The 62,587-nt window shown below is 25.2% G+C and overlaps 1 protein-coding gene across 1 annotated transcript; it reads right to left on the bottom strand.

Moving 5' to 3' along the window:
- Nucleotides 1–2,220: 2,220 nt before the first annotated feature.
- Nucleotides 2,221–48,714, bottom strand: LOC122507025 (innexin shaking-B). Its single transcript, XM_043619520.1, has 5 exons — nucleotides 48,343–48,714; nucleotides 17,255–17,474; nucleotides 13,398–13,687; nucleotides 9,215–9,473; nucleotides 2,221–2,755 (listed from the first exon to the last, which is right to left on the bottom strand). Exons 1-4 carry the CDS (start codon nucleotides 48,703–48,705, stop codon nucleotides 9,225–9,227), a joined length of 1,122 nt encoding a protein of 373 aa, XP_043475455.1. The 5' UTR covers nucleotides 48,706–48,714; the 3' UTR covers nucleotides 2,221–2,755; nucleotides 9,215–9,224.
- Between the last annotated feature and the right edge of the window lie 13,873 nt (nucleotides 48,715–62,587).

Here is a 62,587-nt window from a genome sequence, read left to right as displayed (position 1 = left end):
AAATTGTCTTTTACTTTTTTGTATTTAATGAGAATATTCACCTTAGCAGTAAATTTTTTTTAAGTGAAATGAAAAATTATAAATTAAATTATAAATAAATGCCAATTGAAAAATTATAAATTAAATTATAAATAAATGACAATTGAAAAATTATAAATAAAATTATAAATAAATGACAATTTAAAAATTATAAATTTTAAATTTAATTATAAATTATAAATTAAATATTAAATTAAAAAATTATAATTAAAATTATAAATAAAATTATAAATAAAATTATAAATTAATAATTAAATAAATTAAAAATTATAAATTACAAATATTACATGAATATAAAAATTCCCATAATTGCCTTGACAATTTTTTTTTTTTACTTTGATTTTCATTATTATTATTATTATTTATTTTTTGAAAGGTTTCAATTTCATAGTTCAGAGAAGTGAATTTAGTTGATATTTAGATTGGTGACAAGCGTGTAGGTGTCAACCTTGTTTAGCAATCTAACCGCCCGAATTTTTAAGTTTCTATGAATTTAATTCAAAAATTGTTTCTTTCATCTCCTTCTGCATCATTTTCAAAAGTAAAGACAGAAACATTCTTAATATGCTTTCAAAGTTCCCATGAAAAAAAAATGGAGAACAATTTACATGTCATTTTGGAGATGACATAGAGGAGAATATTTAATTATTCTTATTATTTTTTTTTAAAGGTATATAAATAATGAGAGTCATTCTTTCGACGATTGCGTAAAAGTAGGTTAATGCCATTATTAAAAATATACGACACTTAATAGAAAAAAGACCTTTTTAAAATTATTTTTAATAGAAAAAATAATTATTTCAACAAAAAAATAGATTTTTTATTGAAAAACTATTTTTTTTAATACAAAAAAACTAATTTTTTTAACAAAAAATAATATTTTTCTTTAAAAAACCATTTTTTTTAATATGAAAACTAATTTTTTTAACAAAAAATAATATTTTTTATTGAAAAACTATTTTTTTAATTAAAAAACTAATTTTTTCAATAGAAAATATATTTTTCAGTAGATAAAATATTTTAAAAAAAAAACTTTTGTAAACAAAATTTCTCCACTGAGTGTCGAATTTTTATTTAAATAAACATTCAATTAAATTTAAATAGAAAATTCTGTCACTGGAAAATTTTTAGCAAAATAAAAATTCTGTCAAATGAAAATTGTGCTAAATGAAAATTTTATTAAATAAAAATTCTGTCAAATAAAAAATCTGTGAAATGAAAATTCTGTTAATTAAAAATTCTTCGAAATGAAAATTTTGCAAAAGGAAAATTCTGTCAAATAAAAAATCTACAACAGGAAAAGTATGTCAAATAAAAATTCTACAAGAAAGAAATTTTTCCAAATAAAAATTATATTAAATGAGAATTCTGTCAAATGAAAATTCTGCATAAAGAAAATTCATTCGAAAGAATTTTGTATTTGACAGAATTCTCGTTTTGTTGAATTTTTAAAATTGTTATTTAACCAAATTTTCCTCATGCGCAATTTTTATTTGGACGAATTTTTCTTCTTGTGGAATTTCTATTTCGTCAAATTTTCCATTTTTGCAGAATTTTCTTTTTGCAAAAAAATTTATTTCACAGAATTTTTGTTTTACTTAATTTTCATTTCACAGATTTTTATTTGTACAAAATTTTTATTTGACAAAATTTTCTTTCAGCAGAATTTTTATTTCTTAGAATTTTCTTGTTGCAGAATTTTTATTTGTCAAGAAATTTTTGACAAAAAAATATTCTACAAAAGGAAAATTCTTGTCAAAATAAAAATTATGTCACTGGGAAATTTTAGCAAAAAGAAAATTTTATCAAATAAATATTTGGAAAAATTTAGCAAAACGAAAATTCTTGTAATTAAAAATTCTACAAAATGAAAATTCAATCAAATAAAAATTCGGAGAAAGGAAAAATTCTATTGTTTACAAAATTAAAATTTAGAAAAAAAAATTCTATCAATAAAAAACTCTGGAAAAAAAGTTTGTCAACATTTTCCAAAAAAAAATTCTGTCAAACAGAAAGTTTGCTAACAGAAAATTCTGTCAAATGGAAAATTTTACAAAATGAAAATTCATCAAAAAGAAATTTTTTTTTCAAGTAATCTGCAAACAGAAAATTTTGTCTTTGGGAAATTTTAACAAAAAGAAAATTCTTGACAAAATAAAAATTCCACAAGCAGAAAATTCTATCATCGATCAATTTTTTGCAAAAAGAAAATTCTCTTATGAAAAAATAAAAAAAAAAATTTCTTTCCATTCGTCTTAATTTAAAGAGAAAAAAACAGGCAGTGATTTAATAGATAAAAGCAATTAATACTTCCTTTAAAAATATCCGTCACCAATTTTATAATTACAGAAAATAAAAACAATTTTTACCATTTGTCGCACATACAAAAAAAAAAAAAAAAAAAAAATTATCGTCTTTTTCAATTCGAAACTATATATATAGTGTATATATATATAATAATAGAAAAAGGGTCGATCCGATCGGTATATAACGCGAAAAACGTTTCTCTTTGATCGTACGCATTCCTTTGGTTTTGTTCCTTTGGTATATCATGATGAGGAACTCTTATACGAGAATTCCAACAGGCCAACAGCTGTTGACTCTCTCGCGGTACACGCGGAGGATCCTCTAATTCTTGTGTCCTTGAGTGCGAGTCTCCAGCTCTCCCGTTGAGAGTGCCATGCCGTCGACGATCCGCCCAAGATAAGCCCAGAGTCTGCGAACAATTTTTTTTTTTTCATTTTTTTCCCTTTTTTTCTACTTTTATCGTCAAACACAAACACACACACGACACACAAGAAATTACGAGAGACGATAAAATTCTACACAACTTTTCCAACTCAGCATCTATAAAGGGCGTGTAATGCAAAATGGGCTAATTATTTACTCTTTCATATGTGTATACACAGGAGCCTTGTACATTCATTTGTTCTTTTTTTTTTTTGGTGATTATTTTTATTTTATTACATTTTTCATGTGTGAGAATTTCACGCCTCGTGAAAAATTACCGAATTTTTTTTTCGTGTAATTTGGTATTTATTTGAATTTAATTTACAGTCAAGAAAAAAAATTTGATTCAATATATTGGTTTTTTTTTGTATTTTTTAGTAAAATATTTAATATTTATATTTAAATTAAGTAATTAATAATTTATTTCTTTATTTCTTCATTTATTTATTTATTTACTTATTTATTTAATTATTAATTTACTTATTCTATTTAGTAAATCTGGTAATTTTTATTCAAAGATTTGAATTTTAATTTAATTTCAATTTTGTTAACAGGGCTCGGATTGTGTGAATTTTTCGACTTTTTTCGACTTTTTTGTGAAAAAATGCGACTAATCGACTTTTTTGACATTTTTTTAGTAAAATACTGCCCGTAAAAATATTATAAATAAATAAATAAAAATACGAATGAAATTAATATTTTACTTTTAAATTTAAAGGAAAAAGTTTAAGTCAAAAAAATGTTCTGTTACATTATTTAATTATTATTTTTCCATAGGAATTAAAATTCTTCAAAAGATTCAAATTCAAACCTTTTTGAAATTAAACAAATTATAAAAAATTGTTATAAAACATGAAGAAATCGATCACTCCGAGTCTTCGACTCGGAGCAATCGTTGTCTTCATGTTTTGTAATAATTAAAAATAACCGAGTGATAAAATCATTAATTTATATTAAAAAACTTTATAAAAAAAAGTTTTTAATTATTTTTTAAGCAAATAATTGAATTATTGGGAAGAAATTTATAAAACATTAGTAAGTAATTGAATTTTCCAGAAGAATGTTGAAATTTAAAAAGATAATTGAAATTTTAAAGAGAATTTAAAAAAAAATTTTTGAAAATAATTGAATTTCTGTGAAGAATTTTTTTATTTTTGAAGATAATTGAATTTTACAAAAAATTTTATCAGAACTTTGGAAAATAATTAAATACTAGGATGAATTCTATTATTTAATAAAGATAATAAAAATTTTAGCGAGAAATTTAAAAAAAAATTTTAAAAATAATTTAATTTCTGCGAAGAATTTTATTACTTACTTTTGAAAATAATTGAATTTCTAGGATGAATTTTATTATTTATAAAGATAATCGAAAATTTTACAAGAATTTTATTAAAATTCTTTGCAAATAATTAAATTTTAGAGAAGAATTTTATTACTTTTGAAAATAATTGAATTCCTGTGAATAATTTTATTAATTTTGGCAAATAATTGAATTTCAGAAAAGAATTTTATTACATTCTGAAAATAATTGAATTCCTGTGAATAATTTTATTAATTTTTGGCAAATAATTGAATTTATGTTGAGAATTTTATTAAAAATTATGAAAATAATTGAATTCTTGCAAAGATTTTTATTAATATTTGAAAATAAAATTTATTTCCCGTAAAAAATTCAATTGAATTTTGAAAATAATTGAATTTTTGCAAAGAATTTTATTAAAATTCCTTAAAATAATTGAACTTCCGCGAAGAAAATTTTGTATTGAAAACAATTCAATTCTTATTATTAATTTAATCAAAATTTTTTAAAATAATTGAATTTCTTGAGAAGAATTTTAGTAATAATTGAAAATAATTGAATTCTTACGATAAATTTGATGAATTTTCGAAAATAATTGATGTCATGCGAAGATTTCAATTATTTTTTGAAAATAATTCAATTCCTGTGAATAAATTTATTAATTTTGGCAGATATGTAATTGAATTTCTGCGTAAAATTTTTTTAAACGTTTTGAAAATAATTGAATTATTACAAATATTTTTATTAATATTTGAAAATAATTGTGAAAATAATTTGTGAAAATAATTGAATTGAAGATAATTGAATTTCTGCGAAGAATTTTCATTACTTTTGAAAATAATTGAATTTCAGAGAAGAATTTTATTATTTATAAAGATAATTGAAATTTTGACAAGAATTTTATTAAAATTTTTGTTAAATAATTGAATTTCGGAGAAGAATTTTATTATTTATAAAAATAATTGACATTTTAAAGAGAATTTTGAAAAAAATGTTAAAAATACCTAATTAAAATTATGCTATGAATTTTATTTAATTTTTAAAAATTTTATTCCTGATTGTTTGATATTAATGTATCTGTTGTTGAGAAATGTGATTTTTTTTACAATTTTGACAATTTCGTGTTAAATTTTTTATTTTATTTATCAATTTTTATTTATATATAAATAAATAAATATGTAAATAAGTATCTAAATATTTGCTTGCAATAGATAATATTTTATCAATGCAAAAACCAATAATATTCCTTTAAAGAAACAAATGCACAGAATAGAAAATAATAAATTTCCAATAATGTTCTTCTCATCCTCTTATCAAAGGAGAAGAAAATAATTAAACATATCGGAAGTTCTAATCGCGAATGACATATTGGATATAGTTTGAGATTTCTAAAAGTCTTGAAAGAGCTGGAATAAAGTAGAATAAATGACCATGGAACTGTACGAGATCGGTCTCTGATAAAAGAGCTTTATATCCACATTATGCACAAGTACGAATAAATAAAAAAAAGAAAGAGAAAAAAAGGAAAAATGAAAAGAAAAGAGAGGAAAAAAGAAAGACACTTGTAATTTGCAACTCTTCATGCGAGGCATAGATTCATTCGTCCTACAAACGGGAACAAAAAGGTGATCTGCCTCGAGGTGCATGCAATTCTAAGAATTGCAAGATAACTCTCATGTCTGACATTTTGGTTTACGTATATTCGATCGTTCCGCTATTTTTACTCCCGTCTCGCTATATTTAATTTTCATTACAACGCTTTCTTATAAAATTAGATTTGCCGCAATGAATCAAATAACATTGGACTCGAGCTTTTTAACACAGATGGTGGTAGGAACGTGTAGCAGAATTTTGCTTCTGGGTCGGGCAAAAAATGCCAACAAATTGCCTAATTGTAAAACGAAAATTTATCAAAAAATTTTACCTTGTCACGCTTTTCAAAAATTTTAATTAATCAAACCTTCAATTTTTTCAATTTCTGACAAAAATTTCTTTTTAAATAATTTAAATCTTGAACAACTATAAAAAAATTCAATTATGTTCAAAATTTTACAAAAAAATCTCGACAAAATCCCAATTATTATCTTTTATAAATAAAAAAATTCTTCTTCAAAATTCCATTATTTTCAAAAATATTCCTCATTTCAAAGATTTTCAATATTTACTACTTTAATAAAATTACCCAAAAGAATTCAATTATTTAAACAAAATTTTAATAAAATTCTACAAAAACATTTCATTATTTTCATAAATAATAAAAATTTCACAGAAATTCAATTATTTTAAAATTATTATCATAAATAATATTTTTTACAAGAATTCAATTATTTTCATAAATAATAAAATATTTACAGGGATTCAATTATTTCCGTAAATAATAAAATTCTTTTTAGGAATTTAATTATTTTCATAAATTAATAAAACTAATCGCAGAATTTCAATTATTTTTAATACTATTTTAAATTACTTAATAGAAAAATTCAATTATTTGCACAAATAAAGTTTTCCAAAAGAATTCAATTATTATTAAAAATAAAATTTTCATAATATTTATTATATTTCGAAAAAATTAATTATTTAAAACAATGTTTATCAAAATTCTTCTGAAGAATTCAATTATTTTCAAAAATAACAAAATTTCCAAGAGAAATTCAATTCTTTTTAAATATTTTCATGAAATTTTTTGCAATATTTCAATTATTTTCATAAATAATAAAACTTATTCCAGGATTTCAATTATTTTTAATTCAATTTTACAGGAATTGATCTAAAAAATCAATTATTTAAAAAAATATTTCTTTCCAATTCTTTGGAGGAATTGAATTATTTACAAAAATATTATAATTTTTCAGAGGAATTCAATTATTTTCAAATATTTTAATAAAATTCTTCCTGGGAATTCAATTATTTACAAAAATGATTCTTCGAAAGAAGTCAATTATTAAAGATAAATAACAAAATTATTCCCGAAAATTCAATTACTTTGTGGTATTTTAATAAAATTTTTTGCAAAATTCCATTATTTTCATAAATAAAAATATTCTTCACAAAGAATTAAATTTCTTTTTTAAAGTAATAAATTTTTTCTTGGAAATTCAATTATTTTTAAAAATTCTAATAAAATCGTTGGAAAGAATTGAATTATTTTCATAAAAAATAAACTGCTTCTTAGGAATTCAATTATTTAAAAAAAATTAATTATTTAAAACAATGCTTACAAAATTCTTAAATAAAGAATTCAATTATTTTCAAAAATAACCAAATTTTCCACAAAAATTCAATTCTTTTTAAATATTTAAACAAAATTTTTTGCAGTAATTCAATTATTTTTATAAATATAGTAAATTTTTTTTTTTTAGGAATTTAATTATTTTAATGAATTATAAAAGTCATAAGAGAAGTTTAATTATTTTTATTTCTCAAAAAATATAATTATTCTTAAAAATTTTATCAAAATTCCTCAAAAGAATTCTTTATGAGAATTGAATTTTAAGAAACATGCAATTATTCAATAAATAATTTACTTTTGTATTTAAATAATTGAATTCTCGTAGAATTTTAATAAAAAAAATAAAATTAATAATAAATAATTAATAATTTAATCAATAAAAATTGATTTAAAAAATAGATTTCAGTTAAAATTATAATAATAAGAAAACATTATTAAATTTAAAATAAAAGTAGAAGGTAATAAAGGCTATAATAAAAATCGTAACCTAGTAAAATAATAAAAATAGTAAAAGTCGTAAACTAGTAAAATAATAAAAATAGTAAAAGTCGTAAACTAGTAAAATAATAAAAATAGTAAAAGTCGTAAACTAGTAAAAGAATAAAAATAGTAAAAATAGTAATAAAAATAGTAAAAATCGTAAACTAGTAAAATAATAAAATAATAAAAATAGTAAACTAGTAAAAATAGTAAAAATAGTAGGTAATAATAATAATAATAAGAAGAATAGTATTAATGAATAATAAAATTTCTTTTTCGACTATAATTTTTTATTTTTGGCAAATTAATTAGATTTAAAAAAGACGTATAAAATTCTTTTTTTTCGAAAAGAAAATACAGTTAATGCAAAATCCGATTCGTTTCAATATCGCTATATATACCAATTTATTCCAAATCTCTCTCTAGGTGCGTGGGCTGAAATACCAACACTGCCAAGTTGAAACATTCGTGCGTGTTCACGAATAGTATACTCGAAATCTCCTCGGACATAGAATTATTTATGTTAACGGAATTTATTATCAGTGACAGGCAGATTAAGTATTTCATTTACTTGCTCTTTTAAACTTTGTTGAAATACTGACTCACCTAGAGAGATGGCAAAAGAAAGAGTCGAACTCTGTTATTTTTTTTTGCGACAAATTTTTTCCGGTTTATTCCGGAAACGAAATATATAAATGTACGTATACATTTTTTTTGACACATTCTTGATTAACAAAAAAAAATTCTCTGGAAAGAAAATTTGAGGATTTTAAATTTTTGACAATTTCCACTCAACGCAAATCATTAATAAAATTTATTTATTATTTTATTAAATAAATAAAATTATAATAATAATAATTTAATAAATTTTATTTCTCTTTGAAAAAAATTTTTCTCTCTCTCAAAAAATAATTTTTTTGTAAGATTTTGTTTTACTTTTTTTATTTTTTTTGAGAGAGAAATTTTTTTCAAAGAGAGAAATATGCATTAAAATTTGAAAAAATGAAAACTTTTTGCAAAATTGAAAACTAGTTTTTTGAGAATGTCAAATTTAATTTCCATAAACAAAATCGAACCTCAATTCAATAATAACAAAAAAGAAAAACTCCCCTCAACTTAAATGGCAATTATAAATGTCAAAAGAAGAAAAATAAATTTTGGAATTTACAAAAAGTAGAAGTACTACCACTACAATTCAAAAAATTGATGGGACGAGATGAAATGCGTAAAAAGTGAACACTCATCCATTTTTATGGCATGCCTGTCTGAATTTAAAGAGTATACGAATTTTTGTTGTCGACTTAAAAGTTAGGAATGGAGTGAGGTAGAATAATTTTTTTTTTTTTTTTTTGTTTTTTGGGGGAAGGGTGTTACGGTCGGTGACTTTGTTTTTTCGTCGTTAAAAAAAATATATATATTCAAGGTTCACCAACCTCACAACGATCAGGCTTCTTGAAGCTCGCCCTTGACTCCTGGTATACTGTGATGATGCCTGGAGGCAAGTTTGTTCGCCAACTCGTGCATCACGTCTCTATATATGACGGTGTCCAAATTTTCACCGAGCATATAGAGGAGAAACCAATCTCCCACTTTACTCCGACGAACAATTGTCTCCACTGCATCTCGTCGTACAAGACGAAACCTTAATCTCAAAAGGTGTACCCTCGTTCGAGGCGAAAATATTATGATGATCTGGAAAAAAAACATTTTTTCATCATCACTTTTCTTCTCCTTTTTTTTTTGTTTCTGGGATTATTTTCTTTTATCAAAAAATTTTTATTAAAAGGAGTTTTTATACAAAAACAAAATTAAAAAAAGAAGTTATTAAAAGAATTTTTATCGAAAACAAAATTAAAAAAAAAAACTATTAAAAGAATATTTTACAAAAACCAAAATTAAAAAAAACTTATTAAAAAAATTTTTATCAAAAACAAAATTAAAAAAAAACTTATCAAAAGGATTTTTTACAAAAAATTAAAAGAAACTTATTAAAAAAATTTTTCTCAAAAACAAAATTAAAAAAAAAACTTATCAAAAGGATTTTTTACAGAAACAAAATTAAAAAAAAAAAATTTATCAAAAAAATTAAAATTTAATTTAGAGCAAAGAAAAATTTTCTAAAGAATAAATTCTCCATATTTCCAAATAAGTAAATTTTTTGTAAAAATAAGTAAATTTTGTTCTGAATGTGGAAAAAATAACTAAAAATAAAATTTTCCTTATTTTCGAATAAGTAAACTGGAGTAAAAATAATAAAAATTTGTTTGAACCTAGCAATATTGATTTAAGAGTAAATTTCACTATTTAAATATTTTTATTTATTGATTTAAATATTATTCAATTATTTAAATAAATTAAAATAAAAAATAAAATTAGCAAATAAACATACTGGCGCCAAATTTAAAAGTCATGAAAATCAAATACATTTTCTTAATTTATTTAAAACTTTTATCTTAAAAATATGAATTGATTTAACGATACGTGCCTAATTTTCCTACAAAATTCAAAGTAAATTTACTAATTTTTACTAATATTTATTTAGTAATAAAAATATTTAAATAGTAAAATTTACTCCTGAATATTAATATTGCTTCTTACAAAGAAACTTTATTACTTTTACTGAAATTTATTTAATCGAAAATATGGAAAATTTAATTTTTAGATAGTTTTCCCACGTTCAGAGAAAATTTACTTTTTTGGAAATGAGGAAAATTTGGTCTTCATCTAATAATATTTCTTTGATCGCAGAAAAGAATTAACTCACGAGTAAATTTTACTAATTCCGAATAAGTAAACTTGAGTAAAAATAAGTAAATTTACTTTAGACGTACAAAAAATTTTCTGAAGAATAAATTTTCATTTCCAAAAATGTAAATTTTGGTAAAAATAAGTAAATTTTCTCTGAAAGTGGGAAAAGTAACTAAAAATGGAATTTTCCTTATTTTCGAATAAGTAAATTTTAGTGTAATTAACGTCTGTTAATTTACTGCTTTTTAACTTAAAAATAATTTCTATTTATTTTCATAAATAAAATTAACTGGCTTTAAATAAATTTTTATCTGACTTTTAAGATAATTGCTGGTTTCTATCCAGTGGCGCCACTTTTGCTAATTTCAAAATTCAGGCGCCAATTTTAAAAGTCTTGAAAATAAAACATTATCTGATTAATAAATTTTCCTAATTTCCAAAAAAGTAAATTTTAGTAAAAATAACTAAATTTTCATTCAACGTAAATAATTAAAAATTGTTTCTTATTTTCAAAACTTCATGTAACTTACTCAGCAGTCAAATTTTTTTTCTGATTAAATTTTACCTCCTATTTTTGAATTAGTGAATTTTATGTAGAAAAATATTACTTTACAAGCAGGAATATTAATTTAGAAGTTATTTTACTATTTATTTATTTATTTTTTATTTTACTATTTCCAAATAAATATATTTCAGTAAAAATTAGTAAGTTTTTGTAAAAATTTGTAAATTTTTTTAAAAATAAGTAAATTTACTTTGAACGAAAAAAAAACTTAAAAATAAAATTTAGCTACTCTTTAAAAATATGTAAATGTTTTGTAAAATTAAGTAAATTTATTTTGAACGTAGAAATATTAAATCGAGAGTAATATTACTATTGATGTAAATTAAAATTTAACTTTGGGTAAAAATTACTTCTACTAAAATTTACTAATTTTTACTAAATTTTAGTAGAAATAAGTAAATTTTCTTAGAGGGAAAATTAACTGAAAGGTAAATTATAATATTTAAAAATATGTAAACTTTGCAATATTAACTGACAAGTAAATTTTACTATTTATGAAGATGTAAATTTGAATTTGAGTAAAAATTAATTTTATTTAAATATAGGAAAATTAATTTTGCAGTAAATTTTACTGTTCAAAAATATTTAAAGAGTAAAAATTATTTAATTTACTTTGAATACAGCAAAATTAATTTAGCAGTGATTTTACTATTTCCGAATAAGTAAGTTTAAGAAGAAATTATTAAATAGTTAAAAATTAGTTAGTTTAGTAAAAATTAGTAAATTCTAGTAGAAGTAAGTAAATTTATTTCGTAGAAAAATGGACTAAAAAGTAAATTTTACTATTTTAAAAGTGTGCAAACTTTGGAATATTAACTGAAAAGTAAATTAAGTTTAAATTTGAGTAAAAATTAATAAATTTATTTGAATATAGCAAAATAAATTTAGTAGTAAATTTTGTTATTTTTAAACAAGTAAATTTTAGTAAAAATTAGTAAATTCTGGAAAAATAAGTCAAATTTTACTTTGAAGTTTGGAAAATTAACTGAGAAGTAAATTTTACTGTTTAAATTTATTCAACTTTTTTGTAGAAGTAAATTTTTTTTTATATCTCAGGAGTATAATTTACCAGCGAGTTAATTTTACTATTTTCAAATAAATAAATTCCAAAAATGATTTAGAGTAAAATAATTACTTTGGATAAAGCAACATTAAATTTAAACTAAATTTTACAATTTCCAGAATAGTATGTGAATTTTGGTACGATTTTCAACTTTCTCATGTATGTAAAATTCATTCCTGAGTTTAAAATTTTTACAATCAGGAACCATTTGTTAAATAAAAATATAAATAAACAATAAATCTAAAGAAACTTTTAATTTCTCTTTGATGAAGTATAATAGAGATAGTAAAAGTATTGTTAAAGTTACACTGCGACTCGAGGTCGAGTGAATATTTTGCACGCGAGATTTAAGAGACTTTAAAATGGCCTCGTTTTGCTGTAATGAAGTTAGTGACATAAAATTTGACCAAGTGTGTAATTAAGGAACACTTTAGATTCCTAGGGTCGCAACCAACTTTTGCGATTGCTAATAAACTGACGACAAGTTAATGTCTTCTTCTATAATAGTCACCATAATTTCCCTCTAGTCGGTTGCCAAAAACGTGGGGAAAAAAATGAAACTTTTACTTTACAGTAATTCTTTAAATTTAAAATTGAGTCATAAATATAAAAATATTTCCTTACAAAAATTTTTTTTAGAATTATTTTTACTACAATTTTTTTTGTTACAATTGAAATTACTTTTATGGTTTTCAGACTTAAGTCTCACTTTTATTTTGACAAATTTTAATTTTACATTTACTTTTTCAATTTGATACATTTTTTTTCACTTTCACTATTATTTTCACTTTCAGCTTTTAATAAATTTTTATTTCCCTCTTCTATCAAAATGAAAGAGAAAAAAAAATTTATTAAAAGCTGAAAGTGAAAATAATAGTGAAAGTGGAAAAAAATGTATCAAATTGAAAAAGTAAATGTAAAAATAAAAATTTGTCTAAATAAAAGTGAGACTGAAAGTGAAAATAAAAATGTGAAAGTGAAAGTAAAGAGAGAATGAAAAAGAAAGCAATGTGTTAAAAATTAGGTAAAAAAATGTATCAAAATGAAAATAAAAATGAGAGTGAAAGTAAAAATGAGAGTGAAAGTGAAAGTGAGAGTGAAAATAAAAATGAGAGTGAAAGTAAAAATGAGAGTGAAGGTGAAAATAAGAGTGAAGGTGAAAATAAGAGTGAAAGTGAAAAAGAGAGTGAAGGTGAAAATGAGAGTGAAAAGGAAAAAAGAAGATGAAAAATGGTCTTACCCTATAAATAACAGTCAATAAACTGAGGATGCCGAGGAAGAGGAACCAGAACCAGAGGAAGACGTAGATCTTCTCGTTGACGACATTCAGCGGCAATATGCAGACGGCGTCGTGCCTCTCGACCTCACCGCTGACACCATATTTGTAGAATGTGCACTTGGTCATCCTTGGGAAGACGTAGATCATTGGATCGACGCGATCCTCCTGATCGGACTCGAGAAATCTCAGGACGTCAATGCCAAATGTGAGGAAGGCACCATCGAAGAATCGATTCATCAGGAACATCTGGCCTGCGTGGATATTCACTCGCTGTAGACGACTGCATTGAAAGTTAATAGACCTAGGAAGATGGGAGGTCTATGGGCACAGGTTTTATCGAAAGGGGAAATCACTTTCGAGGGCACTGGCCAGCTGTACCGCTGCCAAAATTTTCATTCTGAATACACTCATTCACCTGTCTTCATTTCATTCTTCTTTTTCTTTTTTTTTTTTTTTTTGGTTCGGTTTGGAATTTCTTTCTTTTTATGTTTTTCCCTAATTTTTTTCTCTTTTTTTTTTGTCTATAAAAAGGGGGATTTTCGATTCGTTTTTTCTTGGAAACAGGGCTGCCAATATTGAGCCAGGTTTGTCAACGATAAACGTTCAATTTGAAGAAGGGATTCTATTCTGGTTCATTTGCCACAAGAAAGGGGAATTTGCGATTCATTTTGTCTTGGAAATAATGTTGCCAATTTTGAGCCAGGTTTGTCAATGATAAGCCACTAAAAGATACTATTTCTGTTTTTTTTTTTTTGAGAATTTCCACTACTTTAAATTCGCTAATACTAGAAATCAAAAAACTATTCTCAAAAATTACAAACAAATTCTTTAAAAAGGGTTCAATTATTTTCAAAAACCTTTGGAACTCAATTATTTTTAAAAAATATTCGAAACTCAATTATTTTCAATATCTACCATTTTCATAAAATTTCCCAAAAGAATTCAATTATTTTTTTTTTTTTTTAAATTGATAAAATTCATTCAAAATTCAATTATTTGCATAAATAATAAAATGTCCATAACAATTCAATTAATTTAAAATAGCATTTTCCAAAAAATCAATTATTTAACAAAATTTTTATACAATTCATCACTATAATTCAATTACTTTCACAAATAATAACATTTTTCATGAAAATTCAATTTAAAAAAAAATTTTTGATAAAATTTTAAGCAAGAATTAAATTATTTTCATAAATAATAATATTCTTTTCAGGAATTCAATTATTTTTAATACTATTTTAAATTAATTAAATAGAAAAATTCAATTATTTTCAAAAATAACAAAATTTTTCATAGAAATTCAATTAATTTTAAAGATTTTAATACAATTTTCGCCATAATTCAATTATTTTTATGAACAAAAAAAATACTGCTCAGGAATTCAATTTTTCTAAAAATTTTAATAAAATTCTTTGCAACTATTCAATTATTTTCACAAATAATAAAATTCATCGCAGGATTTCTATTATTTTTAATACAATTTTACAGGAATTGCTGAAAAAATGTAATTATTCTTAGAAATTTAATTTCAATTCCTCGAAAAAATCAATTATTTAAAAAAATGATTTTTTTAAAATTCTTTGAAAGAATTCAATTATTTACAAAAAAATATTATAATTTTTTACAGGAATTCAATTATTTTCAACTATTTTAATTAAATTGTTCAAAAGAAATCAATTATTTTAAATACAATTTTAATCCAATTGTTTTTTAAAATAATTCAATTATTCTTTTAGATTTTAATAAAATTCATCAAAAGAATTTAATTATGAAGATAAATATCAAAATTATTACCGAAAATTCAATTATTTTGAGGCATTTTAATAAAATTCATTGCTAAATTCATTTATTCTCATAAATAACAATATTCATCACAAGAATTCAATTATTTTTAAAGGTAATAAGTTTTTTCTTGAAAATTCAATTATTTAAAAATATTCTAATAAAATCGTTCGCAAGAATTTAATTACTTTCAAAAATAACAAAAATCTTCACAAAAATTCAATTATTTTCAAAAAAATTTAATAAAATGCCACACAGACATTTAATTATTTTCAAAAATTTTTAGTAGAATTCTTTGTAAAATTTAATTAATTAAAACAATTTGTCGCAATTCAATTATTTTCAATATCTACTATTTTCATAAAATTTCCAAACAGAATTCAATTAATTCAAAAAATTTTTCGTAAAAATCTTCGTAAGAATTCAATTCTTTTCATGAATAATAAAAATTTATCTGGAATTCAATTATTTAAATTATAATTTGCACAAAATTAGTCAAAAAAAAATCAATTATTTAAAATTTTTTCTAAAATTCTCCGTAAGAATTAAATTATTTTTATAAATATTTAAATTCTTTCATGAATAATAAAATTCGTTGCAGGAATTAAATTTATTAGCAAGGATTAGAAAGGAGTAGATATTTTTTATGGCTCAATATTGGCAAACAAAATTTCCCTGGTTATTTTCCCCTTTCTTCTACTTTCTAACATTAAATTCTACTTTGAAAAAAAAATTATATATATACAGTACGAAAACCTACCACGTCAGTCATATCCCATGAGTGGGAGTGAGACAGGCTTATGCGATTCCCATACTTTCCTATGACTGACGGATAGCTTTTCTTACTGTATACTTTTTTCTTCTATATAAAAAAAAAATTTGAAACACCGTAAAAACGAATTTCGACAGTTTAAAATGAAAGTCTTTTCTCAGTTGTTTGTGTTAGTCTACTACACTCTCTTGACATTTTATTAGGGTGTTAAACTTTATTTTTACATCAAAGCTCATTCCCTCTATTAATATTGAAGAAAATTTAGGGTGTATTATAATTAGAAACCGACATCAATTTATCTTGTCTGTAGAGTTTAAAAATAATTAAACTACCACCTATGATCGTTTCTTAAACAAATATTGCTCCCATTTATTTGTGATTATTTTTTTTGTCCTATAAATTAAGGAAGTAAAAATTATTATGTTTATCATTATTTCAGCAATTATTGGTAGTTGAATCGAATTTATTAGTTTTTCCAAAAAAGTTATAAAAGTGTCTCAAATATTTTATTTTTGTAGTCTATATTAATGTATAATTCAAATTTCTCTAAAATTTGTGTTATTAATTTTTTTTCCTACTTTTTTGCTTTCCTTAATTTTTTCTTTCTTTACTTTTTTGATTTTCTTCATTTTTTGCTTTCCTTAATTTTTCTTTTTTTACTTTTTCTATTTTCTTCATTTTTTGCTTTTCTTAATTTTTTCTGTTACCCATTTTTTTCATTTCTTACTTTTTTTTTGCTTTTCTTATTTGCTTTCTTTACCTTTTTGCTTTTATTACTGCTTTTTTGCTTCTATTACTGTGTTTTTTACTATTTTTTCTCCTATTTTCTTTACTGATTTTTTTTACTGACCGTGGGGAAATATTTTGTCCTGGCACTGATCGGGGGGGGAAATGAAACGTCTTTTCCATTTGGGAATAGAGGGAAAAATTTTTTTACTATTCAAAATGGTTTTTTTATTAACTAAGGGGCAAACCTGGCTTAGGTCTGTCAGTTTCTACAGTGTAGAAAAATAATTAAAAGATAAAAACTTTTTTGGGTTCTGATGAGGGATAAATTAGGACTTTGGATACTTTTTTCATTTGCAAACTTGGCTGAAAACGGGGCCAAACAGGGCCCTTAAAAAATTTTGAAATATACATGGAAAAAAAATTTCGTTCATTTGAGCTATTTTTTTTGGAAGAGACGCGATTTATGGACCACCCTGTACATATTTATATTTAAATATATTTGAAAAACAGGAAAGAATGCAGGTGGACTCACCGATTACATTGAGCAGGGCAAGAAGCTCGCAGAGGTAATATCTGTACGCCCACCAATTGTGATAGCGAAGATTCTCCCAGAGATAATCCAACAGCATCTTCTTCTTCTGCTTTTTCTCCACTTCGGAACAGAGACCAATGTCGAGGTCCATCATAAGAGCGTGAATCTTGCCGCCCTCCCAACCCTTCCAAAGCCATCGTGGCGTATAGAAAAGTATCGCCTGAAACAAGCAAGATAAGATATAAAAATAATAATTAAAAAAAAAAGAGAGAGAGAGGGAGAGAAAAAAACGTAATTGCACCATGAAACGCAGCGATCAATTATCCAAAGACAAGGAATCGAGAAAACTGTGTTCGGTATTCCGGCAATCCCTCCTTCTTCTTCAACACACAAGGATATAGGGAGCCGAACGCTTGGTATTTATTATCCTGCAATAGTGCGTATGTAGCTTTCAAATAGAATTTTTTAAAGATAAAAAAGTGTCGATAGTGTGCTTTTTTTCGCGTCCAGATAAATTAAAATTCAAGGCCAACAAATCCCTGAAAGGCTCGTTTCGCCGATAAATCTCGACCCTGGGAATAAAGCTCTCTCTCTCTCTCTTTCACTCTCACCCTCTCCTTGTCCTTCTCTCATACACTATTCACAGACAATTTTATCTAATCTCTTCTTCTTACCCTTTCCCTTTTTTAATATACACAATATGAATGTGAATTATTATTATTGCACACTACTCTGTACTTCTGAGATTTTTTTTTCCTTTTTAATTTCTTATTCAACTTTTTTTTTTTTCGTTAAACTTCCCACAACCGAAGGACGCACAGAGAAATATGAAATAATACCTAACTTAATAAATATTTTTAATAAATAATAACAAACAAGAAAAATATTAAATTCTCTCACAATTTATAATAAATAATAACAAACAAGAAAAAAAATTGAATTCCCTCACAAGTGAAAAAAAATTTTTAATAAATAATAACAAACTGATGGAAAAGGAAAAGAAAAAGAAAAACTTCAAATAATTTTTTAAAAAATCCGCAATTAAACTTTCTCAAAAAAATTAATTCCATACAGAAATGTTAGTTAAAAATATGAAAAACTCAGATTTTCAAAGATTTTAATTTGGACCTTTTCAAAATTCAATTATTTCTAAAAATTCACGCTCTAATGCTTTTAATATTCAATTATTATCTAAATTTTTAACTGAAATATATTTTTATTAGAAAATTCAACGAGAATTTAATTATTTGAATACAAAAGTAAATTATTTATTGAATAATTTATTATTTATGAAAATATTGAATGATTGCAAAGAAATTTATTAAAAAAAATTTGTAAATAATTGAATTCCTGCGAAATTTTTATTATTTTATGAAAATGGTTTGCAAAAGAATTTTATTATATTTTTTTTTTAAATAATTGAATTCTTTTAAAAAAATTTATTAAAATAGTAGATATTAGAATTTAGAAATCATTGAATTGAGGAAAATTTTTGAAAATAATCGAAATTTGGCCAAGAATTTTATTAAAAATTTTGAAAATAATTGAATTTCTGCAATCATTTGTAAGTTTTCCAAAATTCTTCGATAAATCTATTATTTTTAATATTATAATATTTTTCAATTATTTTTAAAGAAAATTTACCAGATTTCAATTATTTTTAAAGAAAATTTACCAAATTTCCATTATTTTAAAAATATTTTGCCAAATTTCAATTTTTTTAAAAAAGATTTTAGCAAATATAAATTATTTTTAAAACATTTTATCGAATTTTAATTATTTATAAAAATTAATTTTATAAATTAAAGTTTTTTCGTAATTTTATCTAATTTCAATTATTTTCACAAAATTTTGTCGAATTTCAATTATTTTTCAAAATTAATTTTATAAATTAAAATTTTTGTAAAAATTTTATCAAGTTTCAATTATTTCTAAAAATTGTATCGAATTTCAATTATTTTTAAAAATTAATTTTATAATAATTGAATTTTGAAGAAGAATTTTTTTATTTATAAAGACAATAATTGGGATTTTGTCGAGATTTTTTTGTAAATTTTGAACATAATTGAATTTTGTGATAAGAAATTTATTACTTTCGAATATAATTTAATTTCTGCGATCATTTGTAATTTTTCCAAAATTCCATTTTTTCTTAGTGTTTTCAACTAAAATTCTTCTATAAATCCTTTATTTTTAATAATATTTTTCAAAATTTTCAATTATTTAATATTTTTAAAGAAAATTGATCAAATTTCAATTATTTTTAAAATACTTTACCAAATTTCAATTATTTTAAAAAGATTTTAACAAATTTCAATTATTTTAAAAAGATTTTAGCAAATTTAAATTATTTTTAAAAAATTTTATCGAATTTCAATTATTTATAAAAAATTTTGTTCGTGGTAATTTTATAGTTTATGAGTTAAACCAAAAAGACAAAAATTCAGAATTTTTTAAATAAATTTTCACATCTCGCTGAATAAAAGTTGTTCTTTTTGTTAAAGATAAAGGTTCGTTTTTAGAATTGAGTAAAAATTACAATTAAGGCAATTTAATATTTTGCTATTATCAAACTCGGGCCACTGTTGGATCAATCTTGGTTACATCCCTTTTCCCTACCCTTTTGGTCAGTAAAAATTAATTTTTAATTTTTTTTTAATTAATTATAAAAGTAAATGGTAATATTAATTAAGAAGAAAAAATATAAATAAAATCATTGTTTATAAAAAAAAGAAAACGAGAGAGAGAGAGAGAGAGAGAGAGAGAGAGAGAGAGAGAATTTTGAAAAATATAAAATCGTGAACTAGTTTGTTGTTTAGAGAGGGGGGAAAAATAATTGCTTCACTTATTATAAGAGAGCCATTCGTTTATTGGTAAAGCGTTAAAATTCACCCTTTCTTTTCCTCCCCATATCACGATTCCTCGAGAGGGACACTTTTCCCATTGTTCATTGTTCTTTCTCTGTCTTTTAAGCAGCATATCACACAGAAACTGAATGCAGTCGTGCCTGGTGGTTTAGAAGAGAACAGGAAGGAATCGGGTCCCGACCCGACAGTCGATAATTAACGACGACTCTTCGGGAACGCGATTCTCTTCCTGAATGTCCTTCGTTACGAGACGATATTCGTGTCACGCACCTGCGTGTGTAAATCTTATCCCGCTATTATATATATATATATGTATGTGTATTGCAATAAACGCGAGAATTCTGAATCTTCGTTAGCGATTTATAAAAATTCTTTTTTCCTCCTCTTCTTATTCTTCTTCTTCTTCTTCTTTGATCCACCCTTTTCTCATAATTTTTTATCACTTATTCATTATACGGTCTTCTTTTGCCTGCGCGAAACAAATTTGCCGCGGGTTCTTTATTATATACATTTTTTTTCTTTTAATTTCATATGCTTCCGAGTAGGAATTTTTGTCGGGTCCTGGTCTGGGACAAATTAGAAAGCATAAAGCGTTCAAGAGCTGTAATTTAATTTTTAATGATTTCCATTTTAATTATTAATTCTTATTAATTATTTTTTAATTTTTATTTCTTTTTTTTTGTACGAAATATATCAAAATAATAATTTTATTAATAATTATTAATAATAATAATAGAAAATTAATGAAAATTATTAATTTAAATTAGTAAATTTTACCAAGAGAATTAGTAGAAATTACAATTTATTAGTAAAATTTCCTAATTCAAAAGCCGAATTAATATTTCTAGATTCAATAGAAATTTACTTACTTCTACAAAAAATTGGAATAATTTTAAACAGTAAAATTTACTGTTCAGTTAATTTTCCAAACTTCAAAGTAAAATTTTACTTATTTTTCTAGAATTTACTAATTTTTACTAAAATTTACTTATTTAAAAATTGCAAAATTTACTATTAAATTTATTTTGATATATTCAAATAAATTTATTAATTTTTACTCAAATTTAAATTTAATTTACTTTTCAGTTAATATTCCAAAGTTTGCACACTTTTAAAATAGTAAAATTTCCTTTTCAGTTAATTTTACTACGAAATAAATTTACTTACTTCTACTAGAATTTACTAATTTTTAACTATTTAATAATTTCTTCTTAAATTTACTTATTCGAAAATAGTAAAATTACTGCTAAATTAATTTTGCAATATTCAAAGTAAACTTACTAATTTTTACTCTTTACATATTTTTATACAGTAAAATTTACTGCAAAATAAATTTTCCTATATTTAAATAAAATTAATTTTTACTCAAATTCAAATTTACATCTTCATAAATAGTAAAATTTACTTGTCAGTTAATATTGCAAAGTTTACATATTTTTAAATAGTATAATTTACATTTCAGTTAATTTTCCCTCTAAAAAAATTTACTTACTTCTACTAAAATTTAGCAAGTTTAGTAAAAATTAGTAAATTTTAGTAGAAGTAATTTTTACCCAAACTTAAATTTTAATTTACATCAACAGTAAAATTACTCTCAATTTAATATTTCTACGTTCAATAGAAATCTCCTTAATTTTATAAAAAATTTACATATTTTTAAAGAGCAGCTAAATTTTATTTTTAAGTTTTTTTTTCGTTCAAAGTAAATTTACTTATTTTAAAAAAAATTTACCAATTTTTACAAAAACTTACTAATTCTTACTGAAAATTACTTATTCAGAAATAGTAAAACGTAGGTACTTCTAAATTAATATTCCTGCTTGTAAAGTAATAATTTTTACAAAAATTTACTTATTCACAAATAGTAGGTAAAATTAAATCAGAAAAAAAATTTGACTGCTGAGTAAGTTACACGAAGTTTTGAAAATAAGAAACAATTTTTAATTATTTACGTTCAATGAAAATTTATTTATTTTTACTAAAATTTACTTTTTTGGAAATAAGGAAAATTTATTCTTGAGATAATTTTCCATTGTCAAGACTTTTAAAATTGTGGACTGAATTTTGAAATTAGCAAAAGTGGCGCCATTAGATAGAAACCATCAATTATCTTAAAAGTCAGATAAAAATTTATTTAAAGCCAGTTAATTTTATTTATGAAAATAAATAGAAATTATTTTTAAGTTAATTTTTAAGTTAAAAAGCAGTAAATTAACAGACGTTAATTTCACTAAAATTTACTTATTTGAAAATAAGGAAAATTTAATTTTTAGTTAGTTTTTCCACGATCAGAGAAAATTTACTTATTTTTACCAAAATTTACATTTTTGGAAATGAAAATTTATTCTTCAGAACGTGGGAAAACTAACTAAAAATTAAATTTTCCATATTTTCGATTAAACAAATTTCAGTAAAGTAATAAATTTTCTTTACAAGAAGCAATATTATTATTCAGGAGTAAATTTTACTTTTTAAATATTTTTATTAGTAAAAAAAATATTAGTACCTAAAAATTGGTAACTTTTCTTTAAAAATAGAAAAATTAGCACAAAATTAGATTTTTTATTTCCGAAGTTAAGTAAATTTTAGTGAAAATAGGTTTTAGTTTGAACGAAAGAAAATTCGACCAAGAGTAGATTTTACTACTAACAAATGTGTAAATTTTCGTGAAAATTAAATAAATTTTCTTTGAACGCAGAAAAAATTAACTCAGGAGTAAATTTTACTATTTAAATATTTTTATTAGTAAATAAATATTAGTAAAAATTAGTAAATTTACTTTGAATTTTGTAGGAAAATTCGGCACGTATCGTTAAATCAATTCGAATTTTTAAGATAAAAATTTTAAATAAAATAATAAAATGTATTTGATTTTCAAGACTTAAATTTCGCGCTAGTATCTTTGATATTAGCAACAGTGGCGCCATTGTTTGGACTTTGCTAGTATCAAAAATACTGGCGCCAAATTTAAAAACTCTAAAAGTAAAATACATTTTTTGAATTTATTTTAAATATTTATCTCTTTAAAGTATTTATCTCACAGAAAATAATTACTTGACAAAATACGGCGCCACAGTTGTCAAGTACAAAAATAATGGCGCTTAATTTAAAATCGTAAAAAGAAAAAAACATAAATTAGTTTATTATAAATCAATTTTTTAACATAATTTTTTAAAATGATAACTCGGTTAAAATTAATTAAAATTCGAAATGTTTTTACCTGAAAAATTCGAATTTTGCACTTTATAAAGACCTCATTTTACCTTCCTTCATACGCGTGTGTCTACACATACAACAAGCGATTGGTTAAACGTTTTCTTTTCTTTTCCTCACATAAAAGTAATATATAATATGAAGATTAATAGATTGCCAGATAAGAGCGATTCATCCCTCGGAGGTGAAACAGAGCAAAAAAAAAAACAAAAAAAAAAAAAAAGAAGTCGGAGAATAAATTTCTTAAGTGGAGTTTAAAAGATGAAGCAAAACTGAATCCATTAACATTTACAATGAAACAAGTGTTCCTTTAAAAAAGTTGAGACAATCTTTCAAGATAGTAATTTGTCTTCTACAAGGTTGCATGTTAATTTTCAACTGTCACACGCAAGTGTTGAACCAGTATAAAAGGATTTCGCATATAATTCGACTCTAAGTTGAACATTAAAAAAAAAGAAAAACTAAATAAATAAATAAAAAAAAGAGTCAACCTTTCAGATAAGAGTCATCATAAACGCTAAGTGGTTCACGTTTTTCATGTTTGATATCTTGTGAAACATGTGCCAAGTGACTTGCCATATACGCTAATTATTGTTGGAGGGTACCTTCCACTGATAGCGTGTAATTGGCTGTCATCATTTCACGTTACGAGTGAAAAATTTAATAACTCGATTCTATGACTATTTTCATCTTTCTCTAATAAAAATAGATTCTGTATTTATTTAATTCCATAAGCAAAAAAAAATATCATTTTTTTCTTATTTTCTATATAGTGTTAAACTACTCGGATGTTGAGGCTTTGATTATTGCAAAGAGATTCTGATTAATTATTTAGTAATTAATTCAGTAATTAACAGTTCTGTGATTCATTTCGTAATTAGTTCTGTAATCAATTATGTATTTCATTTTGCAATTAATATTTATAATTTAGTAATAAATTCAAAAATTAATTTAGTAATTATATATTATTATTAATTTTTTAGTAATATTATAATAATATTATTTTTAGTTATATTATTATTAAAAAAATAAAATTTACTGCACTTTTGTTAAAAGAACTTTTAAAAATCAAGATAAAAAATGTACAGTTAAGTTCTATAATGTAGGTATAAATTTCACGTGAGAAATAGGTGAATGGTATTTTCATTTGTCAATTGTCAAAGATAACTGTCAAGTGAAAGAATTGAAGTGAATTGATGACAGATTCATGAAACTTTGACAAAATGACAAGAAAATGAAACTTGTATAAATATATATATGTCTATAAAGGAAAGCCAACTCTATTAGTCAAGAATATCATCCGTTAAATGTCTTAATTAACAAATCTGTCCAATTAATAAATTGCTCGAATAATAAATCTACTTTCAAGCTCCCTTTCAAGTGGAAATTATGATTGAAGTTAAATTTTGAAGAAATTATTTGAATTTAATTTTTGTAAAAATTAATTAAATTTACAATTTTGTCAGAAATTAATTAAATTTACAATTTTGTAGAAATTAATTAAATTTACAATTTTGTTGAAATTAAATAAATTTACAATTTTATAGAAATTAATTAAATTTACAATTTTGTTGAAATTAAATAAATTTACAGCTTTGTAGAAATTAATTAAATTTACAATTTTGTAGAAATTAATCAAATTTACAATTTTGTGGAAATTAATATCAAATTTGCAAATTTTGTAGAAAACAATTAAATTTGCAATTTTGTAGCAATTAATCTACAATTTTATGGAAATTCTATAATGATCCAATTTTAAAATTGTTACTATAAAATTATGTAAATTTGTGAAGAGAGAAAATATTATTTATTCCGAGCTTATTTTGCTCTGCTCTGAATCATAAGAATTAAGATGAAACAAAAATATCTATTTCCTGTAAATTCTTTTTTTATTCTTAAGTGTTTGAATTCAGGTTTCCGGAAAAAAGATAAATTATGACAAATCTTTGAGAAAAAAAATATGATTCATCACAGTTACTCACACGTCAAATATGAAATTCCTTAGTGATTTTTTTTTAAATTATACTTGAAAATGTGATTAATGAATTTTGAGAAATAGTTTACTATATTTTTGAATTTAGTAAATTTTGCTGCAAAAGAAAGTAAACTTCCTTTATACGCAACAAAACGGAGTAAATATTATTATTTAAGAATATGTAAATGTTGGTAAAAATTAGTAAATTTATTTAAATTTTACTCAAATTTACATATTTGGAAGTATTAAAATTTACTTCTGAGTGAATTTTTCTCTCGTTCAAGGTAAATTTCTCTTTTTATACTAAAATTTACTTAATTTCAGAAGTATGAGAATTAATTTTGAGCTAATTTTCCTACTTTTAAAGTAAATTTACCAATTTTTACTAATATTTACATATTTTGAAATTTTTCGAGAGATAAAATAATTATTTTATATTATAAGAATATTGTTACTGTAACTTCATCAAAATTATTTTCATATTTAATTGTTATCTAAAATTTTAACTAAAATTCATGTTTTAATCAATTTTTATTAGAAAATTCTACGAGAATTCAATTATTTAAATACAAAAGTAAATTATTTATTGAATAATTAAATGTTTCTTAAAATTGAATTCTTTTGACGAAGTTTAGTAAAATTTTTTAGTCTAGTTAGATTTTTCAAGGAATTTGATTAAAATTGTATTAAAAATAATTAAAATTCTCCCATTAGTTTTATTATTTATGAAAATAATTAAATTATTGAGAAAAAATTTATAAAAAATTTGTAAATAATTGAATTCTTGTGAAATTTTTATTAATTATGAAAATAATTAAATGTTTGCGTACAATTTTATTAAAATTGTTTTTAAATAATTCAATTTTGAAGAAGAGTTTTTTTATTCATAAAGATAATAGTTGGGATTTTGTCGAATTTTTTTTGTAAATTTTGAACATATAATTGAATTTTGTGATAAGAATATTTTATTTTTATAAAAAAAAAATTTGAATTAAAAATTTCTACGTTCTATTATTTTTAAAATTGCTAATTTCATTTAAAAAAGTGAGTGAGTTACTAGTAATAATAATAAATAATGAATAGTAGCAATAATAATAATAAATAATAAATAGCAATAATAAAGCAATAAAATAAGCTTATTCTTTAACAACTCCCAGAAGAATATAAACGTTCTCATATTTTACGAGAATTTGTGATAAGTTCCTTCGTTTTAATAAACTCAATATTTATTGTAATTCCCTTCCGGAAATGTTTTAAACAATTCACGCGCATAAAGATAATAAAATACTTGAGAATAATTTTCATTCTCTTTCTATTAGAAAAAGAAAAAAAGAAAAGAAAAAATATTCTGAAATTTGCAAAACTGAAAGCTAAAGTGTTGAATAACGCGCGGCAAATTATCGGAAAGAAGCTATTGTTCTACTTTTACAACTTGCTCGTTTAGATTTTCATAATCATAGGTGTTACTATATTTGTTATTTCAATTTTCAATAAGAGTTCAAATATATATGTATTTCTTTTCGTGTGCCTTCATAAAAAGCGTATCTGATTTAAGGCAATTTGAAAAACATTATTTTACAAAGTTTAAGAGGAATTCCTCATATATTACATGTATATTTGTACGGTGTCATTGCACCTAACGAGTCCAAGGCGGAAAATATAGTTTTTAGATTTTCACTCTGCGGGCAGTTCTCTGGCTTTGGGCCAGTTTAACTCCGACACGCTCCAGTCACTGCGTTCACTTTTCTTACGCAACATGTTCATAAAAGAGCTATGATCTTGAACGAAAGGACAATGTCGATTGGCCTGACTTTTTAGAAATGAAAGTTTTTTTTCTTGTTTTGCGATATTTCAATTATATTCAAATTGACTTTAGCAATTTGATTTCGAAAGCGTTTTAGCCCTGAATTTTAAGCCAAGATTTTGATTGTGTCTCAAAATAAATTAATTTTTTATTGTTATATCCACTTTTATCGAATTTTTGTTAGCTATGATTTTAATTCTATCTAGGTATGGTTTAATGAATTTTTATATTTTTATAAATTTGGTGTCAGTATTTTTGATACTATTACACTATTACACACAGTTGCTAATATCAAACATACTGGCGGCAAATTTAAAAGTCTTGAAAATCAAATACATTTTAAGGAGCATTAATCCCTCTTTATTTTGCGACAAAGAAACAAAGAATGAGTCAAAAATTATTCGAATTATGAATTATTTTATTTTTTCCGATTTTTTTTTCAATTTTCGTTTTTCTGATACGGGCGGGTGGGGACGCTGGCTATCAAAAATTTTTTAAATAAATTCTTATTGATCCTATTTTAAAAACCATTAATCCCTCTTTAATTTGCGACCAAGAAACGAAGAATTGGTCAAAAATTATTCGAGTTATGAATTTTTTTCCGATTTTTTTTCCAATTTTCATTTTTCTGATACGGGCGGGTGGGGACGCTGGCTATCAAAAGTTTTTTAAATAAATTCTTATTGATCCTATTTTAAAAACCATTAATCCCTCTTTAATTTGCGATCAAGAAACAAAGAATTGGTCAAAAATTATTCGAGTTATGAATTTTTTTCCGATTTTTTTTCACCTTTTCATTTTTCTGATACGGGCGGGTGGGGTCGCTGGCTATCAAAAATTTTTTAAATAAATTCTTATTGGTCCCATTTTAAGGAGCATTAATCCCTCTTTAATTTGCGACCAAGAAACAAAGAATTGGTCAAAAATTATTCGAGTTATGAATTTTTTTCCGATTTTTTTTCACCTTTTCATTTTTCTGATACGGGCGGGTGGGGACGCTGGCTATTAAAAATTTTTTAAATAAATTCTTATTGGTCCCATTTTAAAAACCATTAATCCCTCTTTAATTTGCGACCAAGAAACAAAGAATTGGTCAAAAATTATTCGAGTTATGAATTTTTTTCCGATTTTTTTTCCAATTTTCATTTTTCTGATACCGGCGGGTGGGGACGCTGGCTATCAAAAATTTTTTAAATAAATTCTTATAGGTCCCATTTTAAGGACCATTAATCCCTCTTTAATTTGCGGCCCAGAAACAAAGAATTGGTCAAAAATTATTCGAGTTATGAATTTTTTTCCGATTTTTTTTCACCTTTTCATTTTTCTGATACGGGCGGGTGGGGACGCTGGCTATCAAAAATTTTTTAAATAAATTCTTATAGGTCCCATTTTAAAAACCATTAATCCCTTTTTAATTTGCGACCAAGAAACAAAGAATTGGTCAAAAATTATTCGAGTTATGAATTTTTTTCCGATTTTTTTTCCAATTTTCATTTTTCTGATACCGGCGGGTGGGGACGCTGGCTATCAAAAATTTTTTAAATAAATTCTTATAGGTCCCATTTTAAGGACCATTAATCCCTCTTTAATTTGCGACCAAGAAACAAAGAATTGGTCAAAAATTATTCGAGTTATGAATTTTTTTCCGATTTTTTTTCACCTTTTCATTTTTCTGATACGGGCGGGTGGGGACGCTGGCTATTAAAAATTTTTTAAATAAATTCTTATTGGTCCCATTTTAAAAACCATTAATCCCTCTTTAATTTGCGACCAAGAAACAAAGAATTGGTCAAAAATTATTCGAGTTATGAATTTTTTTCCGATTTTTTTTCCAATTTTCATTTTTCTGATACCGGCGGGTGGGGACGCTGGCTATCAAAAATTTTTTAAATAAATTCTTATAGGTCCCATTTTAAGGACCATTAATCCCTCTTTAATTTGCGGCCCAGAAACAAAGAATTGGTCAAAAATTATTCGAGTTATGAATTTTTTTCCGATTTTTTTTCACCTTTTCATTTTTCTGATACGGGCGGGTGGGGACGCTGGCTATCAAAAATTTTTTAAATAAATTCTTATAGGTCCCATTTTAAGGACCATTAATCCCTCTTTAATTTGCGGCCTAGAAACAAAGAATTGGTCAAAAATTATTCGAGTTATAAATTTTTTTCCGATTTATTCCCAATTTTCGTTTTTCTGATACGGGCGGGTGGGGACGCTGGCTATCAAAAATTTTTTAAATAAATTCTTATTGATCCTATTTTAAAAACCATTAATCCCTCTTTAATTTGCGGCCCAGAAACAAAGAATTGGTCAAAAATTATTCGAGTTATGAATTTTTTTCCGATTTTTTTTCACCTTTTCATTTTTCTGATACGGGCGGGTGGGGACGCTGGCTATCAAAAGTTTTTTAAATAAATTCTTATTGATCCTATTTTAAAAACCATTAATCCCTCTTTAATTTGCGGCCTAGAAACAAAGAATTGGTCAAAAATTATTCGAGTTATAAATTTTTTTCCGATTTTTTTTCACCTTTTCATTTTTCTGATACGGGCGGGTGGGGACGCTGGCTATTAAAAATTTTTTAAATAAATTCTTATTGGTCCCATTTTAAAAACCATTAATCCCTCTTTAATTTGCGACCAAGAAACAAAGAATTGGTCAAAAATTATTCGAGTTATGAATTTTTTTCCGATTTTTTTTCCAATTTTCATTTTTCTGATACCGGCGGGTGGGGACGCTGGCTATCAAAAATTTTTTAAATAAATTCTTATAGGTCCCATTTTAAGGACCATTAATTATTTGCCAATACTTGGCAAATGTGTGAAAAAGGAGCTAAAGATTGAATGTTGAAAATATCGTGAATGTAGAAAATAAGTCATTGAAAATTTATGATAAATAATGACACAGGAATAATTCGAATGGCATAATCGGCTCGTTTACGCCACTGGACACACGCGACGATGAGAAGAGCAAATATCAATGAATATTATATTGTGTCCGAGTGAATCGTTGGAATTTGAATTTGTGTGTGTGTGTAAATGTACATATATACACATATATACTAAATATACACACATATACACTAAATATACCATTACATTTATAAACATATATATGTGTGTGTACAAAATAATCACGTACTTATTTCATGCTTGATACAAGCAAGTTGCCTCATTATCCGAATACAATATATCGCATATATATATGTATACAAAACGAAAAGAATTATATGCATTATGCACGTTTGTACTGCCCTTATATTTACCTCCAAAGCTATATACATATATATGATTGGAAGACAGAAAGAAAATATTTCTTAACAGCAGGTAGCGCTCCCGCTTCGTTGCCAGATGTGTAAACATCGCGAATGATTGCCCATTAACGAAGAAATATCGCAGATTTTCAAAGCCAAAGGAAACACAAATTATGTACAATATTTCCCCTTCTCCTCCTACGTTGTGATTTTTTCTTCTTCTTTTTTTTGGTTAATAATAATCATGATGAATATATTTTCACTCGTGAGAAAACGTTCAAGGGAGCAGGGAGATGCTATTTTTTTCTTAATTTTTTAAAATCAAAACATTTTTAATTTTTAAGTAAAGTTAATTTTAATTTCCAATGAAAAACATTTTTCAAACTGAAATATATTTTTAATTTTTTAATTAAAAAATATTTTTACTTTTTGAAAGTGAATAAAGAGTAAAAATATATCTAGTAAAGAGAAAATTGAAAAGAAAAAATAATAAAGTGAAATTGAAAATGAATTCGAAGATGAAAATAAAAATCTAACGAAGGAGAAGTTAAATAAAAAAATTACCAAAGTGAAAATGAAAATGAAAGTGAAATTATGAAAGTAAAAAGAAAATCAAAGGGAGTTTAATAGAAACATTTATCAAAGTGAAAATAAAAAGTCAAAGTAAAAATGAAAGAACGTGATAACACCCTAGTAGTCACTTTTTTTTATTTTACGAAAAAATTTTTTACTATTACATCTAGTATTATTAAAAAAATAATAAAGCTAAAGGTGTTTATTTTCCATTCATGCATAATCATATATACAGAAATTTATATAAGATTTTCTATTGATTATTATTCAAGGTAACATATTAATATCTTCCTTGATGACAAATTACATAAGATATTATTATAATTCAATCCCAATTTTACAAATTGGATTAGTAATATTTCCTTTACCTTCTACTTTGCATAAAATTTAATTCCACCTTGTATATTCTAATTTCTAGATCTATATTTTTTAATTTTCCATTTTCTATTTAAAAACCAAATTCTTTGATTCAATGATTGTTTCGAATTATCCAACACTAATATAGAATATCAAAAACAAACAATTATTTTCAAATAATATTTGAAAAAGAGTAAATTAGTTTTAATGGATTTTAATTGCGTAAATTTTTTTGAAGAGCAATTTTTTTTATCCCCGTTTTTTAAATGCGTTAAGATAAATAAAGAATCATTGAGGGAATGAGCTATTATTTCTGTATATGATTCTCACTAAAAGGATTACGAGTAACTTTACATGAAAAGACTCGTCATGTTGTTTCATAATCTATGGATTATAAGACTTCGCCTTGCAGCTAACAGACTATTATTCAAATTTTACTGAGGATGGCATTTCTCATGGAGAATGAAGAAAAAAAGAATATTAGTTGGACATTTTGCACTTTATCAAAGTTTATAATGTGGGAAGAAAAATGACTTAAGGTTTATATTACTTTTCATGATAGTTAGAATTCGTTAGAAATTTAGAATGAGAGAATAGAAAAAGTTTGGAGCTTCTCTCAAGCTGAAATATTTTTAGACCGAATTATTATTTTGCCGAATTATTTTTTTATTTATCCATATTCATCATTTAGCCGTGTATTCATAATTCTCAGTGTCAACATTTTTATTTAACTGAATTTTTATTTTGACAACAATTTATTTATAAACTTTATCTCCACTTTACTCAAAATCCTAGCTTGTTAGGCATTTTTGGGACCCAGGATCGTATTTAGCGGACAAAAATATATTGAAATCAACTACCATATTAAATATAGTAAAAAAAAATGTTTTTAATGCTTTTACCCCCACTTTTTTCAAAATTTTCAATTTTTTTGATTATGCGCTTATTGATTTTATTGTAAACGTTACAAGCTTCCTTTCAAGACTTTCTGGAAGTCTCTAGCCTCTCTTGTCTTTAATCTCTTGAATAGAAATTTTGAAAATCCCCATAAACTAATTTTTTGGGGTCGTTACCCCCACTTTACTCGAAATCGTGACGTCATAAGCAATTTTAGGCATCAGGATCGTTCTCAGAGGACAAAAATGTATTGAAAACTAATAACAGTACTCTTTCAAATCTTTAGCCTCTTTAATCTTTAGTTTCTCTAGAAAAATTTTTTGAAAAATTTTAAAAACACATTTTTTTGGGGTCTTTGTTTCCAATTTGTTAAAAATAATGACGTGCTGGGCAATTTTGTAAGTCGAGATCGTATTTATCGGACAAAAATACATTGAAATCGACTCCCATATTAAAAATAGTCAAAAGGAGAAATATTTTTGGTGCCTTTACCCCCACTTTTTTCAAAATTCTATATTTTTTTGGTCTTACGCAAATGGATTTTATTGTGCTCGTTACAAGTTCGATTTAAGAGCTTATGGAAGTCTCTAGCCTCTCTTGTTTTTAGAAAAGAAATTTTGAAAATCACCAAATACAATTTTTTTAAAACTTTTCCCCCACTTTTCTCAAAAAGTTGAAGTGCCAATCAATTTTGAGACCCAGGATCGTATTCAACCGACAAAAATATATTGAAATCGACTCCCATATTAAAAATAGTCAAAAGGAGAAATATTTTTGGTGCCTTTACCCCCACTTTTTTCAAAATTCTCTATTTTTTTGGTCTTGCGTCTCAAATAACACGTTACAAGATTATGACCTCACGGAAGTCGACCGCACATAATGCAAATACAACAATAAATAATAATCTACTCCAAAGAAAAATACTTTTGTACCAAAAACTATTTTTTTTTAATTTTTCTTAGGAGGAAGAGAATTATCCTTCTCTTCCGAAGAGGAGACTAAACAATGATAAATCGACTGGCGAATAAGATAAAATGTAATAAAACAGAAAATAAACTACAGAGGATCATAAAAAAATAAAATGATGATAAAAAAATATCAAGAATGCAAAAAACAGGGAACATCATCCTTTTTTTTAATCTTACTTGTAAAAGAAGAGAAAAGATGACCCACTGATAGTATTTGTGTTGTTTAACTAATGGATGGGGTCCGTGGCCGTGAACTTCGGTTTTTGCAACCCCACTGTTTGAAACGCCGGGATAAGGAATTGCTTGACCAAGACTCATGTTGAATGCGTGCACCATGCTGTAGGTGGTGTGCAACCAACAAAAGGTCTCGAGGACATCCCTGCTCACAGAGCCTGCAGATTCACAATGGATTGGCGACCCGGAGATGCTTTTACAGGCCAAGGTTAAACATCCTGCGAGCAATAGGGCAACAGTCGCTCGATAATGCAATCGAAAGATCCACGAATCCTCTGATACTCTCGTTACTTTAAAAAGTGATCGAATCGAGCCAAAGATGTCAATCATTTTCAGCATAATTGGCATCTTTGTCCTCTTTCTTTATTTCCTGCCACCCTTTATCCTAATATCTACAATTGTCTTTTTGATGAAAGAATTTTTTCACTTTTGTAATTTTTTGGACACTTTTTCTAGCCATCTTGATCTGAATAGTGTTTGTCGACTTCCAGTATATGGACCAGGAAGTCGATCATCATTTTTCTTTGATAGAATTTTACTTTTAGTCGAAAGTAATCCTCTTCCATTTTTCCACTTGTTTACAGGGCAAATTTGCAAACTCTTCGAAACTTAAGTTCGAAACTTAAGCCAATTTCGCTGTTTTTAGGTTAATTCTCATTCTTCTTCTCATTTTATCGATTCACGCCTGATTCACGCTTGATCCGGAAACAACATCGCGCCTTTTATTACTTCTCCCTTGAAGGAAATCTTTTTAATAATTTAAAAATTCTCGACAATTTGGAAAATAACTTTTGTTTCTTCATTGTTCGACGAAGGGGGAAAACAAAAAGAAAAAAAATTGAAAAAGCAAGAGATAATGGACGAGGGAAGAAATGATACACACGTGGGACACGATAGCAGGCTGTTAGAAGACTGATCGGACTTGAGGGGCATCCCTTGGCCTCGACCAACGTTGAACACATAACTTATATTATCTTTTCAAGTTTCAACCCTCGCCTTAGACCATGACACAAGACGAATGTTAAAATATCGAGAAAGAGTGACATTCGACGGTCGGCGCACTTGCGAATATTCCTTCTTTTTTTTCTCTGTTTTGACGATCGTTCCAGAGTGAAGCCAAACGATAAAATACAATTGTTGAATCAGTGTCGAGATCCCGTCATCGACCTGTTGTACAAGATTACATCAATATCTAACTTGGGGAAATTGAAATTTGCCGCTTCTGGTAATGAAGATTTTTTTAATGGGGGATCATGTTTTGGTTCGTGTTTATTGCTTTCTTCCTCTTCTAGAAAATAAACAAGGTTTTCTTTACCTAATTTGCATATCTACTCTTCTCATATAAGGAATTTTTATTATTTTCCTCCCTGTTAATAAACGGTTTCGATAAATCCCGAAGAAGAATCTCTCGTTCTCATTGCCCCCACTCTGGCATTCGTGGATTCTGAGAAACGGAGACTAAGCGCCGGAGTGGGAGCAATGGGAGCGAGCGAGATGTTTCTGTGTTTCTCTCTCATTCTCATTGCCCCCACTCCGGCGCTTAGTCTCCGTTTCTTAGAATTCCCAGCGCTCGGGAATTCTGAGAAACGGAGAGTGGGGGAAATGAGAATTCTAGGAAACAGAATACAGGCGCCGGAGTGGGAGCAATGAGAGCGAGAGTGAAGCCCCGAACCGTCTCTCTCGCACTCATTGCCCCCACTCCTGCGCCTAATTTCTCAGAAGTCACTCCCACCACTGTCACCATCGGGAGTTCGCAACAGAAAACCAATACTCAAATAATTTTAACTAAGAATCCTTCTACAAAAAGAGTAGATATGCAAATTAGGTAAAGGAAGACTTATTATTTATTTTCGAAAAAAGAATATTTTTCGTTTCTAAATAATTATTTAAAAAAAAAGAGAGAAAAAGAGGCGCGATGAGGGCGTGAAAAATTTGTCTAGTGCAAAGAACATGAAAATTTTCTTGTTTTCAAAACATCTTAAGAGGCATTTGGCCTTTGGCACACACTATTAGAAATTGAAAACGATGAGATCATGAGATGGCACCTGTAGATTTTAGAATGCAGCCGTGTAATTCAACTGTGTGCATCACTTGCAAAGTGAGCTTCCAAGAAGATAACGAAAAGGAGAAAAATTAGAAGAAGGAGGGGGGGGGCGTTTAAAGAGATTCTGGCAAAGACGAGTCATGATTGTTGATTGAGCTTTGGCGACTGGCCCGTAAGTGAAATAGTGAAAGGAAATGATGAAGAAGAAAAAAAAGAAGAAGAAGAAAGAACAGAAGGAAAAGGGGAGAGAAGGTATGTAACATCATCAAAAAAAAACATTCGGGTCATTGTCAAACTATAGTTAGTCTGGGGTTGATGTAGGGAGAGAACTTATTACAACCTCGACCGATTAACTATTTTTTTTTCTTTCGAAAACAAACCCCCCCCCCTTTTTTTCCCAACACCCCCCCTTGTATTCTAAATCAAATACAATTTATCACTGATTGTGAGAAATAATTATCTGTTTATAAAAATAAAAATTTTGAATTTTATTATTCACAAACTTGTGTAATAATTTGTTTCTTGTAATCTATACAAGAAAACGAAAATTCGCAAATATTTAAAAATATTACAAAAGGGAAATTTAACATAAATTAGTTTCAACGAGGTGAATATGACTGTAGACATGGTGGGGAAATGATCTTTTATACCTTTCAAGCGGAATGTTTACATTTAAATACAAACAAAACTCAGACGCCTGAGGTGACTTAGAGGGTGAGAAATAATAGAAATGCGATGCAGGTCAGAACAAGTTGATCGGAAAATTCAATCGAAATTTAATTTATACTCATCAGTTGTTAACAGTGATTCAAACTGTTTAAACGTGTTCATTTTGCTTGAGACTATCTCAAGGCTACTTATTTTTTATTTTACTTTTTAATTATTTATGTTCATAAATTGAATATTCTTTTGAATTCAAAAGAAAATTAATATTATTAAAAGTAGATATAATTTTATAATAATAATTTTAGTTTCACCACAATTTCATTGTATTAAAAATAAAGGAAATTTTCAAAATGAATATAATTCATGAAAAAAAATTCAGTTTTAGTAGGAATGAATATAATTTTATTAAAATAAATCTAGTTTCACCAAAAATAGTTTCAGTTTCACTAAAAACAATTTTAATTTTACTACTAAAATTTAATTTTATTGTCTTTCTGATGTAAAATTAATTTGTTCAGTCTAAACTAAATTTTATTAAAAGCTAAAAATTATAAATAATAAATTTAACTTCATTTTCTACCAAATAATAAATTTTATTCGTTAGTATTAAAATATTAAAACATAATTAAACCTTTTGTTTCAGCTCATCATTTCGGGAGTGTTCGCAATTTTCAAAACTCGCGATCGTGTAATAAATAACAAAAGTATTTTTCATTCTCGCCTAACGTTTGTTTCGGGAGTGTTCGAAATTTTTACAACTGCGACCGTGTAATAAATAACAAAAAGTATTTTTTTCCTCGCTCTTAAAGTCATTTTTGAAGTACTTGAAATTTTTATAACCTCCATCGAGTAATAAATTATGAAAAGTATTTTTTTTCACGCTCTTAAAGTCTTGTTTCAAAAGTTCGCGAAATTTTTACAACTCGATGTCGAAAAATATTATAACAAAAAGTATTTTTTCCACGCTTCTAATTTTACGGGAGTGATCGAAATTTTTATTAACTAGTGAATACCATGGAAACTTTTGGAAGCCAAAAACTAGAGAACGCACCATTCTTCGGAACGACTTTTAGGATAAAATCACGTTGAGGATTTCAAGGTTAGTTTATCATAATAATTAAAATTTCTTTTATTGTATTTCATTATTATATTTAATAATAATCATTATATTTTTGTGTTTATGATTCAATTAATTTTTTAGTGTCCATTATTGCCCTAGGGTAATAATGAGTACTTTATTGATCGTACTCACCGGTTTTTTACCCTAGGGCTATAATGGGAAGTTAATTGACCTCCTAGTGGCTAGTAAAGTTTTTATTTTTGCCCTAGGGTAATAATGGCTTCTTTATTAACTGACCACAAGTCAAGAAAGTTCCATTAATGCCCTAGGGTAACAATAGCTTGTTTATTTATCGCTTATAGGTAAAAAAAGTACCCATTATTGCCCTAGGATAATAATAAGTACTTTATTGACCTTACTTATAGTTTATTATAACCCTAGGGTTATAATGAGCACTTTATGGACCTTAATCAGACGTTATTACCACCCTAGGTCAATAATGAATACTTTATTGATCGTAATCAGCAGTTTTTTACCCTAGGGCTATAATGGACACTTTATTGACCTGCGAGCGGTTAATAAAGTGCGCATTATTGCCCTAGGGCAATAATGAACACTTTTTTTACCGCTAGGCTCTAAAGGGATCATAATATGCCCGAGTTGACTAAAGATAATTAAATAATTACAAAAATTAAAATTCAGTTTCTTAATACAAAAATAAACAAAAAATTGTCCACTTTTTATACCATTCACATCGTTAATTGTAATAAATTTACAATTTAATGGTGTAAAATTCCTCATCCCACTCGCTATATATATATTGATTCTAAATTAAAATCCCGTAAGATCGCGTGAAAGTTTCCTCTTAACTTCCTCCTCGGGAAAGTAAATGTTGAATTTAATTTGAAAATTGAATTTACACCATTGCTCCACCGGTGGCTTCGATAGATTACCATTTTGAATTTTTTTTTTTTTTTGTTTTTTTTGCATGTATCATTCGCCTTTATTGTAAAATTTATCGTCTATTTTAATGCGCGCGGACATTGGGGGAGTGAAAACGAATTTCCCGCGGTTGGGCATTTGTCGTAATGTCTTGTTGCAAATTTATACTCCTTAGCCTCGCAATGTGAATAATTGCATCATGTATGAGATTTACGTAGACTGAGAATTTTTTTTTCTTTCCATCTTTCTTTTCTTTTTTGCAAACAAATGTGCAAAAGCAATCGGCCAGCCAGGGACAGATAATTTATTTTCAACAAGGAGCTTCAAAAAAAATTAGGTGCTTTTGTTTGTCCCGGAAGCCAAGACCTTGTTCTCTTTATTCACGAAAAAAAAAATTAACGACAGTCTGGAGAAAATACTAATAATTTTGATTCACAATTAAATATTAAATATAAAACTATTATAGTTTTAATAATTATTACAATAAAATTAGAATACAAAATATAATTAAAAAAATAAAATAATAATTCAATTATACTTTAAATAATAGGGCTACTTTATTAACCGCTCATAGATTATTATTACCCTAGGGCAATAATGTGCACTTTATTGACCTGCGAGCAGTTAATACGATTTTTCAGTAATGTATTAATAATTATAATAAAATTTTAAATAAAAAATACGAAAACAAAATAAAATGATATTTCAGTTATACTTTAATAATAATAAAAATAATAATATTAATAATAATACATATTTTATAGAATAGTCATTTTTTTAAACAGTAATAATATATATTTCTATTCAAAATTCGAATAACAGTATACATTTCATCTTGTTTTGATGAATATAAATTTTTTCCATTATCATTATCACAATAGAAGGAGATTTTGTACTTAATTTTATTATCTAATTTTTTTTCCAACCCTCCTGATGCCTATTCGAAATGCAGATGAAGATTCAAAAATTGTAAAGCACGCGTAAGAAAGTGTCATTACGTTCGAAGGCAACGAACCTTGAATGGAATTAAAGTCTCATTCAAAAGGGATTACTTTCGATTTTCTGAAGAGGTTTAAAAAATGATGCTAGCCTTTTTCGTTTTATTAAAGAATTTTTAAATACTCTTTCACAATAAATTATTATGAAATTTTCAACTAGACATTGTATAATATTTCGTTGCATCTTTCAAAAAAAAAAAAAAAAAAACTATTTAGACTACTTTTGACATTAATAGTCGGGAAGTAATGGAAATTGTTCTCTTTGAATTTAGAAAAAGATTACAAAATGTGTCTTTAGCATTGTCATCACATTTCATCACTTCTATTTATGTAACTAAAATTGACTAAAATTATCAAAATTTTTATTATTATTATTAAAATTATTATATTATTATATTATTATATTATTATATTATTATATTATTATTTTTTGTACTACTATTTTTACTATTATTTTTACTATTATCGATATTTTTAGTAATATTATTATTTTTTTACTATTCTTTTTACTAAATTACTTTTACTATTCTTTTTCTATTCTTTTTCTATTATATTTATTGTCATCGATATTTTTAATAATATTATTAATATTATTATTCTTACTGTAATATTTTTATTACTCTTTTTACTATTCTTTTTACTACTCTATTTACAATTTTTTTTACTACTTTTTTTCTATTACTTTTACTATTATCGATATGTTTAGTAATATTATTATTATTTTTTTATTATTAAAATTATTATATTATTTTTTCATTATATTAAAATAATTATTTTTTAATCAAAAAAAGAAAAAAATACATCCAGAGTAATTAAATTTTTCTAACGGATTAGAATTCGTGGTCCTTATTCAGCACTATAGTGATTAATTATCTTTTCCTTAAGCAAAAAGATTCTATAACTTCTATGAATGTAGGAGAAGATTTAGGTGATAAAAGAAATTCCAAAAGGGATTATAAAAAAGTGAAGTATAGTTCAGTATAATATAAAATTAAATTCTTTTAAACAATGTTATTAGACTTTTTGTAAATAATCGAATTCTTTTGAAGAAGTTCTTCCAGGTTTTTTGAAAAAAAATGTAGTTTTTTAATAATTGAAAATTTAAATTGAAAATTTTAAAATAATTAAATTGAACAAAAGAATTTTTTACAACTTTTTATCGTTTCTGTTTGTAATTATAATTAAAAATTTGATAATTGAATTTTACTAAAATTGTTTTAAAAATAATTGAATTAAACAAAGAATTTTTTCAATTTTTTCAAATAATCGTTTTTGTTTCTAATTATAATTAAAAATTTTATTATTGAATTTTACTAAAATTGTATGGAAAATAATTTAATTTTTGCGCATAGTGTTGTTTATTTGTGAAATTTATTGAGTTCTTCCGAAAAAATATTCTTCAAATTGTTGAAAATAATTAAATCGTTTCAAAGAATTTTATCAAAATTTTCGAGAGTAACTTATTTTTTATTTTAAATATCATTTAATTGCATTTTTCGAGAAATTCACTTAAAATTGTAATAAAAATAATTTTCCAAAATTCAATTATTTTTAAAATTTTTAATAAAATTCTTGGCAAAATTCAATTTTTTAAAAGTTTTTAATAAAATTTTTAGCAAAATTTCAATTATTTTCAAAAATTTCCCTCAATTTCATATGAATTCTATTTGTTTACAAATTTTTTGTAAATTTCTTCGCAATAATTTAATTATTTTCAATAAATAATAAATTTTTTTTACAGGGATTGAATTATTTTCATAAATAATAAAATTCTTTTTAGGAATTCAATTATTTTTATCAATAAAACTCATCGCAGAAGTTTAATTACTTCTAATAAAATTTTAATAGAATTTCTCAAAAAATGTAATTGTTCTTATCAATTTGATAAAAAATCGTCAAAAGAAATCAATTATTTAAAAATGTTTTGATAAACATCTTTATGAGAATTCAATTTTAAGAAACATTTGATTATTCAATAAATTATTTATTTTTGCATTTAAATAATTTTCTTTAATTTTTTATAATAAATTTTACAATCGTTTTTAATAAATAGAAAGCTTGAAAATATTTTTTCCAAAATAAATTTTGAATTACTTAAACAAAATTTGATTTATTTTTGTTTTACTTAAAACTTGTACTTTGACTATGAATTGTAATTGAGAAGCAGAAAATGTGCGAAATATTTTCTACTTTCTAATTTTAATTTCCCAACAATTTTTTTTTGTGGGAAAAAGGAAAATTGCGATTTGTCAAGCAATTAAGTTTTTCATATTAAAAAAAGGAGAATATTTTGCAGGATTTACATTTGTTAATTATTAAAATTACCTAATTACCTAAAATTACAAAATACTAATTTTTTTATAAAGAGAATACGACGATTATTTATAGTTAATTATTATTAAATATCAAAATTGAGATTTAAAATTATTGATTTACGCTTATAATAGTGAAGACATTTTGTCGCATCTCGTCGATGTCATCGCTACAAATACACATATGTATCGAAAGTATTTTCTATTAAATATATGCATAGAGGCAAAGTTGCGGCGAGGACTGAGCATCTTATTCGCTTCTTAACAGAGGCTTATATCTAGTTCATTGCCAAGAAGGAAACCCTAAGCATATTATTACTTAAAGCCGACTCGTTCCTCAAAGTCGAGGTGTTTTCCAACTATATAATGTTCTAGAAAAATATTTTTGGAAATCAATACCAAAATTAATGATTTCAATTTCCATAGATCCAAAAGTAGTTTTCAAAAATACTTTCAATCTCAAATTTCTAATATTTTTATTTTTTGAATTAATATTTTTAGAGTTCAATGAACTCTAACTCTATATCGATAAATAATATTTCATCGATAAAAAAGAAACTAGAAAAAGATTTTTCGATGCATTCCTTGGTTTTATATTTTGAATGCACAATACAGAAGCATCAAAGTAGGGCAAATCATCATGTTTATGTGTAGGAGGAAACGAGGCACACGTTGTATTAGTGCATAATGTAAGTAGAGGCAAAGTAGGTATTCCTTGTTTTATTGCTGCTTCAAAGAAATACATTAGAAGTCAAGTTATATGGGTGTAATTTAAAAATTGTGAAATGTACATTTTTCAAAAAAAAAATAGAAAAAAAACAGGGGCGTATAAGTATAGCCATTAGAGTCTTGCTGCCGTATACAGCAATTTGTAATGAATGAATAAACTTCACATATTTACTTGATATTTTAAAAACAAAACATTTCATCAACTTTAAAAGGGAAAATTATTATCATCTCAAACACTGAATTCGTAATGATAAGAATTACAAATTCAAAACTACATTTCACATTTAAATGATCGTCTCCTTTACTCGACTTTATGTGCGATTTTGAGAACAAATTTCCACATTCATAAAATTAATTTTTATCATCTTGTAAATTTAGGTACATTTAGAATGTAATTGTATTCTCTTACATCTGACGATTTAATTAAATGTAAATAATTAATAAATAATTATTATTAATAAATGAATAAGTAAGTAAAATAAATTACTATAATAAAAATTCGTGAATAGTTGGAATAAAAAATTATTCTCAAAATTTAAAAAAAAATTCTCTGAAATAATTCAAAAAATTTTTATAGAATTCTTTAAAAAAATTCAATTATTTTCGACTTTTCTAAGGAAATGTAACTTTTTTCGACTTTTTTTTCAGTAAAATGCGACTGAAATTTAAAAATTTGTAATTAATTATTTAATTATTAATTTTTTATAGGAATTAAAATTCTTCAAAAGATTCAAATTCAAACCTTTTTGAAATTAAACAATTTATAAAAAATTGTTATAAAACATGAAGAAATCGATCACTCCGAGTCTTCGACTCGAAGCAATCGATGTCTTCATGTTTTATAACAATTAAAGATGACCGAGTGATAAATTCATTAATTTATATGAAAAGACTTTATATAAAAAAAAATTTTTTTAATTATTTTTTATTCAATTTTATTACTTTTAAAAATAATTGAATTTCTAGGATAAATTTCATTATTTGTAAAAGGTAATTGAAAATTTTACAAGAATTTTATTAATTTTGTCAAATAATTGAATTTCTGTGGAGAATTTTATTAAAAGTTATGAAAATAATTGAATTCTTGCAAAGATTTTTATTAATATTTGAAAAAAAATTTATTTCCCGTAAAAAATTCAATTGAATTTTGAAAATAATTGAATTTTTGCGAAGAATTTTATTCAAATTCCTTAAAATAATTAAACTTCCGCGAAGAAAATTTTGTATTGAAAGCAATTCTATTCTTATAATTAATTTAATCAAAATTTTTCAATATAATTGAATTTCTTGAGAAGAATTTTAGTAATAATTGAAAATAATTGAATTCTTACGATAAATTTGATGAATTTTCAAAAATAATTGATGTCATGCGAAGAGTTCAATTATTTTTTTAAAATAATTCAATTCCTGTAAAAAATTTTATTAATTTATAAAAAAAAATTACTGTCAAGAATTTTAAAGTTTTTAAAAATAATTGAATTCTTGTAAAGAATTTTATTAATTAAAAAAAATAATTGAATTCTTGTGAATAATTTTATTAATTTTGTCAGATAATTGAATTTCTGCGTAAAATTTTTTTAAACGTTTTGAAAATAATTGAATTCATAAGAAGAATTTTATTTCAAATTTCTGAAAATTATTTAATTTTTGCGAAGAATTTTATTACTTTTGAAGATAATTGAATTTCTGCGAAGAATTTTATTACTTTTGAAAATAATTGAATTTCTTGTGAAGAATTTTAGTAATAATTGAAAATAATTGAATTCTTACGATAAATTTGATGAATTTTCGAAAATAATGGATGTCATACGAAGAGTTCAATTATTTTTTAAAAATAATTCAATTCCTGTGATGAATTTTATTTATTTATAAAAAAAAATTACTGTCAAAAATTTTATTGTTTTTAAAAATAATTGAATTCTTGTAAAGAATTTTATTAATTTTAAAAAATAATTGAATTCCTGATAATTTTATTAATTTTGTCAAATAATTGAATTTCTGCGTAAAATTTTTTTAAACGTTTTGAAAATAATTAAATTCTTACAAATATTTTTATTAATATTTGAAAATAATTTTGTGAAAATAATTGTGAAAATAATTTGTGAAAATAATTGAATTGAAGATAATAGAATTTCTGCGAAGAATTTTTATTACTTTTGAAAATAATTGAATTTCAGAGAAGAATTTTTTTATTTATAAAGATAATTGAAATTTTGACAAGAATTTTATTAAAATTTTTGTTAAATAATTATAAAAATAATTTACAACAGAATTCAATTTTTAAAAGGAAATTAATAAAATTCTTCGAAAAAATTCAATTATTTTCATAAATAATGAAATTTTCATTGAAATTCGTTTATTGGAAACACAATTTTCATAAAAATTTATGAACGAAATTAATTATTTAAAAATATTTGTATAAAATTTCTCCGAAAGAAATTAATTATTTTAAATGATAATGCGGTAAATAAATATGTGTGCATAGAGTTTATATGGAAAAAACAATAAAAATAAAGTTAATGAAAAATAGTGCAAAATTGATAAATAAATGTCTGCGCTCAGTTAAATTTAAACTTGTATTTATTTTTGTTGTGTTATTTATTTAAAAATAAAAAATGGATATTTTGAGAATTCAAGTAAAACTGTTGCAAACTTTGAAGGATTAGAAAGAATAGTAACAGTTGCCAACAATATTATTGTTTTAACGGTTCTTGTCAACGATTTGTTAAGTTCTCATTCTTTAGCATTTTCTCTCTGTGTGTATATGAATGTTTATTGTTGTTTTATTATTATTTATTCGAAATCACTTGACATTGAAATATTTCAAATTTACTGAACAAAAATAAAAATACTGGACAAGATAATAAATAAATAATAAACAAAATAATAAAATAATAAATAAAATATTAAATAATAAATAAAATATTAAATAATAAACAAAATTTTAGTTATTAGTAACTAATTTTCGTGAAGAAAAAAATTGACAGAGAAGGGAATTGAAAATAATTTTTTCCCTTTGCCTAATATTTAATTAATAACTTTTGTTAATTTTTGTCACATAAAAAATTAACAGAAGGGGATAAAAAAATTTTTTTATTGTTTCTTTTGTATAATTAGTAACTTTTTTCTAATTTTTGTCGAATGAAAAAAAATCACCTCTGGAGGGAATCGAAAATAAATTTTGATCATTGCTTATGGTTGTGGTAAAATTATATCCACCTTCATGTACCTTTACCTACAGGTATGTTGTTCACGTGAAAGGTAAAAACTTCATAGTCGCTCGAGTTTTTCTTTTTTCTCAGGCGGTCGGTCGAGCAAAAGGCATTTTGCTCGCACTTCCTCGAGAGTCATTCCAACGTCCGCGCTCGAAGGAACCGCCAGGGATTTCTAACGGTATCTAACCTTTATAGATTTATCGCATGATCTATATCAAACTCTTTACTTCCGTTTTAGATTTTCATTACAAAAAAAAAACTCGTTCATCACTTAAAACTTATATATACAATTTAACAGGTCTTCATTCTTTTTTGTTCCCTCACAATGTGAGATTAATTAGATAACAAAAAAAAAATTAGAAGAAGAAGTAAAAGGAAATTAATAATCCCTGACATTGATCCACTTTTCAATTGGTTTACTAATTTTGTCTGACCTCCGATTAACGAGTGTTTCAAAGATCCTTTGTTCCACGAATTATCTCCGTATCATCTCTCATATCGTGTGGAATTTTTTTCTTCTACTTTAAATTGGGAAAAAGATTTATTTTTTCTAAATTGAAATTTTAGGGGGGAAGAGGAGGATAATTTTCTGTTTAATGAGATATTATTTCTTTTGGTGATTCGGTGTAAATGGTTCGATTGTGCGTCGGAAGACAATGAACCGTTTATGATTTTTTTTTAGTGATGAACGGGAATTCAGGGAAAAGTCAGGGAAAATAGAATTGGTCAGGGAAATCAGGAGAAAGTCAGGGATTTTTATTAAAAGCACTGGAAAAACTTAAAAATAAAATTAAAATTAAATGTTTAAAATTTATAAGAATTTATATAAAATTTATAAAATAAATTATTGTCAGAAATAGAAAAAATTTATTTTAAATAACTTAATTCTATTAAAGAACAAAATTTTTTTAATTAGAAAAATTTTAACGCAATTCTTCGAAAGAATTCCACTATTTGAATAAATATGAAAATTCTTTCTAGAAATTCAATTATTTTCAAAAATTAAAAAAAAATTGTCGTCAACATTTCAATTATCTTTATAAATGAATAGCAAAATTCTTGTTCGACAAAATTCAATTATTTTCAGGAATTTTAATAAAATTCAATGCAAAATTTAATTATTTTCATGAAAAATATTATTCATCAGAAGAATTCAATTATTTTTAAAAAGTAATAAAATTCAATTATTTTCAAAAATTTTAATAAAATTCATGGCAAAATTCAAATTATTTTCAAGAATTTTTCTTAATTCAATGATTTTCAATATTCTACTATTTTAATAAAATATCCCAAATGAATTCAATTATTAAACAGAAATTTTAATAATATTTCTACACAAATATTCAATTATTTTCATAAATTTTTAAATTCTTTTCTGGGATTTAATTATTTTCATTAATAATACAATTATTCGGAGTAAGTCAATTATTTCCATAAATAAATAACAATAATCATCACAAAAATTCAATTATTTTTAAAACAATTTTAATTAAATTCTTTATAAAAATTTAATTAATTTCAAAAATTTGTCAAAATTCAATTATTTTCAATGTCTACTATTTCAATAAAATTTCATAAACGAATTCAATTATTTAAAAAGAAATTTTAATAAAATTCGTCTCAAGAATTCAATTATTTTCAAAAATAATATAATTCTTGGCAGAATTTCAATTATTTTTAATATAATTTTAATCACATTTCTTGAAAAATGAATTTATTCTTAAAACTTTTATTAAGTTTTATTTATTCAATTATTTTCATAAATTTCCATAAAATTCTAAAAAATAATGTAATTTTTTTCAAAAGTAATAAAAATTTTCGCAGAAATTCAGTAATGTTTAAAAATTTTTTTAAATTCTCCTCAAAATTTCAATTATTTTTATAAATAATTAAATTGTTTACCACAATTCAATTATTTTCAAAAATTTTAATACGATTCTACGCAAACATTGAATAATTTTTATAAATAATAAGATTCTTTTGAAGGATTCAATTATTTTTATAATTAGTAAAATTCTTTGCAGAAATTCAATTAGTATCAATACATTTTAATAAAATTGAATTAATCAAATTTTCAATTATAATTAAGAACAGAAAAGATTATTTAAAAAAATTGAAAAAATTCTTTGTTTAATTCAATTATTTTCCAAATTTTTAATTAAAATTATTAAAGAATATTCGAAAAATTTAAAGAAACTCATCAAAGGAATTTAATTATTCACAAAAACTCTAATAAAAATTTTGGAATATCCGGTAATTTTATTAAACGAAAATAGTAGACACCCTGATTTTTTTCAAAAAGTTTAGTGGAATTTTTTTTTAATTATTTGAACTTTTTAATTTCTAATATATTTAATTGAAGAATGTCAGAATAATCGAAATTTCGTAAAATTAAATTGTAAACAAAAGAATTTGAAAATTCTCAAAGAACTTTTTGAAAAATTATTTTAAAAAAATTTGATTTAAAGAAGAAGTTGAAAATTCTAGAAATGAATAATCGAAATGAAGAAAATTTTTGAAGAAGTTACAATAACAAATTATCAAGTTTTAATTATTATAAAACATGAAGAAAGCGATTACTCCTAGTCGAAGACTCGGAGTGATCGATATCTTCATGTTTTATAATAATATTCTTATATGCTATTGAATTTTAAATTTTTGAAAATTTTAATTTTTTGTGTATTTAATAATTTTGCGAGTGAATCAAAATATTCTTTATACTCCAAAAAAAAAATCCAAATTGAAACATATCCCTCTGAAAATAAATCTCACCATTGAAAGCCAAAGACGTTCGATTTTATTAGCCTCATTGTCGTAAATCACAATTTTTATCCCTTCCTTCCTTTCCTTCAGAGAGAGAGAGAGAGAGAAGAAAGGGAGTGCACAGTGAGATAATGTTTTTCTCCTGCTGCGCGCCGAAGAAAGATGCAATAAAAGAAGCAGGGCGGCAATTTTGAAATGTGTTGAAAAATGATTTTTACCTGTATAAAGAGCATGAAGCAGACCCACTGATAGTACTTATACTCCTTCCTCTCGCTGCGCGCATAAAGCTTGGAGTTGTCGACCCCAGGGAAAGGCACCTCCGACCCTTCCTTCTTCTTGTAAGCCGCGGTAATCGTGTAAGTACTGTGAATCCAACAATAGGTGTTGAGCACATCCTCGGGCAAGTCTTTACTGTGAATACAGTCAATTGGATTGCCAACGTATTGCCGCGTGGTGACAATCAATGAAAAGCCAATCAACAATATCACTGTTAAACTGTAATGCAAACGGAATACGGCCGTGTCAATGTGAATATGCGAGACCTTTATTAGACTCTTCAGACCGCGAAATATGTCCAACATTTTAATTGCTGACCTTTGTCATCTCACGATCCTCTTTTTTGTGTGTCTTCTGTCTCTTCTTCTATTTCTTCTTCTATTTCTTCTTTTCTTTTTTTATTTCTGTTGCTCTTTCTCTTGTTCTGTATCTTCTTTTCTTTTTCTGCTTCTCCCTCGTCGATTTTCACTCTCAACTAGTTAACTTTGATATTCAGTTGGTTGACTTTGATATTCGGCTGGTCGATTTTAATTCTCAATTAGTTAACTTTGATATTCAGCTGGTTGATGGAAAAGTAGTTAACTTTGATATTCAGTTGGTCAATTTTGATATTCAGCTGGTTGATGGAAAAATAGTTAACTTTGATATTCAGTTGGATGACTTTGATATTCAGTTGGTTGACTTTTATATTCAGTTGGTCAACTTTGATATTCAACTAGTTAACTTTGATATTCAGTTGGTTGATGGAAAACTAGTTAACTTTGATATTCAGTTGGTTGACTTTGATATTCAACTAAATAACTTTGATATTCAGTTGGTTGACTTTTATATTCAGTTGGTCAACTTTGATATTCAACTAGTTAACTTTGATATTCAGTTGGTTGACTTTGATATTCAGCTGGTTGATGGAAAACTAGTTAACTTTAATATTCAGTTAGTTGACTTTGATATTCAACTAAATAACTTTGATATTCAGCTGGTTGACTTTGATATTCAACTAGTTAACTTTGATATTCAACTGGTTGATGGAAAACTTTGATATTCAGTTGGTCAACTTTGATTTTCAACTAGTTAACTTTGATAGTCAGTTGGTTGACTTTGATATTCAGTTGGTTGACTTTGATATTCAGCTGGTTGACTTTGATATTCAACTAAATAACTTTGATATTCAGCTGGTTGACTTTGATATTCAACTAGTTAACTTTGATATTCAACTGGTTGATGGAAAACTTTGATATTCAGTTGATTAACTTTGATATTCCGTTGGTTGACTTTGATATTCAGCTAGTCGACTTAAATTCCCAACTAGTCGACGAGGAACACACTCTTTCGTCCCCTTTTTTTCTTCCTCCCTCGTCGACTTCGATTCTCAGCTAGTCGACGAGGAACACACTGTTGATGATGATAATAGGGAATTTCGATGACCTCCAAGGAGGCATCTCCTTAATCCCTCAACCAAACACAAAATCTCTCTTCTTACTCTACACATTATTCTCACCTATTCAATCCCTTTTCCATCGTCAATGAATTTTCAACCAATTTTCCCATCGTCCATTCCTTTCCTTTCATGACTGTTTGTTAATTTTCAAATAACCTCTGAATTTTTATTCATATTTTCTTCTAAAAGAACCTTATTGCGAAATTTATTATCAAAAATAGTTTCTTGTAAAATTTTGCACCAAAAACAATTTCTTGTGGAATTTGCTCCCTAAAATCCTTTTTTTGTGGAACTTTCTCCAAAAAAAAAAATTTACTTCTGTAATTTTTTTGAATCAAATTTTAAAGTTGAAAAATTGTCGATTTTTCTATTTTGAGAAATTTGGTGTTTTCTTTTTCTTCTTCTTCTTTTGTTACAAGTATTTAATCTGTCATGATTCGGGCCAACTAGTCGAGTCTCCTTGAGGAATGATGACTATTCTTGAGAGATGCCAAGCCATGGATGTCACTCATCGTCGTGTTTCTTTTCAGGGTCTTTGGAGACATTAAACTTGACACTTGGGGAGGGATTTTCTCTGTGGGGCGAAAATTTCTTTGCGGTTGAAAATTATTTGCGTTTATAATGTGTGTTTTGATGCAATTTCGGAATGATTTGACACTTTTTTTTTTTTTTTTTGAATGTACACTTTTTTTGGGGGAGGCTATTTTAAAGGAGAATGGTTCTGTTTGGCATGATTCGAGAAAGTACTGTTCTATAAACAAAACACGAAATTTTTATTAGTATAATTGATTTTTTTTTTGAATGAATCACTGATTTTAATGGTTTAAAACTGTTCGATTCTCTTTCTGAATGATTTTCCCTACTTTTTGAGAATGATTTTTCCTACTTTTTGAGAATTATTTTCCCTATTTTTTGAGAATTATTTTACTCGAAGATCTTTTTTTTAATTTAGGATATTGGTTAGTAGAATGCGAATAGAACTCGCTCTTGGATATTAAAAGATTGTTTAATATAAAATAAAAATTGTTTCCTAATACCTCTTCTGAAAATTTCTAAATTTAAATTTCCTCTAATTATTATTATTATTCCCCCTTTCGAAGTGTAAAAGGGACACAATAATCAATTCTCATTTTTTATTTTGCCACAATTTTTCAACTTGACATTCTCATCCATTTGTCTCGTCATTTTTTTTCCAATTCACCTTTCTTTGTCGTCTACAACAAACATTTATTCTATTTTCAAACTTTCTTGACAACTTCTTCTTTTTTTTCTCGTTTGGATATTTGTCTTTTTCTTTTTTTTAACCCTTCATGTCTAATTCTGGCCGCCGGTGCATTAGCTCTTGGAGTTTTGTCTTGACGTTTTCTTGTTGAGGAGAGAGAATTTCAAAGAGACGGATTTCCCCTAGCATCATCATCATCCGTGGTAAATGCCGATGGCCGCGCTTACTGGAAAGCAGGACCAGCTGCCCGTTCGTTTTGTAATTTTGTTTGATGTGCGTGCCATTCTATTTTAGCTTAACCGTGTACAACTGCACTTTGCTACCAGTGTGACCAAACGAGCTTAGCGTAACGTCAGAGAGTAAATCTTTGAGGACAAAATACAGAAATAGAGCAACATGACTAAATCTTCTTTTTCTACACTACTTCTACATTATATTAATGTTTGTCGTACATTTTAACCATCTTTCCTCTTTCTTCTGTGTCTTTGCTCTTTTCTTTTCTCCTTCTCTTCTCTTCTCTTCTTTCTCTCTTTCCTCTTTTATTTTTTTCTCTTCTTTCTCTTCTCTTTCTTATTTTTTTCTCCCTTCTTTCTTTTCTCTCTCCTCTCCTTTCTCTCTTTTGTCTTTTTTTCTCTCTGCTTTATAAAATTCAATTATTTATCAATTATTAAATTAAAATACTTTGAAAATTCGATTTTTTGAAAAGTTTTTGAAATTCTTTAACAAATTTAATTATTTTCAATTGAAGGAAGTGAATTTATCATTCGGTGATTAAATATTAAATTTGAAGAAGTTAACAATTTTTAATTATTTTCAGTTGAATTTCACAAAATTCCTATTAATTCAATCATTTTTTTTTTAAATTTATCTTTTTGAATCAGTGACTAATTTTTTTAAACAAATTAATTATTTTTAACTAATTAAAATTTAGAGTATAAATTTCTATTAAAATTGAAATAAAAAGCGATTTTTTAAAAACAAATTAAAGTAATAAAACTTTTTTTAATTCGGTCAAAAAATTCTCAGTTTCGTATAAAATTCCTGGCTTATTTTCGGTGTTTCCCTGGTTAAGAGAAAAAAAGAGGAGAGAAAAAAAGAGAAAAGAGAGATACTCTCCTTCTCTTTTCCTTTATTCACGAAAACTTTCGATCAATTTATCTTTCCGGTATTACCACACATTGCTATCGACTTTTGCCAACAATCTCTCCACCCTCCATTACCCTAATTGTACCAATTTTATATTCCAATCGAACATAAAACAGATGCTTGAAGAACTTTTAATTTCGATTATAAATATACTGCACTATTGTTGTTCTTTTTTTTCCTAATTAGTCCTACGCCAAGAAAAAAAAAATGTTTCTATTTTCTAAATAAATAAAAAAAAAGTAAATAAGTAGAAAAATAAATCTTTCGAATAAGTAATAAATCCACTAATTATTATTATTTCTATTTACTTATTATTTCTTATTTTAATAAGATTTTAACTAAAAATAAATAGAAATTGAAATTTAAAATCAGTATAGAAATTTTAACTAATAGAAATTAGTGAACCTTCTTTTTACAAAAGTACAAATTTAGAGAGCCAATAAATTTACCAGGGGTATTTACAGATTATTTACATCGCCGAAGAAAAGTAGAATGCTCGAAATAAATTTTTCTTTTTAAATTAGACAATTAGGATTGTGTCAAAAAGTTGTCTAAACTGATTTCTGAAAAAACTTTATGGGTATTATCGGCAATAAGTCTTTAAAAAAAGAAAGTACCAATAAATGTCACATTATATTCAAAATTATGTCTATATGCAACTATTTTAAAACCCGGGGAAGACAGATGCATCACATAAATTGGAATACAAAACGTTTGGGAGCTTTCAGTAACATTACAAAAACAAAACAATCCGGTGGAACATGTTATCCGCACTAATATGGTTGCAGCTCTAAAGTAAATATTGCGTTTTCGGATATTTTCGTCCGATGAAAATTTTTCCTGCACTTTATGATTATATTATTATTAATATTTTATTATTTTTATCGTTATTTAATTTTTTTATTCAAACTCATTTTTTAATAAAAATAATAATAATAATAATATAAAGTAATAGGAATCGGAAAATAAAATTGATTTTGAAACGAGAATCGCTGGGAAATTTGGCAGGAGAACCAAAGCAATCATAATTAGCGGGAGTTTATAAAGAAGACAAATTTAGAATAATCATTATACGAAAATGTAAAATTTAAAAAGAGGAATCGCGGACAATAAAGAAACACAGCTTTCATGAAAACTATTAAATTTTACCGAAATAGTTTTAGGCAGAAATTATCTAAACACTCTGGTGATCGAAATTACGAATTTCCTGCTCGAAATTCAATTACAATTTTTTTTTTAAATTCCAACAATGATAAAAAATTTTTAAAAAAATTTAAATAAAAAATCCTAAATAATCATAACTCTCCCTTAATTAAATCTATTCGACAATGAATGAAAATTGAAATCAATAAAATTAAAATTGCACTAAAAGAAAATGAGTGTAATTGCTGGCGAAATGCCCGGGGAAAATGAAAAGAGAATAGGCTCCAAGGAAGTCTATATATTATTGATCGTTTATTAACCCGAGACTAATAAAGCGAGTCTCTGGATCGTAAAATTTGGAATGAACCGACGGCTGTTGCATTGCGAACATAAAGAGAAATTGAAATCTCTCGAGATATTTAGTTATCGTTAATTTTTGTGCGTATGAAAGGTTAATCGTATGTAGTCTATACCCGGAAAAGAGTAGCTCTCATCAATTTGTCAGCGATGGCAGTAAACTCCCTCAAGTTAAAATAAAGTCCGTCTAACCGCGTTTCGATAGACATTGCATTACCACTCAACAGTCATCACATTTCATTCTGAAAATGTAAAATTGAAATTCTATTCCAAAAGACTGTATTTGCATTGCCAACTAATAGACCAACAATCAAGACACAGTTGCAGTGCATTACAAATGGCAGATGTTTTGGTTCATCTCAACATAATTTTCTCTCACTCCACATAATTCATCTCTCTCTCTCTCTCTCTAAATTGTCACTCGTATTTCACTCTTTTTTCTATTTTTTAATTCATTCTTTGATTCATTTTTTGATTCATTTTTTGATTCATATTTTGCTTCATTTTTTGAATTCATTTTTTGATTTATTTTTTGCTTCATTTTTTGAATTTATTTTTTGATTCATCTTTTAATTCTTCTATTCAGTCATTTTACAGTTGCATCAAAAATGAGAACATCTTGTTTTCATTATTTCATTTTCCCTCCGTTCTAAATTATTCGAATAGCTGCGCCAATTTTACCAATGGTGCTTTAATTTATATTTCTCGTATTTATCACAGTGGTGATAAATTAGAAAATACATTTTTTTCTTTCTTTTCGGCAACAAATATTAAAGAATCTCTGAAGTCAAGGAAACAATTTCAAATGAAGGTCAGATTAACACTTGTTGAAACAGATGTTCTATTTATAAATACCCAACAAAAAAAAAATGGGGGTGTGGGTGAAAAAGTGCGAATTTGTGGATAAAAAGTCTCGTGAAATGCTCTGAAAATAAATTTTGCGGACAGGGAACGCACGAGTTATATGCGACTTGATGCGCAAAAACAAACCGATTCTCATCAAAAAAAAACTTTATACATTTGGTATGCTAAGTGAGAAAACCGCTAGGGCTTCGATTTGAAAAAATAGTTGTTCTGTTGATTTTATGCTGATTTTCAAAAAAATTGGTTTTTGGAAATTTTGGGTCAATTTGGCACTATTTTTAGTTTTGGAGCAATATCTATGGAGTATTGTCTTCTTCTTAGGGCAAATTTTGATCAGCTTTTGGAAAAGTTTGATTAGGCGGCATTAGAAAACATTTTTTTGGTAGCTTTACGGATTAAGAGAAGAGTTTTGGTACTTAGTCTTCTTTACTGATTCTTTACTTAGTTCTTTTCAGAAGAAGCATTTTGATAGCAAAAATATTTGAGATACAGCATCTCTTGGTTGAATTTTAATTACACTTGTAGGGTACTTCTTTCGGGAGGAAGAAATTTTTTTCGGTAGCTGAATGCTACTATCCGGAAGAAGCACTTTGGTGCCTAAATGCATTTTTACAAAAGAAGCATTTCCTTTAGTACCAAAAGAATTCTAATCACATCACTAAAAATACCTTAAATGCTTGTGGTTGCACCAGGATTAAAAATTTTACCGAAACTGTTCCAAAACAACAAGAAGGTGAACCAAAAACTTCAAGTAAGAACCGATTTTTGAAAACTGAAAACAAAAATTACTCGAAGAAGGAAAATTACCGAAAAGTTTTCTTTACAACAGAAGCATTTTCTTTAGCACCAAAAGAATTCTAACATTGAGTACACTAATGTAGTTGCACCAGAATAAAAAATGTAACAAAACTGTATCAAACAGGAAGGTGAACCAAACAGATCAGATGTTCGAGAATTAAAAAGAAGCCAAACATCAAGAATTGCAGAAAAGTTTTCCTTACAACCATTCCTTTTTGTAGCAAACGATTGTACTAATCCCTTTTTATAGGATCTCTAATAGGATCTCTAATCGCATCACTAAATACACAAAAAATTCAGCAATACTGGAACTAAAACAACACGATAACAACCAAGAACAGATTTTTGAGATGAAAAAAGAATCGGTACAGTTAAGCATCACTAAATACACTAAAGAAAGTAGTCACATTTCATGAACATCAATAATTGACAATGCTGACCAGTTGTCAGTTCTTTAATAAGAAGATGGAATTCAGCCAATGTTGAGATCTATTAACTTGGTCCGCGTGGATAATAGTGTTAAAATTAGACCAGTGTCATCATCATATCTTGATTATTGTTCACAATAATTAATTAATAATTGTTTATCTAATGATGGTTTAGTAACACAAGTTTTAGTAACAACGATTCTAAAATCAAATCTATATTCACATCTCAATACCAAAGTTCAAGTCAAAAGAATCAAACAGTAAATCAGTGAATACATTCAAATTTTTATCGAACAAAAAAAACAAGATTTAATTTTTGAAAAAGAGCATAAGCTCATTCACCCGCGCACTATAAGCACTACAAGCATCACAACCTTCCGCACACGATGCCACGCACGATACTCGACTCTAGATCACGCTCCACGCTTTTCCACACTCTCACGGAGTTGAGAAGGAGTTTGGGTACTCCAGGAATAGAAACACCCGAATCTTGAAGAGTAACGCAACGTCAGACGGCGAACACGTCGGTCGACGAAGTCCGATTTTATATTGGATGCTGTATTTTCGAGAGAAAGAGAGACAGAGATAAAGAGAGAGAGATGAGAGAAACGTCGCTGATCTCAACTCGCGAGTACATATCATAAAGGGATCAACGAATTTACAGACTAGATTTATATGCTCTAGGGATAGAAGAAATCTGTATGCTGATGGTCTTATCCTTAATATGAAAGTCTTACACTACTTTGGAGAATTTCATGCATTTTTTTTCAAACATATGCGATGTTTTTGAATGTTTAGAGACACGAATTTGGAGTTCTTTGATGTATATGAGGTTTTATTTATCCCTTGTCGATTGATTGACACGGAGCGTTTTTTTTTATTTTTTCTATTCGGATTTGGTTCGTGTTGCTAATTTCAAAATTGGGGTAATTTTTAGCAGTAGCTTCTGCAGAATTTGGGAAACAATCAGAATTGTTCGAATGACAAACATTTCTTAACTTTCGTACCGAAAGTTAAGAAATGTTTGTCATTCGAACAAGTACCTTGTTTCTTTTTGGTTCTTAGATGCTTTAGGTGCTTTAGATACTTTAGATACTTTAGATACTTTTGATACTTTACATACTTCACATTTTTCCGTATTTAATTCTTTAATTTCACAGTTAGAATCAGAAGCATTTCAGAGCATTGTTCAGATTTTGTTAAATTCGTTTCCATTTCTTAATTTTTCCACTACTTGTTGTGTTTGGTTTCTAATTTCGGAACTAGAAGTATGTTACAAGCGGCATTGTGCAGATTTCTTAAATTCTCCTATTCTGCAGCATTGAGTTTTTAATATCAGAATCATGTTGCAAAAAGATCCAGACATACTCTAATGGTAAAAAGTATTTCCTACTTCTCCCATTATTTTTTGCATTGTGTTTTTAATTCCAAAATCAGAATCATGTTGCAAATAGTTTTGTGCAGATTTGTTGATCTTTTGCAGTAATTTCCTAATTATTATTGTTTTTAATTTCAAATGTTACAATTAGCAGCAGGAACATCTTGCAAAAACAGGAACATTTCTTAATTTTTGAACTACTTGCTGCAATGGGTTTCTATTTTTAGGACCAGAATTAAGTTTCAAGTGGCATTATGCAGACTTGTATTGTTTCCAACCTTTCTTAATTTTGTTGTTAACTTGTTGCTTTAGGTTTTTAATTCCATAATTAGTGGTAGGAACATGTTACAAATTGTGCAGATTTCTTCAGTTTGTATCCAATCATTTTTAATTTTGGTTTCTTGTTGATTTAGGTTTACTTTTACTTTAGGTTTCTAATTTCAAAATTAGCAGCAGGCACATCTTGCAATTAGCATTGTGCAGATTTGTTGAATTTGTTTTCAACATTTCTTAATTTTTTCCACTACTTGCTGAATTTGATTTCTAATTTTAGAAAACAGAATTATAGCATTGTGCAGATTTCTTCAATTTATTTCCAACCTTTCTTGATTTTCCGTACTACTTGTTGCTTTGGGTTTCTAATTTCAGAATTAGAATCAGAATCAAGTGGAGCATTGTGCATTTATAGATTTTGTTTCCCGCAGTTCTTAATTCTTTTCGCCACTCTTTGCATTGTGGTTTCTACATTAAAAATAAAAATCATCTTTCAAATAGCATTGTACAAACTTTTTGCAGTCGAACATCAGATTCACAACAATTCTTTTTTAATTCTCCTACTATTTGTTACTTTTCGGAATCAGCAGCAGACACAGTAGCTTTGTACAGACTATTTCAAATTGTTTCCAAAATTTTTTAATTTTTCTTGTCAGCAGCATCAAAAATGGTACAGATTTGTTGTATTTGTTTCGTTTGTTTTTCTTTAGTTGTTGCTTTAGTTTTTGCTTTAGATTTTGTTTACATTTTTCAGTTTTTGTTCTAGTTTTTCAGTTCTGTTTTCGAAAAAAGAATATTTTCCCTATAGTTAGAGTCAAACTGAGCACTTTTACATTGTTATAAAATTCACAGCTTCCGTAAAACACTCGAACAATGTATTTTAGAAAATGCAGTACGTCTCGCTCACGTTCCCTATACCATACTTAAATACCCACTATTAGCTTCTCAACTTCTAACACTGTGTGTAAAATTCCTCACACTTGTTTCATTTAATCATGCACAAAACATCAATTTCTTTCCCACTCTGATAACTAATGATGCGGAATTTAAAATCGTTTAAAAAGAAATGCTTGTTTTGAAAATTTTCCAAATTCCAACTCATTTGTTATGAACGCGACAGTAAAAAAAATATTTCACTCATATAACCGATTATAAAATATCAAATGCAAAAATTATTTTAAATATTTACGTAAATCTGGTAATTTTATAAAATTTTTGTCATTGTACGAAAAATTAACAATATAGAAGAATTATTTATTATATTATAAAAATATTGTTTGTTCAGTTACTAAAAATAGTTTTCAGTTATTTAATTCATAGTAGTGGATTTGTTTTGTTTTTTTTTTGTTTTTAATTTTTCTTTATTAAATAAGCGTCTTTTTGAAGATTCGAAAAAAACTCCACAAACAGGTTACAACAACAATATTCGTGACAATATTTGCTATCTCCTTCTACATAAATGTGACAAGTTGTTTTGGAAAAATTCTCCAAGGAACATCTCATATGTTAAGATTTCTCTTCCACTCTTTTTTTTTTAATTATTATCACAGGACGTATCTAATATCTAATCTTCTTATCTTCTTCTTATTTTCTACCTATTCAGAGCATGTTTATTAGCCATTCCTTCCATTATTATCTGCATCCTTCTTCTCTTAAGTAATCCTTATTTCTTGGGAAGATAAGCCTCGCGTCCTTCTCAAAAGAGAATAACTTGCTTTCGACTTTTTTTTCTCTCTTTTGAATAATAATTTCTCCTTTTTCAATATTTTCAATATTTCAGAAATTTTTCTTTCAATCTTCATTTTTTTATGCTTTATCGAATTTGATGAGAAATTTTTTTTTCTTTTTGCAGAAATGAATAATTTTTACCGAAAATAATTATTTTCGGTAAAAATTATTCATCTCTGAAAAAAGAAAGAAATAAAAAAAAAATAAAATAGAAAAATAAAATAAAAATGTCACAAAATTGAATTTCTAAATAATTCTGAAAATTACGCGAACAATAAACAAACGATAAAAAGTTGCTCAATAATCGCAACTTATATGATAAACATAATTAAACGATTAATCGAAAATTGTTTGAAGATTCAAGGAAATGGACCAATTTTTTTTTTCAAAATATTCAACGCAGAAAGTTTGTTATCTTTTGCTTCTAAAATCGTCGGGAACTTCTGCAAATTGAATTTTTTTTTAAACTCATAACACATAAAAATTTTAATGCGATCACCAGAAGCATCTTCTCCCCCCCCCCCCACTTCTTTTTCAAATCGTGAAATTTTTAAATCTAGTTTTTTAATAGAGAGTTAGCTAAGAGGGTATTTTTAATTTTCTGTCTCTTTAAATTTTCGAAGCAATTTTTGAAATAATTTTTGAAATAATTTTCAAATCTTTTGAAACAGAATAAATTATTTTAATTAATATTTTAATTTTTAATTTTAACTAAATATTGGAATTAGAAATAATAAAAAAAAAAATTTTTTCGTGTTTCAATGTTGTAGAAAAAAAATTAGAGAAGATAAATAAATATCCACACAAACAGAGTACATTTACCTCATTCGAAACACACATTTGTTTCGATCCTCTCTCGGATGTCTCTCGAGTTTTCTCCCTTTTTTAAACAAGACCCCCAATTGATTCCTTGTTTATATTACGCTTCGAATCTAAATTCGTGCCAACTGAACTAGCATAGTGTTCCAACAACCAATCTTTAAATGCAATATATTCTCAAATACTATTATATATTGTTAAACTATTTTTAAATTAAAAATTTTCAATTCTTTCTTTATAATCTCCGAAAAGAAAATTTGCTTCTGCAAAAGTTTAATCAACTTTTGGATTTACTTTCTTTTTTATGAATTTCTTTTTTATTAAATGATACTATTTAACACTAAAGGTTCTTCTATATTGACATAATTTTTATGTTATTATTATAATTATTATTATTACATTATTATTAAAAAAAAAAAAAAAAAAAAATTTATTATTATTAATATTATTCCTTAAATTATTGAAATTATTACTAAACATTTGAAAATTTTTATAAACTCGCTGCACGAGGGATAAAAATAAATATAGAATAAATTATAAATAAATGAAAAATAGATAAGGATTATTTTCGATCTTTTATTTTTCTAAGAGGTGGATTAGTTTAATGATATTTACGACGAGATCAATTCCTTTTAATCCTCGCGATTAGTTTAAAAGTGAAAAAGCTCGTATGACCTCAATTTTAACAGTAGAGTAAAACAGTTGACAATTTTTTGTTTTCTCTGAGACAAATTGTGAGAAAAGTTAAAATTAGGAGAAAAAAAATTGATTCATCTCATTTGATTTTTTCCAGGAAAAATGATTCTGCGTTAATTAATAATTGGACTCGATAATTAGATGAATTAAAAATTAACAGAATTAGAATAAAATTTTTAATTTTTAATTTTAATTTTCAGATTGATAGATTGTAATTATTCTTAAAAATTTTTATTAAAATTCGTCTAAAGAATTATTACCATAAATAAATAACAATATTTATCACAAAAATTCAATTATTTTCAAAAGTAAAAAAATTGAATTATTTTCAAAAATTTTAATGAAATTCTTTGTAACAATTCAATTTTTTTCAAAATAATTTTAATGAAATTCTTCATAAAAATTTAATTAATTTCCAAAATTTGTAAAAATTCAACTGTTTTCAATGTCTACTATTTCAATAAAATTTCATAAAGAAATTCATATATTTAAAAAGAAATTTTCATAAAATTTGTCTCAAGAATTCAATTATTTTCAAAAATAATATAATTCTTCGCAGACATTCAATTATGTTGAAAAAAAAATTAAAAAAAAAAAAATTAAAAAAATTTCAATCATCTTTATAAATAATAAAATTTTTCTTCGAAATTCAATTATTTTCAAAAATTTTAATAAAATTCTTGGCAGAGTTTCAATTATTTTTCATACAATTTTCATCAAATTTCTCGAAAAATGAAATTATGCTTAAAACTTTTATTACAATTGTTAAGAGAATTCAATTATTTAATAATTTGTTAGTAAAATTCTTTATGAAATTTCAATTTTAGGAAACATTCAAATATAATAAATATAATAAACTTCTTGGTGCGAAGATTAAAAATTAAAATTTTTATTATTTAATTTTAAAAAAACACTTAAATTTTTTAATAAAATTGAATTTTCGTAAAGTTTTTTTGAAAATTCTGAAAAATAAGATTTTTGGAATTTTTAATTACATTCTTTTAAGATAATTGAATTTTTATAAACAAATAATTAAAAATTTTGGAAATAATTGAAATTTCTTTACATTCTATTAAAAATAATCCAATTCTTTTAATTTTATTTAAATTTTTCGAAAATAATAAGTTAGTCACCGTAATTATAATTTTATTTTTAAAAATTTCTTTGCAATTTATTCAATTATTTTTATAAATAGTAAAACTCATTGCAGAATTTCAATTATTTTTAATAAAATTTTAATCGAATTCCTCGAAAAATGTAATTATTCTTAAAAATTTTATTAAAATTCGTCGAAAGAATTCAATTACTTGACAAAACTGTAAAAAAAAATTTTTCTCAAGAGTTCAATTATTTTCATAATAAATAGCAAAATTCTCCAGATTTACTAAATTCTTTTAAATATTATTTTTTAAATAAATTTTTTACAAGAATTCAATTATTTTCATTTTACATAAAATTCTTCGCAGAAATTCAATTATATTTAAAAATTTTTTTAAATTCTCCTCAAAATTTCAATTATCTTTATAAATTATTAAATTGCTCTCTAAATTTGAATTAGTAAAAATGTTTACTAATTCGAATTAGTGACTGACTTTATGCTTTTGAATTAGTAAATTTTACTAATAAATTAGTAGAAATTACTATTTATTAGTGAAGTTTGCTAATTCAAAAGCAAAAGGTCAGTCACTAATTCAAATTAGTAAAATTTTTTACTAATTCAAGTTTAGAGAGTGTTCTCCACAATTCAATTATTTTCAAAAATTTTAATAAAATTCTACCCAAACATTTCATTATTTTCATAAATAATAAAATTCTTTTAAAGGATTCAATTACTTTTATAAATAGTAAAATTCTTTGCTAAAATTCAATTCGAATCAATACATTTTAATAAAATTTA

Source organism: Leptopilina heterotoma, unplaced genomic scaffold, assembly GCF_015476425.1.
Source record: "Leptopilina heterotoma isolate Lh14 unplaced genomic scaffold, ASM1547642v1 Lhet_44, whole genome shotgun sequence".
Lineage (NCBI taxonomy): Eukaryota > Metazoa > Arthropoda > Insecta > Hymenoptera > Figitidae > Leptopilina > Leptopilina heterotoma.
Note: the sequence above shows the minus strand (reverse complement) of the source record. Positions and strands in the feature narration are given on the sequence as shown.

Coding starts and splice junctions, on each gene's coding strand:
- LOC122507025 (XM_043619520.1), bottom strand. CDS start 48,705: ATGTTGGACATATTTCGCGGTCTGAAGAGTCTAATAAAGGTCTCGCAT. Junction 17,475..48,342: donor GCTTCATGCTCTTTATACAG/GTAAAAATCATT, acceptor TGCTTGTTTCAG/GCGATACTTTTCTATACGCC. Junction 9,474..13,397: donor TATTGACTGTTATTTATAGG/GTAAGACCATTT, acceptor TTTTTTTTCCAG/ATCATCATAATATTTTCGCC.